Below are 72,089 nucleotides of genomic sequence, written 5' to 3' on the forward strand. Positions count from 1 at the left end.
TTACTTTCATAATCTATCTTCCCTTTCTTAATCAATCTTTTTGTTATTTTTTGCTGTCTTTTAAAGTTTTCCCAATCCTCTATCATCCCACTAGATTTGGCTACCTTATATGCCCTTGTTTTTAGTCGAATACTATCCTTAATTTCTTTACTTAGCCACGGATGGCTGTCTTTTCTTTTCCACCCTTTTCTTCTCAGTGGAATATATATTTTTTGGAAGTTGTAAAATAACCCCTTAAATGTACACCACTGATCATGTATCGTCTTACCCTTTAATCTATTTTCCCAATCCACTCTACTCAATTCCGCTCTCATACCTTCATATTCTCCTTTATTCAAGCTTAGCACACTTGTTTGAGAACCAACCTTCTCACCCTCTAATTGAATATGGAATTCAACCATGTTATGGTCACTCATTCCAAGGGGATCCTTTACTAGGACATTTTTAATTAATCCTGTCTCGTTACACAGGACCAGATCTAAGGTTGCTTGCCCCCTGGTCGGTTCAGTTACATACTGCTCAAGAAACCCATCCCTAATACACTCAATGAACTCATCCTCAAGGCAACCCTGCCCAATTTGATTTGTCCAATTAATATGATAGTTAAAATCCCCCATAATTATAGATGTTCCCTTATTACAAGCCTCAACTATTTCCTGATTGATACACCATCCAACAGAGTTGCAACTGTTCGGAGGCCTACAGACTACGCCCACTAGTGTTTTTTCCCCTTATTATTCCTTATCTCCACCCAAACTGTTTCATTATCCTGATCTTTTGACCCAATATCATTTCTCTGTATTACAGTGATTCCTTCCTTTACTAACATAGCCACCCCACCTCCCCTTCCTTCCTGCCTGTCCTTCCTGATCGTTAAATAACCTGGTATGTTTAATTCCCAGGCATTGTCACCCTGCAGCCATGTTTCTGTAATGGCCACAAGATCATACCCATATGTAGTTATTTGTGCCATTAACTCGTCTATTTTGTTACGAATGCTACGTGCATTCAGATAGAGAACTTTCAAATATGTTTTGTGACACTTAGTTCCTGCTTTTGCCCTTTTTATTACTTTACCTTTTACTCCATACCTTCTGCCCCTTCCTGACACACTCTGGTTTTTAATTTCCCCACTGCTACCTAAGTCTATGACCTTCTCTGTTGTCATTTTTATTATTTGCTCTCTAGGAACCCCCCCCCCCCCACTAGTTAGTTTAAAGTCCTCTCTACAGCCCTAGTTTTCTGATCCACCCGGACTCTAGTCCCAGCACTGGCCAAGTGAAGCCCGTCCCAACGGAACAGCTCCCTCCTGCCCCAGTACTGGTGCCAGTGTCCCAGGAAGCAAAACCCATTTCTCCCACACCAGTCTTTGAGCCATGCATTTAGCTCTCTAATTTTATTTGTCCTAGCCAAATTCGCTTGTGGCTCAGGTAATAATCCAGAGATTATTACCCTTGAGGTTCTGTTTTTTAATTTGACCCCTAGCTGCTCATACTCCTTTAACAGAAGCGGCTTCCTGGTCCTATCTACATCGTTTGTACCAACATGGACCACGACAACTGGATCCACCCCCTCCCACTGCAAGTTTCTTTCCAGCCCAGAGGAGATGTCCTTAACCCTGGCACCGGGTAGGCAACACAGCCTTCGGGACTCTCACTCTTGGCTGCAGAGAACTCTATCTATCCCCCTAATAATACTATCCCCTACCACTACAACATTTCTATTTACTCCCCCCTCTTGAATGGCCCCCCGTTCCACGGTGCTGTGGCCAGGTTGCTCATCCTCCCTGCAGTCCCTGCTCCTGTCTCCACAGGGAGTAAGAACCTCGAACCTGTTGGTCAAGAGCAAGGGCTGCGGCTCTGCCAGCTCTACCTCCTGGATCCCCGTACCTGCCTCACTCGTAGTCACACCATCCTGTCCCTGACCATGGGCTACATCTGAATTACTTAACTTCATAGGTGTGACCACCTCCTGATACACAGAGTCCAGGTACTTCTCCCCCTCCCTGATGTGTCGCAGTGTCTGAAGCTCAGACTCCAGCTCATCAACACGGAGCTGGAGTTCCTGTAGCAGCAGACACTTGTCACAGACGTAATCACCGTGAGCATCAATGGGGTTCATTGGCTCCCACATCTCGCAACAGTAGCACATCACCTGCTCCATTCTATGTAATTAATTACATTTTTTATTGTTAGTTATGGACACCCTCTGCCCGATTTTAGATGCTAGTATCCCCTTTAATTAATTGGATTTAAATTAAATCAATCCCTCTAGTTACACCAGTTAAATGGTTTACCAACAGTCACTCTGCACCAGAAAGGCCTTATTAACTACAACCCACAGAGTTAAAGTTTGAAAAGAGCACCTAACACCCCACTTACCCGAAATCACACTTACCCAAACTCACAGCACTCTTTGATGACTCACACTCAGGGCTTGTTCGCACTAGGACTGGTCTTTTTATACTGTTTGTTTACAGCCAAATGAGTCACCCCTGCTGACTGGTTAGCAAACTGGTTTCCACTGCCTGCTGTGCCAATTTACTCCTACTGCAGTGTAACCTTGTTTTACTCTTCTTAAACCAACAGAATCCCAAATACTTAACTTTTCCCCTTTACTTAAACTGCTTAAGTAATCTTATCAAGAATGATTTAAAGAGAAATAACAATTAAAGAACTCTCACACTTACCCAAACTCACAGCACTCTCTGCTGACCTCGCACTCAGTGCTTGCTCGCACTAGCAATGGTCTTTTTATACTGTTTGTTTGTTTACAGCTAAATGAGTCACCCCTGCTGATTGGTTAGAAAACTGGTTTTCACTGCCTGCTGTGCCAATTTACTCCTACTGCAGTGTAACCTTGTTTTACTCTTCTTAAACCAACTGAATCCCAAATACTTAACTTTTCCCCTTTACTTAAACTGCTTAAGTAATCTTATCAAGAATGATTTAAAGAGAAATAACAATTAAAGGACTCTCACACTTACCCAAACTCACAGCACTCTCTGCTGACCTCGCACTCAGTGCTTGCTCGCACTAGCAATAGGACATACCGACGGAGTCTGTCGTGCAAAGGTCCTAATTCCTCTCCTCCCGTAATTATTGCATGGGGGAGGTGCATTGCTCGCCCTGTCATTAATTCACAAGGCGACAAGCCTGTAGTTCGATTTGGTATAGCTCTTAGTTTCATTAATACAGCGGGCAGTACATCTACCCAAAATTGATGTTTTTCACTCAGTGCTTTTGTTGGTGCATTTTTTAAGGTCCGATTCATTCGTTCTACCATCCCTGAACTCTGGGGGTGATAGGGGATGTGGAACTTCTGTTTTATTCCCATCCATGCACAAATATTCTTTACTACTGCTCCTGTGAAGTGGGTTCCTTGATCGGAGTCAATTTGCATTGGGACCCCCCATCGTGGTATCACTTCTTCTGCCATTATCCGTGCCACAGTGGTGGCAGTGCAATTTCGTGTAGGAAAAGCTTCCACCCACCGGGTAAACTGATCTATTATTACTAGGCAGTATTTCTTTCCCCTGGAGCTTGGTAATGGCCCTGTGAAGTCTATTTGTATTTTCTCCCACAGTCCTCTAGGTCTTGGCTGGTGGGCCAGTCGTATTTTTACTGGTCTTCCTGGGTTATGCTGCGCACATGTTAGACATTTCTGACAGTACTTTGCTATGTCCCTCCCTACACCCGGCCACCACCATTCTTGTCCTAACAGATGGGTCATTGCCCCTCTGCCCACATGACCTATGCCATGGTGTAGTCCCAGGAGCGTTTGTCGAATACAACCGGGGGCTATTACCTTCCCATTCTTTCGCCAAACCCCTTTATCATCCACTCTCCCTCCTGCACGATACCATTCCTGCCTTTCTCCGGGCGAGGTGTCCTCATGTAATTTTCTAATGTCCACTTCCTCCACTTGCACACTAGCTACTCTTTCCTCAAGTTCCTTCTGTTCCAATGCCTGTTGTGCGGCTATATCCGTGGCCCGATTGCCCTCCTGTTGGCGGGTTTCTACCTTCTGATGGGCTTTAATTTTGACTACTGCCGCTTGGCTTGGGGCTTTGGCGGCGGCGAGAAGGGCTTCTATTCGTTGCTGATGTTTAATATAGTCTCCTCCTGCAGTGACAAATCCTCGTCTTCCCCAAGCTGTCATGTAATCGTGCACTACCCCGAATGCATATCTACTATCAGTATAGATGTTTACTGTTGTTCCTTCAGCTAATTTCAAGGCCTCTGTTAGTGCTACCAGTTCTGCCACCTGTGCTGATAGTGCCCCATCTAACCTGCCGGACAATACTGTTTCTAACTGGTCATTCACAACCGCCCACCCTGTCCGGGGTGACCCGTCAATATATTTCCGTGAGCCATCTACATAGAGGGTAAGTTGAGCCTCTTCTAATGGTTCATCCTCCAATGGGTCCCTATCAACTTCATCGTCTACTTCTGCACATTCGTGGGGCTCTCCCATCCCTAAAATACCTTCTGCGGGGTTCTCCCCGGTGTCTCTAATGATTTTTACCGATTCGTGTTTGGGTATTAAAACCGCCTCCCAGCACGCCCTCCGCATGTTAGATATGGACCGTAATTTGTTATTATTCAACATTTCTACCAACGTGTGTTTGGTATGTAGAATAATATCGCCTGCCATTACTGTTGGTTCACTTACTCTCACAGCCCACGCCGCGCAATCCAGTGCTGCCACACATCGTGACATCCCGGCAGCCACGGGTGACTGTTGAGTTGAGTAATATGCTACTGGTCGTTTCCTATCCCCGTGCTGTTGAGTCACTACTGCTGCATAAAAGCCTCCTTCATTCTCACAGTGGATGTGGAATGGCTTTTTCATATCCAGTAACCCGAGGCCGGGAGCTGATACTAAGGCTTGTTTGAGGTTCCCATATGCTTCCTCTTGTTCCGATCCCCATTCAATCGGGGTATTGCCTGGATTTCCCCCTTTTACTAGTCTCTGGATAGGTTCTGCTATTGCTGCAAAGTTTGGTATAAAGTTTCTACTGTAATGAAAGAGACCCAGTACTTTTCTGACCCCCCGGACCGAGACCGGGTGGGGCATCTCTTGGATTGCCTTCCGTCGGTCACTTGGCATAGTCCGGGTCCCCTGGGATATCTGTTGCCCCAAATAAGTAACTGTGCTCTGCCCCACTTGAGCCTTTTTAGGGTTTACTTTAATCCCCCTTTCTCTAAAGCTTGTAAGACTTCGGTTAAAGCAACGGCGTGTCCGCGCTCATCTTCCGAGGCAATTAATAGGTCATCCGCGTATTGCAGCACAGTGCTGCTGTACGGGCTGAGGTCCACTGTCTCCAATAATGAATTCATTACTCGGTGGAAGATTGCTGGACTGTTATGGAACCCCTGAGGTAACCTAGCCCATGTATATTGTTTTTCCCCAACTGTAAAGGCAAATTTATTCTGCGATTCCTGGTCTAAAGGCAAAGACCAGAATCCATTCGCTATGTCCAAAACTGTAAAAATCTTGTGCTCCGTGCTCAGGGCATTTAGGATTGTGGATGGGCTGGCTACTATGGGGTGTAATTTAGGCGTAGCCTTATTTAATTCAGTATAATCAATAGTCAACCGGAGTGAGTTATCCGGCTTTACGACTGGCCATACGGGCGAGTTGGTCGTACTTTCAGTAGTCCTAATTATGCCCTTTTCTTCTAAATCACGTACTATTTCTTGCACCGCTTCCCATGCTTCTGGCTTAATAGGGTATTGTTTATGGGACTTGTGTTCCGGGCCCAGGACTATGATCAGTTCTATTTTTACCAACCCGGTGTCTTGTTTCGTTTTGGCCCAGGCTCCTTTCATCAGCCCACATACGGTCCCATAGGGTTTTTGTTCCAAATCCCATTCCCTACTTAAGGATGTCGCGCTTCCCACTTTAGCCAAGTGAATACATGGTTTATCTATACTAGCCTTTGATCCGTCTCCTTTGGGCCAAACAATTTTATTTCGCGCGGAGTCTACCAATATATTAAATTCTTTTAACAAATCTATTCCTAACACAGTGCCTTCATTATTTGGACAGACATAGAACTGGGCGGGAAGGAGTTTCCCTGTTGTTTCTAAAACTTGTACCTCACTTTTATAAGCTTTAATCTTGGTGCCCCCTAACCCTACAATAAAAATCCATTCCTTGGTTATCGGAAGGGGCAAGTCAGTCAAGGATACTGATGCCCCTGTGTCAACTAACATCTCACATGGTTGGCTCCCTAATACTGCTGCTACATAGACCCCTTTACTGGGGCCGCCTCCCGTCAAGCTCCTGCCTGCTACTGTCTGTTTAGAGGTACCGTCCCCCTTGTGCCCACTGGTCAGGTTCGCCCTTAATTGTTGATTCGTTATCCATAAGGGTACTTCCCCTGCCTGTATCTGGGCCAGGTTTTCTCGGGTTTGTTCCACAATCCAGTTACCATATGTGCTACATATGTCATTAGCAGCCACCTGCTGAGATGCATTGTACTCTTTTATTAATTTATTAATGGTTTGGGCGTGTGTTTCTAGCACTGTAACTATCTTTTGTAGATGTATGGTCAGTGTTTGATCCTCAGATAATTCTTTACCTGTATTTTCATTTGTCTTTTGTAATACATCTTTAATGCGAGACCCCAGGTCTCTAACCTTTTGATCCAGTGTCGCCAAATCATAATTTTCCTTCTATCACTGTGGGGAAATATTAACTTAAAATTAAGAAACTTAAATTTAATAATGTCCCATATCTTTAAATTTCATACTAAAGTTGTTGCTTGGTGAACTTAAACAGCTGTCAGTGGAAAGGGTTAACTCCTTTGCAGGTTTTTAAGAAGGTGGAGCAAAACATTATCAGGCGTAATTGCGTCACTTAACGTAAATTAAAAAAAACTTTCCTGATCGGAAAAGACAGTTGTGTTTTCACACTTTAACTAAACACGAACAGAACAGATAAAACAAAACAAATAGCACATTCTTGCAGAAAACAGTAAATTACGTCATATTTCTTATTGTCCTGTAAGGGGTTTTAGATCGCAGAGGTTTCTCTCTCTAGAGGCCTCTCTCTCTTGCACAGCAAAACCGTGAGTGGTTCGACCCACTCGCCCCTTAGATTCTATACTCTGGACTTTGGGGCAAGAACTACAATGTAGAGAAAACTCTTGTAGACCAAGTTTGATGAAACAAAATGAAATTTTATTGCATAAGGAAAAATAAATCAAATGCAAGCAGATAAGAGAGTACATGGGAGGGAAAAACAGACAAATCATAACGACACAATACTAACTAAGGCAAATACAGGCATCTTATACTCTACAAAAAATCATCATGAAATAAGGAAACACATGGAATATCGAGGGACAACAACTCATGTTAATTGTACCCTTAAATCCACCCCCTTAAACCTATCTAGATCTGATTGTGAAGGGCCAGAAACATGCTCACCAATCCAACTAGGAAGTGCAAGGTTTTGAACCAGCCTGCGTTTGATCCTTTCAGGCGTTCCGTCTCCACATGGATCGTGCAGCCCCAGCGAGCTGCGCCACACGTCTCTCCTGAGGTGGGGGTCGGGGGCGGCTGGACACCGGCTGGTTCTGGCTGTCGGCGGGGTCGGGGATCATCGGCTCGACCCCGGTCAGAGGAGCCTTGGGCTGGCTCCCATCGTTTCTTCAGTTTGTTTTTTTTTTGTCTCTTCTCCCGAGTTGGGAGAAGGCCTCTCGTCTTCGTCAACGGCCCGGGGTTGGTCGATGATCTCCCGATGTGTGACCCCGGGGCGGGACGCTGGCTCGAGCGGTCTTCTTGATGGCGGCTTAGTCTTCTTCGTCTTCCTCCGATAGTGGAGAGGAGTTCGCTGATCTTCTCCCAAACCAGCTCCTCTTGACCCAGCTATTCTCCAGCGACTCACCTGTCCGACGACTGCAACTGTGACTCCACTCCAACTGTCTCCACAACTGCTCAACTCTTGTTCCACTGCAACTCGGTCAATTATACTTTTCCTTCCAGAGCCTCCACTTCCCGCCCAAAATCAGGTTAGTCTTTGTTTAACTTTTGGCGGGCTGGGAGCACAGCGGGGTAGTTATTATATTTTAAAATATTTTAGATGGCCGGTAAAGGCCCATCTCTGGTCTGGAATGACCTTCATTTTTTTTAATGTCCTGCTGATCTCGTTATCTAGTCTTGGTGCTGTTCTCATGAATATGAAATTGTCCCCTTTTGTCTGCGTCAATATTTAGATGGCCTCTGTCTCCAGGCCGATCTTGACTGGATCTGCATCTAATCCATATGTATATGTGGGGGTCTGGTTTCGTTCTCTCAGAAACGGCTTCCAGAACTTACTGTGGGTTGAATCCACAAAGCTGTCTGAGGATTCGAAGGAACCATTTTAAAATGTCCCAATAAGCTGGTTATGTGGTATGGCGGCCATTTCGTATGCCCCTTTTTCTGGGCTTCTTTTAAAACAGTCTTTAAAAATCATGGTCTCTTCTGCCATTTGACCCTTTATAATATAAAGTTCAATTTTGCAAATCCTACACTCCCCCTGATGATACTGTAACTTGCTTGAAGTATCATATTCTGGGTGAGCAAAATTTTCTGACTTTCCACAATCTAACCATCCCCAGTATTTACCTATCTATGACCCCATGACACATGCATTTCCCATTTCAGAAAAATCTAGTGTACATTAAGCATCTATAGATGGCAATACCTTGGAGTTAAAATCTGACAACTTACTTCCAGGCGTGGAGGGGGGCCTTATACCCCTACATCACCAAGTGCATACACATTACCTTCTAATAATAACATCACAGAATCACAGAAATCACAGAAACCCCACAGTGCAGATAGAGGCCATTTCGGCCCATCGAGCCTGCACCGACACATATCCCACCCGATCCCTGTAACCCCTACACCAACACATATCCCACCCTATCCCCGTAACCCCACGTATTTAATCCCCCTAACACTAAGGGTCAATTTATCATAGCCAATCAACCTAACTCGCACATCTTTGGACTGTGGGAGGAAACCGGAGCACCCGGAGGAAACCCACGCAAACACGGGGAGAATGTGCAAACTCCACACATCTAATAAGACTTCAATAATAAAATAAAATACACACGAAAATCACAATGCACATGAATACATATCAAAAATAATACAGAGGAGGGAGGGAAAACTTTAACTTTATACAAAGCAGCAAAATTTAAACGGGTGTCTCTTCTTCTACCCGCACATAATGCTCCCTCCATTCCCCTCTATTCTCATACTTTTGCGAATGTTTGACCTTTTTACAGTGTACAAACAGTAAATAAACTACAATGACAACCTGGCACACTACAAGAATGTGGGAGGTTATCCGAATCCAAGAAGGGACTTCTATATTTGTGAACAGGTCCCACCACGGTGGGGTCACTATGTCCAATATTTCTGCCCCTATCTCTAAAGTCTTCTGCTCCAGTGTGTAGAAGTGTTTCTGTGAAACAACAACGGCTTTTAATATCTTGGTGAGGTGTTCAGGGAGAGGGGTAATGATATACCCAAAATGTGCAACGAATCGATACAGATCGGTGAAATTCCCTTTAACAGTGATGTGAACAGTGGACGGTTCAGGGATGGGGACAATTCGCTCTTGGGCCACTTGAACTTCTGCCCTGGGCTTCAAACAGAAGCTGCTGTCACTGACCGGACACCAACCATGCTGTCCATGCTGGTAGTGGGGTGCTGCAGTGGTGACACAGTATGTCCCACCTCCTATATATGCCACCTGTGGGGGCACATGGCCTTGTGCCATTGCCTCCATGGTGCAATTTATAGGCTTCGCGCGAGCAGTTCTGAACCCGCACTGTGGTTTTAAATGGGCATTCAAGTGTTGGGGACACAGGATGATGTGTGCTCCCCGGCTCCAGCACCCCGAGAGGTCGGTACCCATCATTGCATGCTCCCATCGAATGATGTAAGGTGGGACCCCTGTGTAGCGAATGTGCGCACCCCACTGAATGACTCCAATGTTCTCCACCCTGTATACCGGGGTGGGTTTTGCTGTCTTTCCCATCACCGGCATTCTTACCACTATACCCATAATGGTGTGATTAGACTGTCCACAGTCCACTGGGACTGGGTAGGCCTCTGAAGCTAGTCTGAGCTGGCACGGACTCGATGTATTCTCAAAAGGGTGGAGGGCTGCGAGGTGCTTGTTGCTGATCCAGGAGGGGACTAAACCTTGCTTTAAATCCTCCAGATTACTGCGGCCCTCGCCCAGTAACCACGCCCCGTATAGCACACAAGCTTCGTTCTGCGCAGCCTGATCGGGCGCATTCCGATCCTCCCTGATGAGAGCATTTACCATTTTGGCGTGTTTCTCCAGCTCAGCTATTATCTCTTTTAAGTGTAGTGTCATGGCCTGGTCCTCATGTAACTCAGAACCCACTACCTTATTCTTGTCAGTCAGTATCTTTCTCAACTGTGTTTTCAAACCATTGATCTGGGTTTGCAGCTCCACATCATCCAGTGTGTTGATGACGGAAGTTCCTGTATTAAAAGCTGTGAAGATATCATTTACTGCACCCCTTCTTTGTCTTCCTACTCTGTCCAAGACCTCATGTGGTGTTGTGTACAATTCGGCTCTGTCGACATCGGCAAAGTCGAATTCGTAAAACTGTTTAAACATGTTTGTTAACAGGACCTGGTATAATTGCTCCGTTTCCTTGGGGCACCACTCTGGCAATCGTACCTCGGTGAGATTTAAAATCACCGGAGCCACCACGTAGTGGACCCCTTGGTACAGTACCTGACCTGTGGGTACCAATACCAATCCGTTCCCGGGTCCCTTTGTCATGCTGGGGCACCCTTCCTTGAGGGCTTTAGCTACTGGAATTGTGGGCAGGGGCTTGCGGGGTCGGGTGATGAGCTCAGTGGCGTTTACTGGGATCTGAGAGTATGGGACTCCGCACGCCCGTGTGCTGACGTCCCACCTCATTCCTTGTCCAGCATCCTGCCACTGCCTTTGGAAAAAGATGGAGACGCCTGTGGGGCAAGCGCGTTCTGAACCCCACATACAGATGTAGATCCCCTCATCTGGTTCCCACCATTTGTCCCAACAGACACTCAACCCCCCATGAGTTCCCACAATAGTCCGATGGGTGTTGTTACCCAGTCTCTCCCACTCCACAGTGGAGTTCTTCATGGTGCTGCTCAACTTGTGCAGCCACCACCAACGGTCCAAAGGTACATGTCCCAGACAGTTCAAACAAATCTTCTTTCCCACGGTGATGCTGATCCTGGGTGCAATGATCCGCACCCTGGGGCACATCAGAGACGTTTCTCTGTACGCAAACCCCGTCTGGCTGGAGCATTCAGTAGAGTTCGACCCCAGCCAGCCTGGCCATCTTCCTTCATGGAGGTATGTGGCAGTCTCTTCAGCGTCCTGTGGGCCGGTTCCATCAGTCGCGATGGGGCCTCTGTTGCCAGAGCACCCGTAAATGGTGGAGTCCTTAGTGCGGCCCCGATAGGCCCAGCTCCATCCGATCATCATGAACGCGATGAGGATCCCTCTCATCTTTTCTGGCTCCTGTAACAGATCACACAATATAGCCAGGCTCCCGAGAGATTCTGGCTTAGGTGACGGCATGATCGGGTCTTTTGACCTCGATCCAAAAATACACACATACTGGGCAGATTTAAAACTACTTAAACTCTAACCATTTTAATATTTACACACCTTAAGCTTAAACTTAAACTTATGTACAGCGCCGCCCGTCCCCGGGCGGCTTGCCTAATCCCTGATTGGACTGCAGCTCGCCACTCCCTGTGGCAGGGCTGCAGTGGCCTGTGGCTTGGGTTCCCCGCAGCCTTTTGCTGTTAATCGGGGACTGCGTTTTGTCAAGGATTTCTCAAGTCGGCGTTTACTGGGAGCGGGGGACTCGGGCCAAGGTTTTACTGGCTGAGGCGTTCGACTCGACCTGCGAAAAGGTACTTTGGGCGTGGCTCCCTTAGCGAGTGGACCTTCGGGTGGGACCTTGGCTCTCACAGTCCGTGGCTCTTCCACGACTGTGGGCTTCGGCTCCCTTCCCTCAGGCTCCACCCCTTTGGGATTCGGGCAGGCTCCCTTGGCGAGTGGACCTTCGGGTGGGACTTTAGCTCTCACAGTCCGTGGCTCTTCCACGACTGTGGGCTTCGGCTCCCTCCCCTCAGGCTCCGCCCCTTCGGGATTTGGGTCTGTGGCAGATGGCTCCTCCTCACCTGTCCCTACAGGTGGAGGATCTCTGCCCCCAATTTCTACCTCCCCCACGCTCGAGTCGAGGGCGGGACCTCCGTCCTCCGACTCCACCTCCTCCAGAATTGTGTCGCGGGCGGGACCTTGTTGTTCGGGCCCCTCCTCGTCCGAGTCCCAGGCCATCAGGGAAAGCTCCCCCCAGGTGGGTGGGACAGCTTCTCCTTCCAAGCAGGCTACAACGCCAGCTTGTGTGGTCTGTGGCTCATCGCACGCCTCAGGCTGAGGATCTTCACCTTCAGACCTGGCTTCGGTTGCTGATGCTCTTGCACCCGGTTTAAACAGTTTGCACTGATTGATGTGAAGCCATTTGGTGCGCCGGGGCAACTTCACTGCGTATACCATGGGGCTGGCCTTGTCTACAATGCTGTAGGGCCCCATGTACAGTGGTTCCAAACTCCCTACTCGGGCATAGTTTCTCACCATGACCTGATCTCCAACTTCCCACTCGATTGCCTTTCGGGGTTTAAGCAGCAATCGGTTGCCCTGATGCTGTCTTCCCATGTTCCCAGCCGCTTGCCCATAGATCTGTTTCAGGCGCGCAAAAAGGTTCCGGGCAAACTTGTCCCGATTCACCTCTCGGAGCTGCCCCTCAGTGAGCACCGGGGCGAGTACATGGGTGGGGGTTTGCATGACTCTTCCAGTCATTAATTCGTGCAGGGAGTACCCCGTACTTTTAGACTGGCTAGCCCGGATCCCCATGAGGACTAGAGGCAAGGCCTCCGCCCATTTCTGGGGCGAGTCCCTCGTCTCCTTCCTCAGCTTTTCCTTTAAGGTGCGGTTCATGCACTCCACAATCCCGGATGACTGCGGATTGTGGGCCATGTGCCACTTCCCTTCAATGCCTAAGACCATGAGGGTGTCCTGCATCACTTGGCCAGTGAAATGAGCCCCTCGGTCAGACTCCACAAATCATGGTAGTCCCCACCGCGAGAACACTTCCCGGACCAAGATCCTGGCAGTACTAAGTGCCGTGGCTGTTCGGCATGGGAAGGCTTCCACCCCCTTGGTGAAGACATCCACCAGGACAAGGCAGCACTTATAGCCTCCCTGGGCGGTGGGCAGGGGCCCAATGTAGTCGACCTGTATCGACTGCCATGGTCCCTCTACTCTCCTGATGTGCCCCATGGGCACCTTCCTTTTCTGGGGGTCTGGGTTGTTTGTAGCGCACACTAGGCAATTGGCGCAGAACTCGCGGACATCGTCCCGAAGCCCCGGCCACCACCCCGCCTGTTCCACCCGTTGCCAGGTGACCTCAGGCCCGGGGTGTCCTGCTCCTGGACCCTCGTGGGCCAGTTGAAAGAATTCCCTCCGATGCTGTTGCGGCACAACCCACTGTTCCTCTCGGAACAGCGTGCCTTCCTTGATGGAGAGGGCTGCTGTACCGTATGGACCCTCTACTTCCTTGCCCTCGGTGATGGCCTTGAGGACTGTTTTTAGGGTGGGATCTAGGGTTTGGACGGTCTTGAGGTCTGGGGGCAGTGTTACCCCTGTGGTTCCCTGAGTCCCATCCCTACCTTGGATCACTGCCACGGGTTTGGACCCATAGGGATCCCAAAAGGTACCGGTGTGGGCACCCTCCCTGGCTAGCGTATCCGCTTGCTGATTACCCTTGCCGCGGGGTTCCGTGGAGGAATGGGCCTTTACCTTGTGGATAAAGACTTCCCCTTTCTCTCCCACCGCAGCTAAGATCTTTTCTAACAGGGGCTTCACGGTAAAGGGTCGCCCGTCCGCAGAGGTATATCCGCAGCGGGACCAGATGGCTAGGTATTCCGTACACGAGTTGCATGTGAACATGCTGTCCGAGCAAATTGTGTATGGGGTGGGGAAGATCTCGGGGTGTGTAACGACGTACACTATCGCAGACAGGTCAGCCTGCTGGGCGCTCATAGTGCTGGGGAGCTTAATCGCCAGGGCAATGTTTGCCGCGGGGTCATAAACTCCACATCCTGTGAGTCGTTCGCCAGCGGATACCGTGCTGGAACCATCTACGTAGATCTCGCGGCCCGTGGGATGTATCGTGGCCCGTGGGATGTATCCCGGCCCGTAAACCTACGTCCACCTCCCATACCCCTTCTATGGAACACCGATGGGCTGTTCCGGGATATACCATGTTGGCCGCGAGCTTGGGCTCGCAGAGACCCTTCACCTTCAGCTCCATCTGGGAAAGGAGGAGGGTCCAGCGCGCAATGCGTGCACTGCTTACTGTCCCATCCTTAATCCTTCCATCTAGAAGCATTCGGGTAGGTGTGTGATGGGTGAGGAGAGTGATGGGAGAGGTGCCTGTGAAGATCAGAGATCTTTTCACAGCCCAATGCATGGCCAGGAGATGCCGCTCGCAATTGTAAAAGCTCCTTTCCACATCAGTGAGCACCCTGGAGGAATAGACCACTGGCCTCAGCTTGCCGTGTCGCTCTTGAAGCAGTACAGCGCTCAAGCTATCCCCGCTAGCCGCTACCTCCAGGAAAAACTCCTCTCCCCCATCTATGGCCCCCAGGGCTGGCGCGGTCTGCAAGTCTCTCTTGAGTTTCTCAAATGCTGCCTGGCAACCCTCATCCCAGGACCACTCCATTCCCTTGTGTAGGAGTCAGAGCAGCGGGGCTGCTGTGGCTGCATAGTCCTCAATAAAGTCTCTGCAGTACCCGGTCAGTCCCAGAAAGGACCTCACACCCGTTACGGTGGTGGGGATCGGTAGATCTTGCACCGATTCCCGCCTGCCCTTATCTATGGCCCTCTCACCGGCACGGATGGTCAGACCCAGGAATTTCACTTCCTGCTGGCCGATCCGTGCTTTCTTTGGGTTCACTTTGAAACCCTTTCTACCTAACAGCTCCAATAACTCGGCCAATAGTGGGCCATGCTCCTCCCTTGAGTCTGTGAACAGGAGCAGGTTGTCCACATACTGCACTAGTTGATTGGGCCGGCTGAACTCCTTTAAACTCCCTGCCATGCATTGATGGAAAATGCTGGGGCTGTTGTGGAAACCCTGTGGCAAACAGTTCCAGGTGTACTGTTGTCCTTTAAACGTAAAGGCAAACTTGTACTGATCCTCCCTCCTTAAAGGGATGGACCAAAACCCATTAGAAATATCCAGTACCGTGAACGTGGTCACGGAGGCTGGAATACTTCCTATCAGGTCGGCAACTGCTGCTACTGTCGGCGCGCAGGCTGGGATGTTGCTATTGAGGACTCTGTAGTCCACCGTGGCTCTCCAGGAATCGTCCGGCTTCCTCACCGGCCATAACGGAGAGTTCACATGGGTGGCTATCGGTCTCAACATGCCCTGCTGCAGCAGTGAAGATATTGCTGTCTCCATGTCGGGCTCCGCTTCCCGGGGGAAGTTGTATTGTTTTTGGGGTCGGGCCATGGGGTCTCCGTCTACTCTGACCTCAAACCTGGTGACCCTCCCGCAATCGTGCTTGTGAGTGGCAAACGTAGTCAGGTGGTCGGACACGAATGCCTGCAAATCTTGTGGGACGCCCGTGACCATGAGCTCGAGGTCGTAGCCCTCTTTTGGCTTCACGGTACACAGGGTCCCCCTTTCTCCTTCCCCTGGGATGATGACTACCTTGCCTGGCTCACCCTTACCCGCTCCCCAAAGACAATGGTTTCTTAGGTCCACGAGGATCCCGTGTTCGACCAAGAAATCGGACCCTATGATCCCTTTCCCATTCTCCACCTCCCACTTCATCAGTATACACCTCCACTTGGTGCGGAGTGGTCCTAAATGAATGGAGAGGGGAATGGAATGTGCGCCAGCCTGTTCCTTGCCTGTGAAGCCCGACAGAATATATGGAACCCCAGTGGACAGAGGCGAGGCGGTGGGGTTATCTGTGTGGATCACGGTGCACGATGCCCCCGTATCCAACAAATAGGTCCCTTTTACCTCCTGTACTTCCATCTCCACGAGGGGTCGCCTCCATATATCATATCACAGCGCACACAAGTAAACGGGCTGTGCCGGCTCTAGTCATTTGTGCACAACGGTCGGGGTTTCGGGCACGACAAGACCTGTGAAATCATCAGAGACCGCATTGTCTCTAAAATTGATTCAATCGCAGCGGGATCCATAACTGCACCAGCTCCTTGTGCTGGGGCAGGAGCTACGGCTTGGGTTTGGGCTGGTGCTGGGGCGGCGGTCTGGGCTTGGGCTTGGGCTGCAGGAAATTTCCCTTTATTATCCTTCCACGGATTTCTACAGTCCTTGCGCCAATGTCCATCCTTCCCACACCCGTAGCAATTGAGCTTGGCTTGGACAGGGCAATTCCCCTCCTGACGCCACTCCTTCTTGCTTGGGGCTGCGGGTGTTGCCTCATGCACCTTTCCCTTCTCGGGAGGTGTTTCCTGACCTCTACAATTCTTGTACGCAACATTGAGCTGACGGAGCACCGTCTCCTCCGTGACACCGGGACCTTGGGGACCAAACCAAGATCTGGCTAGGGCCCGTATCTCTGGCAAGCTGTTGGTGACCAAGCAACGGAGCCAATGAACCCGCTGTTCGTCGCTCATTGCAGCCCTTTCAGGCATACCCGGACAGCTGCGTCGATACACTGGCCACAGCCTTTCTGCGAAAACCCGTGGGGGTTCTCCAGATAGCTGCACGGTCCCTTCCACATGGTCGAATGGACTACTGTCGTCCACTCCCATTACTTCTAAAACTTCCTCCCCGAGATCCGTATACCCTTTCCATCCCCTCTTACCATCCTCTGAGAGGCACTGAAGGATCGTGCAATCCAGGGAGAAAAGCAACAGTTTCACCTGTTCCTGATCATCACAGTCATTAATGGCTGCTGTTTCCTCTATCTCCCTGAAATGAATCGAGGGATCTCCCTTTACGGTGAGTCATGTGAGGTGGCTCACCATGGGCCTTAATTGTGGGCCAGCGTAGGGCACCAAGAGCTGGTTCTGGTGGGGTCCGATACCGCCATCGGCAGCGTTGGGACCGAACCTCTGGTGCCGAGTGGGACACATTGGTGCCGGTCCCGGCTTTGCTACCAGTGGTTGTTCTTCCTCACATTCCACCTCGGCTACCTCCTCTTTTACCAACCCCTGTTTCTCCGGCCAAGTCTCACTATAGCTCGGCGGTGCTGAGGGCTCGGTGGCTGGCACCACAACTACCTCAGCTGGAATCGGCTGTTTTGATTCCTTTAAAAAGTCCATGTGACTAGTTTTCGGGCTGACGAGACACACCATGCCTTTTGCCTTAACCAGGGCCGTTCTTAGGTCCTCTATGGTCTTTTGGCAGGGGCCGTGGTCTGTGCTCTCAAACCCATGCTCGAGGGCTAGCTTGTAAGCTGCCTTAACCTCCACTACTCTCTCCTCCTGCGTTCTTAGCTGTTGTGCGAGGCGGGCGTTTCTCTCCACTGACTTCTTATTCTCTTTGCTCTCTGTCCACCTGATGGCTGCGTCCACCGGACGCCCATCCAGTAAGAGATCGGCAATCCACTGCTTAGTGAGATTTACCTTGCCAAAGACATAATCCGCTATCCTCTCATCCATTGCATTTCGACCATTCAAACTTGGATCTACTACATTGCAATCCTGCTGCCAGAGTCCTGCCGCGGTCGCCATTTTCTGTAAGGGGTTTTAGATAGCAGCGGTTTCTCTCGCTAGAGGCCTCTCTCTCTTGCACAGCAAAACCTTGAGTGGTTTGACCCACTCGCCCCTTAGATTCTATACTCTGGACTTTGGGGCAAGAACTACAATGTAGAGAAAAACTCTTGTAGACCAAGTTTGATGAAACAACATGAAATTTTATTGCATAAGGAAAAATAAATCAAATGCAAGCAGATAAGAGAGTACATGGGAGGGAAAAACACAGACAAATCATAACGACACAATACTAACTAAGGCAAATACAGGCATCTTATACTCTACAAAAAATTATCATGAAATAAGGAAACACACGGAATATCGAGGGACAACAACTCATGTTAATTGTACCCTTAAATCCACCCCCTTAAACCTATCTAGATCTGATTGTGAAGGGCCAGAAACATGCTCACCAATCCAACTAGGAAGTGCAAGGTTTTGAACCAGTCTGCGTTTGATCCTTTCAGGCGTTCCGTCTCCACGTGGATCGTGGAGCCCCAGCGAGCTGCGCCACACGTCTCTCCTGAGGTGGGGGTCGGGGGCGGCTGGACACCGGCTGGTTCTGGCTGTCGGCGGGGTCGGGGATCGTCGGCTCGACCCCGGTCAGAGGAGCCTTGGGCTGGCTCCCATCGTTTCTTCAGTTTGTTTTTGTCTCTTCTCCCGAGTTGGGAGAAGGCCTCTCGTCTTTGTCCGGCCCGGGGTTGGTCGATGATCTCCCGATGTGTGACCCCGGGGCGGGACGCCGGCTCGAGCGGTCTTCTTGATGGTGGCTTAGTCTTCTTTGTCTTACTCCGATAGTGGAGAGGAGTTCGCTGATCTTCTCCCAAACCAGCTCCTCTTTACCCAGCTATTCTCCAGCGACTCGCCTGTCCGACGACTGCAACTGTGACTCCACTCCAACTGTCTCCACAACTGCTCAACTCTTGTTCCACTGCAACTCGGTCAATTATACTTTTCCTTCAGGAGCCTCCACTTCCCGCCCAAAATCAGGTTAGTCTTTGTTTAACTTTTGGCGGGCTGGGAGCACAGCGGGGTAGTTATTATATTTTAAAATATTTTAGATGGCCGGTAAAGGCCCATCTCTGGTCTGGAATGACCTTCATTTTTTTAATGTCCTGCTGATCTCGTTATCTAGTCCTTGCTGCTGTTCTCATGAATATGAAATTGTCCCCTTTTGTCTGCGTCAATATTTAGATGGCCTCTGTCTCCAGGCCGATCTTGACTGGATCTGCATCTAATCCATATGTATATGTGGGGGTCTGGTTTCGTTCTCTCAGAAACGGCTTCCAGAACTTACTGTGGGTTGAATCCACAAAGCTGTCTGAGCATTCGCAGGAACCATTTAAAGAGTCCCTGTACTGGCCGCGCTAGACGTGCTCCTATCTAGCTATCCAGCAAGTTAAACACTCATTCAAAATAATTCTTCCTGAAGCGGTTGCTGTTTTGAAGCTTTTACTTGAACGAATTTGTGAAACTGTAAACAAAGACAAAGTATGTTTTGTACATAAACTGAGTACTATACATTCGATATTACACAAGATAACCTTTTATAAACATAGTATTATCAAAATATTACTCTGACAACGTTGCTATTATGCTAAGAACTAAAGATACTCACAGATATTGCGCTTGGCCTAACATATGAAGTCAGGTCACACTGGATTGTAATGGAACCTCTCATAGCAAATTCTCCATTACTCAAGTCAGGTTCTTCCTGGTTGAAATAAAGAATAGATTTGCCTTTCTAATCTAGGCTTTATTAACTTTAAAAACCCAGTAGCACATCTTTCAACAGCAGTCTCCAACAATGACTGGAGAGAACTGAATTTAAGATGGCCACCACAAATCACCTGACATCCACTACCAATGAGTTTACAACATATATCTCAAGGTAGAAACAAACAACCAATTACAATACTTCTTACTAATACAGAGAACAACCACCCCATTCACCAATCACAATACTTCTTATTAAACATAGGAAATAATCACCACATTCACCCCTCCTTTTAAAATATGCTCCAACCTAAATAACCTTTACAATTTATAATTAATTTATTTACAACTAAAATACAAATATAATATTTCAACAACTTTAAAACATTAAAAGTCCATTTTCAATCGGTCGACCGGATATCTTGTTCGTGTCGACCTTCTTAACCTTGGTGAAATTCCTTGCCCTCCCACACCCGGAGGCACCGAAGTATCTTCTGCAGACAGGCTATCCATATCCCGATTATCAACGGTTTCCGGATTGGAAATCCCATCAGGAAGTAAACTAGGACGGTCATGAACATCCATCAAAGGCTGACTAATAGAAGTATAATTATCTGCAATAGGATTGGAAACATTCGTAGTATCTATAACAACATCCACATTATCTGAATCATGACTATTATTAGTACCCTCGGAAGAGGGCTGGCCACCACAAGGAGCCAAGTCTTTAATTGAAACAGTACTTTCTTTCCCATCTTGGAATCGAATATGAGCATATTGGGAATTTGCCTCCAACAGCTCCACCTCCTCCACTAAAGGATCATATTTTGACAATCTAACATGGCGTCGAAGCAACACAGGTCCCTGCATAGTAAGCCATGAAGGTACCGAATATCCTGTAGTAGATCTCCGCGGGTAATTAAAGAGCCTTTCATGGGGGGTCACATTAGTAGCCGTTGAAAGCAATGATCTAATGGAATGCAGGGCATCAGGCAGTACCATTTCCCACTGTGTATTCTTAAGATTCCAGGATGTCAAAGCCAACATAACTGCCTTCCAGATCACCCCATTGTATTGTTCGCACTGTCCATTACCCTGGGGGTTATACGGGGTAGTTCTACTAGTAGAAATTCCCCGACTCTGAAGGTATTCCTTCAACTGGGAAGACATAAAAGAACTTCCTTGATCCGAATGGATATACGCCGGCATCCCAAAGATGACAAAAAGTTGAGTCAGGCATTTGATAACTGTAGCAGCTGATACATCTGCGCAAGGAAAAGCAAAAGGAAACCTTGAAAACTCATCCACAACAGTAAATATGTATCGATTTTGAGTCATTGAAGGAAGAGGCCCCTTAAAATCAACGCTCAAACGTTCAAAAGGAGAAGTAGCCTTTATAAGATGAGCTCGTTGAGGCTTAAAGAAATTCGGTTTACACCGAGCACAGATAGAACATGATGAAGTCATCCGCTTGACGTCTTCAACTGAAAAGGGCAAATTCTTACTGCGTACGAAGTGTATCATCCTCGTAACCCCAGGATGACATAAAGCATTGTGAAGATTAATAAGCGTATCTCCGTGAATCACAGAACAATAAGCCCTCGACAGTGCATCAGCAGCAACATTATCCTTCCCCGGACGATAAACTATATCAAAATGGTAACATGCCAACTCAATCCTCCACCTCATTATTTTATCATTTTTGATCTTTCCAAAATGTTTAACATCAAACATAAAGGACACAGATTTTTGATCGGTTACCAACGTGAAATGTCACCCCGATAAATAATGTCCCCATTTACGCAGTGCTTCTATTATTGCATATGCCTCTTTCTCTATTGAAGAATGCCTTTTTTCACTATTGTTCAAAGTACGTGAGAAAAAGGCCACAGGTCTTCCATTTTGGTTCAGAGTAGCCCCAATTGCAAAATCAGAAGCATCCGTCTCAATCACAAAGGGAACCTGCTCATCAATAGAATGCACAACTGCTCCTAGGACATCCTTTTTAAATTTATCAAAACATGTCCTGGCCTCCCATGATAGAAGATATGTCGTAACCCATATAAGGGGCCGGATCTTCTGCAAAAAGTTTGCAATCCAATTAGAATAGTAAGAAAACAGTCCAACAACTCGTTGCAAAGCCTTAGAATTAGTAGGATAAGGTAAATCGAACAATGGTCGCAGACGTTCTGGATCTGGTTTAATCTTATTTCCCGAGATAATATACCCCAGTAGATTTACCTCAGTAGTCGAAAAGATACACTTCTCTTTATTAAAAGTTAAACCAACTTTTTCCGCAGCTTGAAGGAATCTTTCTAAATTAGAATCATGCTCCACCCTTGATTTACCACACACCGTGATATCATCTAAATATGAAAAGGTGTCAGAGAGAGAGTTATCACTTATAAAAGCATCCATTGCCCGTTGAAAACAAGCAACACCATTAGTAACACCAAATGGTATTCGGCAAAACTGATACAGCTTTCCACCAGCCTCAAAGGCTGTATATGGTTGATCCCTCTTAACAATAGGAATCTGATGATAAGCACTCTTTAAATCAATAGTGCTAAAAAACTTATACTGAGATACTTTGTTGATAAGCTCATCAATCTTAGGCAAAGGGTATGCATCTAATTGAGTATACCTATTAATAGTTTGAGAGTAGTCTATCACCATTCGTTTCTTATGCCTCTCGTTAGTGGTGACAACTACCTGAGCCCGCCAAGGCGAATAACTAGGTTCAATGATTCCTTCCAATAAAAGACGTTGGACTTCAGAATTAATAAATTCTCTATCCTGACTGCTATACCTTCTTGACTTGGTAGCAATTGGCTTACATTCCGGCATCAAATTGGAAAAAAGTGATAATGGAGAAATGGATAAAGAAGTTAATCCACAAATGGATAAGGGTGGCTTAGTCCCTCCAAACGAAAGGCTAAGACTCTCATGTAATTTAAGCACATCATGACCAATCAAAATATCCACACAAAGATTAGGCAAAACAGATAGGCGTATATCAGTATACGTATTACCTAGAAGAATCAATTTCACAAGGCAACAACCAGCTACTTGTGAAGTAAGGGTCGTCTGAGCCATACACACCTGATAAGTAACAGGCAAGATTTTCAAACACTTTTCCTTCACAAACTGAAGACTTATAAAACTCTCGGTACTGCCCGTATCTATGAGAGCCTTCACTTCTAACCCATTAACTTGGGCCACAACTATAGCTTTGTTTAGGCCATGAGCAAATGCAGCAGAAATTGATGCAATAAACGCCCTCTCTACAGGTTGAATAGTCGCAGAAGAGGAGGTAATTGAACCTAATGATTTACAAACACATGCATAATGACCTCTCTTGCCGCATTTACTACATACAGCCTCCCGGGCAGGACACTTCAAACGAGGATGCCGGACGTTCCCACAAAAATAACACTTCTGAATCCTAGAGGCAACAGCCGCCGAAGTAAAAGGTGGAGCTGTTGGAGTAGAAACTATTTCAGAATCTAGTAAACCACTCCCATTAAGTCCACCTAATTCCTTTTCGTCCGGAACTGCCGAAACCACAGTCACAGGCCGATTAGAAAGAGCATAAGAATCCGAACTTCTCTGAGCCATATCCAATGTAGAAGCTTGCTCAAAAGCACTCTTGAGATCCAAAGTCTTATTTTCTAACAACCGCTGACGAATTGATCTAGACAGTAGTCCATTAATAAAAGCATCCCGTACCGATTCTTCCTTATATTCTTCGGCCGTCACGGCTTTATAATTACAGTTAGCACCAAGGTGCCGAAGTGCTTGTAAATAAGTATCCAAAGATTCTCCCACCTGCTGCCTACGGGCAGATAGAAGGTAATGTGCAAATACTTCATTCTTTGGTTTAACAAAAATCTTCTCCAATGTAGAAATAGCCAATTCATAAGTTTTACAGTCCAAAATATACTTATACACATCCGGAGCAATGTAGTTGATCAGCATATTCAGCTTATTCAGAGACTCTTGTTCCAACACACCCAAAAAGTTTGTAAATGTACAATACCAATGTTTCCATTTATCATCCACTCCTGCAGAATTAGGGTCAGCATTGAATCGTTCCGGTTGAAGATATCGCTCCATTCTGATAAAAAGTTAATAAATTGAGATAAAGAATAGATTTGCCTTTCTAATCTAGGCTTTATTAACTTTAAAAACCCAGTAGCACATCTTTCAACAGCAGTCTCCAACAATGACTAGAGAGAACTGAATTTAAGATGGCCACCACAAATCACCTGACATCCACTACCAATGAGTTTACAACATATATCTCAAGGTAGAAACAAACAACCAATTACAATACTTCTTACTAATACAGAGAACAACCACCCCATTCACCAATCACAATACTTCTTATTAAACATAGGAAATAATCACCACACTGGTAAAACTGTTTCCTGGGGTCAACAGGAAGAAAGGTAAGAAGGTCAAATGACCTCTCACAGGAAGAAAGGAACAAAGGTCAAATGACCTCACACAGGAAGAAAGGAACAGATGACCTTTCCAGCTTACAAACTGTTAACACAATAACCGCCACCAGAGGGTGCTATTGCATGTAAAAATGTCCAGAATGTCACATAATGTCCATTGGTCCAGAACACTCCCCGTCTGGGGTCATTAACGACTCCACATAGTCCAAACTCTACTTGTCACTGGAGTCCTCTGGCGACAAAAGAAGAACCACCTCGGAGACGGTCCGTCGGTGTCGATGATAGGATGCAGCTTCCGTAGACTGCTGTGAGGGGGTAGGTTGTGTTCTGCTAAGCACAGTTCCAACCTGGGTATGGTGAGGTCTGGCTGGGGCGCCAACTTGCCTCTATCAAAGACGAAGCCGATTTTGCTTTGTCCTTCTTGAGTGGTGACCTTCAGATAAGCCACACTTGCAATGGCCTAAGCGGATGCGTCTGCAAAGACACAAAGCTCTTTGAATTGGGCATTTAAGGGAGAGAAAGACGAATAGCAGCGAGGTATTCGGATCTCCTGTAAGTCTTGGAGTGAGTCTCTCCATCTGTCCCACTCTGCTTCCATCTCTTCAGGGAGAGGTGAATCCCACTCTTCAGCGCGTGTGGAGAGTTCCCTGAGAAGCAGCCTGCCTTGTATGGTGACAGGGGCTAAGAAGCCGAGAGGGTCGTATAGGCTGTTGACTGTAGAGAGCACTCCTCTACGTGTGAAGGGTTTCTTGGCGTCTAGGACTTGGAACGTGAATGTGTCTGTTGCTATGTTCCACGACACCCCTAGGCTATGCTGTAGGGGGAGGTCATCAGTGAAGAGGTCTAGGTCCTTGACGTCCTTAGCACAATCTTCCGGGGGGAATGCCTCCATCACTGCTGGTCTGTTAGAGGCTATCTTATGCAGCCTGAGGTTGGATAGTGCAAGTAGTTCCTGGGCTCGTCCGAGGGTACTGATGGCCTCTGCTCTGGTCGGGAATGACTTCAGTGCGTCGTCGACGTAGAACTCTCGTTCGATGAACCCTCTCACATCACTGCCAAAGTCATCGGGCTAGATTTTCAGTCGCTTGCGCCAGCAGTTAGCGCCTTAAGAGAAGTGATTTTCGGGCGCTATGCATGTAGCGCCCGGGCGCAGCGCAGTTTGTGCCCCGCCCCAAATTAAGTTGCCTGTTAGCGCCGGCGCAAAGTTTAGCGCCCGCCCGGATGCGCGCGCAGAAAATGACGTCACATCCTCATGCAACGCCCTTTGTGCGCCCCGATTCCAAACTTCAGTCGGACCGCCCCATTGTGCAGCTGGCGGCCGGAGCATTTGGAAAAAGGAACGCAACACAACCAGCGCGGGCCCCGGGGGGCGCAAATTAAAGGGGACGTACTCTCCAGTATAAAGGCCAGCCTTTTTTCAGAAAACACTCTTGTGCAACGCATTTCTGGAGACACAACAAGGAGGATAGCTAACTGGTTTCAAGCAGCAAGAGCCAGGTATTTTTGGACTCAGGCCAGAGCGCTGCAAGTGGCCTTTTGGAAATTAGAGTGTTTGCCAGGATTTGATGGGGGTTGCATGGGGTGCCAACGTGGAGCTGCAGCTCCATGTCCGTAGGGCTCGCAGACGCATTGTGAGAGGGGCAGCCCTGGCTAGAGGCAGAGGGGGCTACAGGCGTCGGCCACGTAGGCCTTACCCAGTCAGGCTATACCGCCAGCAGCACTCCTACCTAAACATGAGTGCCGCGCGATGTGTTAAAAGGCTCCGATTCCGAAAGGAGGTGATTGCAGAGATCTGCCACCTGCTTCGCCGAGATCTGCGGCCAAAGCTCAGGTGCAGGACGTCTCTGTCGGTGGAAGTGAAGGTGACGGTGGCATTGAACTTCTATGCCACCGGCTCCTTCCAATACGCTGCTGGGGACATAGCAAACATCTCCCAGTACGGCGCGCATCGCTGCATCCGCCAGGTGACCGAAGCACTGTTCAGAAGGAGAAGCCAATTCATCTCCTTCCCCATGGCCCTGGAGAGCCAGCATCAGTGCGCATTGGGATTTTCCAGACTCGGGGAATTCCCCTTGGTGCAGGGCGCCATTGACTGTACGCATGTGGCTTTGCGGGCCCCTCTGGAGCATGGCGAGCAGTATCGCAACAGGAAGGGCTACCATTCTCTGAATGTGCAGCTGGTCTGTGACCACAAGCAGAGCATCATGGCAGTCAATGCCAGCTTCCCAGGCAGCAGCCACGATGCCTTTATCCTGCGGCAGAGTACTGTGCATGACATGTTCCAGGCACAGCCTCCCCCAAGAGGATGGCTACTCGGGGACAAAGGCTATCCTTTGTGCACCTGGCTCATGACCCCGCTCCGCGCGCCCAGGACCGCTGTTGAAGAGGCCTACAACGAGAGCCATCAAACCACCCGCAACATCATCGAGCTAACTATTGGGGTCCTCAAGCAGCGGTTCCGCTGCCTTGATCGCTCCGGAGGAGCTCTCCAGTATTCGCCGGACCGGGTCTCCCAATTTGTGGTGGTTTGCTGCATGCTACACAACCTGGCTATCCGCAGGACTCAGGCACTGCCACCTGACGTTGGACCAGCACCTCAGGAGGAGGAGGAGGAGGAGGAGGAGCAGGAGTACGTTCCCAGGAGGGAGCGACCAGGGCCAAGGGCCGCACGACGCCACCTTATTACACGGTACTTCTAAGCCCCCTGTCAGGGAATGGCCAGGGGCCATGAGGGAAGATGAATGCAGCCGCTCCGCAAGCCCTCAGCCGGCGAAGCCAACAAACACTAAGAAGAACAACCATGGAGACTGCATGAATAAAGATAATTTTTTATTACACAAAAATGAAAAGCCCTTCCCACATGAATCCCCAAAAACAATAAACGGGCCCCACAAAAAGCCCAACAAACGACTCACTCCCACAAACTGGGGAGGAGTCACTCCACCTTTCTTCAAACCGGGCCTCAACGTCGGCCTAACGCAAAAAATAAGCCCTCCAACAACACAACCATGGGCAAAATAAAGATGGCCACCGCCATATAAAAGGAAAGCTGCCCACACCCTCTACTGAGTGGCCCGCGAGGGCGAGACCTTGCCCAGCCTTTTGCCTCCCCTGCCCGGCCTGCTGCTCCTTCGCAAGCTCTGCCCAGTGGCTGCTGCGAGGCTGGGGGAAGGCGCCTGAGGCTCAGATGCCCTTCCGCCAGATGCCGCTGGGGGGCGGCCTACACGGCGTTTGGGCCTCGAGGGGCCGTCTGCTGAGTGGCGCACCTGAGCCTGGCCACCATCAGCTGCAGCCGCTTGCCCTTGACGCCCCAGTGGGGGAATGGCAGCGACGGATGGCGCAATGTGGGCCAGCTGGCGTCTGGGATGCGCTGGCTGGTGCTGTGGCACGGTGGCACTCGGCCGGGCCCGCACTGCAGGATCCGCAACAATCAGCCGAGGGGCGGCTTGCTGGGATGGTCCAGCGCGGCGGCTGCCCTGGCGATGCCTGCCTGAGACAGCGCGTGTGGCAGCAGTGAGTGCCCCTGTGGTCCTGGTGTGCGCGCGCATCACAGCCGCCAGGGTCTTGATGGCATCAGTCAGCATGCGGCCACTCGCGGCAGTTGCTGCCCCGAACTCGCGCACACTGGTCGCCAGCGACTCGATGGCCTCAGGCATGCGCCCCACCACGCTCATGAGCTCCGTGTGGCACCGGTCCGAATCCTCGGCCATCTTATCCAGCTTCCGCACCTCCTCCGAGGTGAAGGTGTCCGGACTGGAGTTGCGACTCTCCCGCTGGGGAGGAGGGGGCCGAACTAGGGGACCCTTGCCGCGTTGGTGGCGGCGAGTGTGCCGATCAGCAGCACTCCCCTCTGATCCTTCCCCCCTTCGGGGGGAAGGCCGCGGGCCACGCGCACGGCTCCTGGGTGGCTGGACGCCACTGGTCCCAGAAGCTGCATTGCCCTGCGACAGTTCCTCCAGGCACTCGTCCAGTGAGGAGGTGTCAAGCATTTCCTCCTCTCCTGCGGGACGTGACTGTTCCCCTGAAGGTCCGGCTTGCTCCTCCTCCTCCTCCTGGTCAGAGGTGCTGTCACTGGCAGCTTCAGGGTCCTGGTCATCACCAGCTGAAAGCAGGAATGCACAAGAGTAGCCTCAGAGTGAAGAGACGGCGTCAGCGAGGGAGTTAGGACTGGTGGTATTCAGCGCATTGGTGGGACAGTGGCAAAGGAGGTAGCTCGGATGGGCCAGTGCGATGCGAGAGGGCCAAAAGGCGAGGTCCTTACCATTGCCGGGCAGTGGAGGGTCGGATACTCCGCACGCTGTGGGGACAATCACACGGGCTCCCATGAGCACACACATGCGCTCCTCCAGCCGAGTGAGCTTCTGCAGCTTGGCGCGGCCACCCCTGGCACACGCCTGGCAATTAAATGCTACTTTAGCCTGCAAGAGAAAGGACGGGCTGTAAGTGCGCAGTGAAGCCCTGATGTAGTGTGCACTGCCTCCCATGGTGGAATAGCTTGGACAGAGTGAAGCCCTGATGTAGTGTGCACTGCCTCCCATGGTGGAATAGCGTGGACAGAGTGAAGCCCTGATGTAGTGTGCACTGCCTCCCATGGTGGAATAGCTTGGACAAAGTGTAGAGTGCCGAATGGCCATGTGATGCTCATGACTGTCCCAATGCTGCTGGCTGAGGGCTGGCCAATAGGACTTTCAGCTCCCTTTGCCCATCATGTCAGGTGTACATGCAAGAATGAGGAGGAGACTGGAAAGGCTACTCACCTTCACAATCCTGGTCAGATCGTTGTATTTTTTACGACATTGTTTGTGGGTCCTGGGGGCATCGCCGGTGAACGTCACCCTCTGGGCGATCTGCTTCCAGGCTTTGGTGTAGTCGTGGTGGGTTGGATTCCTCCCACTCTCTGGGAACAAGATCTTGCGCCTCACCTCCAGAGCTGTGACCATTATGTCCAGATCACCCTCTGAGAAGCGCAGGGCACGCTGACGGGCCTTCTCTGGCGTTGCCATGACTCCCTGGGGCTGAGCAGCAGTGTTGAGGCCTCTTTGCAAGGCTGCAGTGTGCAGGGCGTGGCAGCAGACCAAATCGTCCCTTCCCCCTTTAAGAGCTGGTCGGCGCCACGGGGTCTGCTGTCAGTCCAAAAATGACCGCACCCGCGCTGCGCCCCGCCTGGGCGCTATCCCTCTGGACCGCCGGCTTAGCGCCTAAAGATAGGAGTGGAACGCCTCTTTTAGCGCTCCACCAATCTCTTAGGGCGAAGCCACTGAATTTCCGGCAATGGGGCGCTACTTTGGGGCGGGCGCTAACTTCGGGCGGGCGCTAAGGTTAGCGCCCCAAAACTGTCTATACTGAAAATCTAGCCCATCGTCTTCTTCCTTGGCAGCCCTCCTTAGTCCGTATATGGCGACAGCAGGGGATGGGCTATTCCCAAAGACATGGACACGCATTCTGTAGTCCACAATGTCTCTATTAGGGTCATTGTCCCGATACCACAGGAAGCGGAGGAAGTCTCTGTGGTCTTCTCTCACCACGAAGCAATGAAACATGTGCTGGATATCAGCAGTGATGGCGACGGGCTCTTTCTTGAATCTCATGAGCACTCCCAAGAGGCTGTTGTTAAGATCGGGCCCTGTGAGGAGTACGTCGTTGAGAGAGACGCCCTGATATGGTGCACTGGAGTCAAACACCACGCAGATCTGTCTACTGCATGGGGTAAGGTAGCTTGGACGACAATTCTCCAAGATGGAAGTCTTGAGTGTGCTCACCTGAGATGGCTTGTTCTCTAGTGTGCGACGTCCTACAGGGTACACATTAACGAGGCATATCTTGGAGCATGCTCTTGCGCTCACTCCTTCTCCACACACCTCGGTGCACCTGGATGTAATCTCCATACCAGCAGCTCCCTCTCTCTCCCCACTGTGCTCTGATGCGGGAGGAGGCGTCTCTGACTTCCAAGGAGCTGGGCCTGGGTGTAGTGCTGAAACGTGCCGATCACTTTCACCTTCTGTGCATTTTGCATATACCTTGCAGTTCTTGGCGAGATGGCTCGTGGACGAGCAGCACCTGAAACATATAGAGTTCTCTTTAAGATATTGTTTCTGATCTTCCAGGGACATCTCCCTGAAGCCTCTGCACTTCTTTAAAGGATGGGGCTTGTTGTGGATAGGGCATTGTTTGCTCATATCCTCAGGTTTCTTCTGAATCTTTGTGTGCTCAGTTGAGGACACTTGCATTTTGTGGACAGATATTGGTGTCTTCCCATGTCTGTCGAACTTGTCTCTTCTGGCAAGTGCTGGTTGGGAGGAGAAGAAGTTGAAGCTGGGGTCGTTCCTGGCTTTGGCTTCTTTACGGATGAATTTAACGAACGCAGAGAATGGTGGGAACGCCACATTGTGCTTTAGCTTGAACTTTGATCCAAACGTTATCCACTTCTCCTGCAGGTTAAATGGAAGCTTCTCAATGATGGGACTTACCCCACTGGAAGTGTCTAAGTACAATAGACCGGGTAGGTAGCCGCCCTGCTTTGCGGCTTCGAGTTCCGACAGCAGATCTCCAAGGTCGCGGAGCTTCTGGGGTTCCTTACTCGTCAACCTCGGAAAGTTCGCCAACCTGTCAAAGAGAGCCCTTTCAATGGCTTCGGGCGAGCCGTAGCTTTCTTCCAGCCTCACCCAAGCCTTCTTCAACCCCTCTGGCAGCTGCCCCACATTGGCCGCTTTTATCCTGCAGGCCTGTCCGGCGGACTCTGGGCCGAGCCATTTGATAAGGAGGCCGAGCTCTTCTCCTGCCGACAGGTCTAAGCCCGATATGGCATCGTGGAAGCAGGACTTCCAAGCCCGATAATTCTCCGGCCTGTCATCAAACTTGATTAACCCCGAAGTCACCAGCTGGGTGCGTGCAAGGTATTTGGCAAGGTCGTAGGTGCTGGGACCTGTGCCAGGGTTGCCTTGGCTGGGGGCTCTGTTGGGGGTCTCAAGGAACCGAGAGGGGCTTTGCCTCTGACTTTCTCTATTCGGCGTCCTATTCCTTTGCACCATGTCTTCCGTTCTGCTGGGGGAGACTCTGCAGCTTGAGGATTGCCGTCTGCTTTGACCTTGGTTGGCAACTTGTGGCATGTTATACGAAGTGTTTGCGTCTGTAGAGATGTGCGGGCCTCCATCCCTTTCTCCTGTAAACTGTATGTCGGCATGGTCGCTCACGTAATCTATGGTGCGCTGTCGTGGACTCTGCCACGGAACGGGAATTAAAGGTTTGTAAGCTGTCTCGGGATCAGCTCCCTCCAAAATTGCCTCGAATACTTGTGTCTCGGCTAATGCAGCATCTATCTCTTTTTGTTGCTGCAGAGCCTCTAATGTGGCTTGGAGACGGGCCTGTTCAGCCTGGCGTTCCACTTGGTGTCGGGCCTGTTCTGCTTGGGATTCAGCTTGGAGTCGGGCCTGTTCTGCTTGGAGCCGGGCCTGTTCTGCTTGGAGCCGGGCCTGTTCTGCTTGGGATTCAGCTTGGAGTCGGGCCTGTTCTGCTTGGAGTCGGGCCTGTTCTGCTTGGAGCCGGGCCTGTTCTGCTTGGGGTTCAGCTTGGAGATGGGCCTGACTTACTTTTATTTCTATTTCATTGTCCGTATGTGCAGCTCTGGCTTGAGCTGCTACTAGTTTAGCCCGTGCTTTGGCGATGGCTATGCTTACTCTAGAACCACCCGATGACCGTGAGCCAACTTGCGACCTGTAGTAACCAGTGCTTATAGGCCGATTGTCACGTTCTACAGTTTCGTCTGCCTGTTTAAGGTCTTCTACTTGCTGCAAAGCATTTTTGTTATTATCTTCTGACATGTTGATGTGAGGTAGATGTGCTCTACGAGGTTAAGGCTTACTCTGGGCTCCTCCTGCTCCGCTCTTCACAGCTAGCCGTATTACTATCTTTTCACTGATATCTTTTCACTGTACTGGCCGCGCTAGACGTGCTCCTATCTAGCTATCCAGCAAGTTAAACACTCATTCAAAATAATTCTTCCTGAAGCGGTTGCTGTTTTGAAGCTTTTACTTGAACGAATTTGTGAAACTGTAAACAAAGACAAAGTATGTTTTGTACATAAACTGAGTACTATACATTCGATATTACACAAGATATAAACATATTTACAACAGTAGAATGGACTAATTGTATAACTAACTAACATTTGAACTAACTTCTGTAACTATTAAATATTAACCTTTTATAAACATAGTATTATCAAAATATTACTCTGACAACGTTGCTATTATGCTAAGAACTAAAGATACTCACAGATATTGCACTTGGCCTAACATATGAAGTCAGATTACACTGGAATGTAATGGAACCTCTCATAGCAAATTCTCCATTACTCAAGTCAGGTTCTTCCTGGTAAAACTGCTTCCTGGGGTCAACAGGAAGAAAGGTAAGAAGGTCAAATGACCTCTCACAGGAAGAAAGGAACAAAGGTCAAATGACCTCACACAGGAAGAAAGGAACAGATGACCTTTCCAGCTTACAAACTGTTAACACAATAACCGCCACCAGAGGGTGCTATTGCATGTAAAAATGTCCAGAATGTCACATAATGTCCATCGGTCCAGAACAATCCCAATAAGCTGGTCACATGGCATGGCGGCCATTTCGTATGCCCCTTTTTCTGGGCTTCTTTTAAAACAGTCTTTAAAAATCATGGCCTCTTCTGCCATTTGGCCCTTTATAATATAAAGTTCAATTTTGCGAATCCTACAATCCTTTCTTCAGATGTCTTTCCAAAATACTGTAAAAACATAACTGGAGAAAAATTAGTTTTTCACATTTAAACAAATCAAATCAAACTGCTTTAGAAGATTTCACCATAGCAACCGGGACTCCAAGGTTAAATCTTAGTCTGAAACTTAATGTAACATTGTACAGTTTGCACTGCAAGTACAAAAATCTATTGCAATCCAAACTTTTTGTTGCTCTTCTCAGCTTTTACACACCAGCTTAACTTAAATTATTTCAAAAGGTTCTTTTTTCAATTCTTGGGGCACAATCTTATTTGCACATTCTTAAAACTTCGAAAATCCGAGACAAGACAAAAGATTTAAACGCTTTTAACACAGAGAAGTGGGTGGAGCTAAAACACACACAACAGAATCTTTCTTTTAAAGAACATCTAATCAGACAAAAGAAATAATGTAACTTCTTAAACATTCATAGTCAGGAACACTTTCACACTTTAACACGCACTTTCACACAAACTGAAATTCCAGCATTTTTTTAAGGTTCCTTTCACTCAGCAAATCTTGTGTTTTATTTGTTTCTGTTTCTCCCACCATTCTCGTTGTGTTATCGGTTTTCCTAATGGATCCCACCCATCTTTTGTCATTTTACCAACCAAACCCTTCTGATCGTCAGCATGGAGCCGATTCAATGATCCTGGCGGTCCCCAATCTGGGCCTCCGCCTTCTGCCATAATGTATTATTTTTTGGTACTAGTTTACCACGCTCCGGTCCTCCCTAGCAACTCATTCTCAGAGGTCTACCTATCATCCACCACTAGTGATGGTGGTCCTGACTTGTAACTATCTCGCTGTCAGAGGTGATTGTTTCACTTGCGGCCGTTAATACATTAATACAGTACGTCCCGCAACGCAACACAACAGAGAGACTTTTGTCTGTCTCGGATTCCCTATTAACTCTGGCCTTCACGTGGGGCCCAATCGCCCTCTTAATTCCGGCTCAGTATGGGTCCTCGAGACATTTACATTCTGAAATAACACATCAGGTTTCACTCAACTTAACCACTATTTAAACTTATCCACTATTTAAACTGCACCTCTCACCCGTCACGGATGCCAGATTCTTTTCGATTCTGCGTCGCTGTCACACCGCCCTCCCGAGTGATCCAATTTCTGGACGGTCAGAAGCCTGACTGCTCGCCCTGTTCACTGGTGCAGGCGGTCTTCCAGCTCCGAAGTACCCCGCTCGCAGCGCCAATTTGTTGGGGTGAAAATAAATTCACATCTAAACCGTGTAAAAGTAAAAAGATGCAGTTTATTACCTGAGCTCTGGGAGAAGCATCTCAGACCCCGCGGTCTGTGCGAGCACCTTCTCGTTCTCTCTTGGTTGGTACAGCTTTTTATTCTATTTTCATCCAATCACATTGTATTACAATAATCACCTGATCACATATGGCTTATTTATTCTTTTCAGTATTTGTAAAGGTTAGTTACATCTTACTATGCCTTTGGTCACAGGTCAAATTCCCATGACCCCTATTTTCTGCTGTGTCTACAATTTTTAGCTAAAGCAGCATCTTCCTTATCGCTTACGCAAAACACACATATTCTGTCTGGTCCCACCACTGCGTCTTATCTTGGTTTTGCGAAGCTTCTCACGCTGTTCTTTGTTTAGTTTTGCCTTTTTACGTAAGTCAATTTTTATTGTGATATTTCTTATCTCAACCTGGTTTCTTTTAGTTCTTATTCACTTTCACATGACCCCACTCCTTTGTTCTGATTTTAATTTTGCTGGCATCACTTAAGTAGTGGTCACCTCGGCTGTCTGAATTCTGAGAGGGTTCATTTTAACCCCTTCACTGTTCTGCTTCTTGTCTCTGTCACTTGGACCATGAGTTCGGTTCTACAAACTGCCAGACCATGTACTAGGCTGATGTTTCTCTTTCCTACCTTTCCGAAACTCAGAACAACTATTAATTAATATATATATGCAAGCCAACTGCCAATTCTGTGAAGCCATTTTATTTCTTTATGTTACTACTTCTAAGTCTAGCTGACATTTTATTAAATCTTTCTCACACTTCAGCATTAGCTGTGTGTAGCCTGGTGGCTATGCCTTATCTTATTCTTGTAAGGCTCTATTGTACAATGTCCTTGAGCTGGGCAGACTTTTTATCACCACCTGGCTTCTCCTCAGCTCTTAGTGATTTTGCACATGACCCCTCTCTCTTTCCTTTGTCTAAAGTAATTTGTTTGCCCTGCATTTTAAACACTGAGAGGATTTGCTTTTTAACCCTTTCACTGTCCAACAGTATTGCTACTGTTCGGGGGCCTGTAGACTATGCCCACCAGAGACTTTTTCCCCTTATTATTTTTTATCTCCACCCGAACTGATTCTACATCTTGAGCTTCTGAGCCAATATCACTTCTCACCACTGCACTGATCCCATCCTTTACCAACAAAGCCACCCCACCTCCCTTTCCTGGGATCCAGCAAGTGGGGGATGTCTCGGGTTGTTCTGGATGGATGGATTAAGATGGGCTGAATGGCCTTCCTCATCTTGTGGTCATCGTGGGTGGGTGAGAAGAAGGAGCCCTCTCCAGTCTTATTCTTTATTTACCTTAATGACTGTCTGCAAACAGAGTAAGACTGGGCCGTCAATCATTGTAGAGGGGTTGGGCTTATTAATGGAATCTGAAGGCTGAAACTTGGAGAAACTTCAAAGCTGGTAATGATGAATCGTTTCATCAGGTAAAAACCTTCAGGAGTCTGCATCAGTCCCTGAATTGCAGCAGCAGCAATTCCTTGGCTTGTGGAAACTGATTTTCAACAGGGTTCTTTCTACACTGAGCAGACCTGATATCTGTGATGGTTTTCTGGTGGTTAAATTTGTTTTATCCATCACTTTCTGGAGTGAGTCTTTGGCTTAGTGCCACCATTGCTGCCTCTGAGTCAGGAGGTGAAGAGTTTGAGCCCCACTCCAGACAGTCCAAGTAAGTGGAAACTAGAATATGGTCTCTTAATACTGGGCTGACATCCAGTGGGGTACTTACATCTGGACGGAGTGACTACTAGTTCTGTAGCAATATTCCCGCCTGGGTCAGAAGGGTGGGTTTGGGCACCACTCCAGACAGCCCCAGTGAGTGGAACAAGGCACTGGTTCTGAATGCTGGCTAAATGTCCAGTGGGGGTACTTGCGTCCGATGGGTGCCGATGACCCCCCATCATAATGGGTAGGATGACTTCTTTAGCCGTGGTTACAGCCTACCTCAGAAAAGATCGAAATCGTGAGGAAACCATCTCAGCTGCTCTTCCCTAGTAAGTGGTTCAAGAATCCCGTGTGTGATATTTGAGTTAGGAAATGCCCTGAGGCAGAACACAATGTCCAGATTGACCTGCCCTGAGGCAGAACACAATGTCCAGATTGACCTGCCCTGAGGCAGAACACAATGACCAAATGGACTTGCCCTGAGGCAGAACACAATGACCAAATGGACTTGCCCTGAGGCAGAACACAATGACCAAATGGACTTGACCTGAGGCAGAACATAATGTCCAAATGGACCTGCCCTGGGGCAGAACATAATGTACAAATGGACCAGCCCTGGGGGCAGAACACAATGTCCAAATGAACCCACGCAGTGGCAGAACACAATGTCCAGATGGATCTACCCTGGGGCAGAACACAATGTCCAGATGAACCCCCGCAATGGCTGAATATAATGTCCAAATGGACCTGCCCTGGGGCAGAATACAATGTCCAAATGGACCTGCCCTGGGGGCAGAACACAATCTCCAAATGGACCTGCCCTGGGGTAGAACACAATGTCCAAATGGACCTGCCCTGGAGCAGAACACAATGTCCAAATGGACCAGCCCTGGGGGCAGAACACAATGTCCAAATGGACCTGCCCTGGAGCAGAACACAATGTCCAAATGGACCAGCCCTGGGGGCAGAACACAATGTCCAAATGGACCTGCCCTGGAGCAGAACACAATGTCCAAATGGACCAGCCCTGGGGGCAGAACACAATGTCCAAATGGACCTGCTGTGGAGCAGAACACAATGTCCAAATGGACCGGCCCTGGGACAGAACATAATATCCAAATGGACCTGCCCTGGGGCAGAATACAATGTTCAGATGGATCTACCCTGGGGGCAGAACACAATGTCCAGATTGACCTGCCCTGGGGCAGAACACAATGTCCAAATGGACCTGCTCTGGGGCAGATTATAATGTTCAGATGGACCTACCCTGGGGGCAGAATACAATGACCAGATGGGCCTGCCCTGGGGCAGAACACAATGTCCAGATGAACCCACGCAGTGGCTGAAAATAATGTCCAAATGGGCCTGCCCTGGGGCAGAACACAATGTCCAGATGGACACCATTTTCCAAAGTGACACTGGTTGAAAACCTTCCTCAAGAAAATAGAGGAAAACAGGCCATAGACATCACTGTTGATCACATATTGTACAGACCAATAGATCACTCAGTCACACTCACTCAAGGTTCCTTGTTTACGAGTAGATGAGATGAAATTGTGAAATGAAAACATTGTACAACCATTAGGCAAATACAATGTTATAATTGGCACAAGAAACAGGTTTGTACAGGGAAATATTTCTCAAGTCTGCAATCTGTACATTAAGTATGAAATGTAACACCAAAAGATGTTTAAAATCCCACATTGTTGGGTTTGTTTATGGAGTGGGAAATATGGTGAATGTCCTCATGTTTTAACATCTGTAATAGGATGGCATCTAAAATAGGGAGAAGGCAGGGAAGGGGTGAACATGGGAGGAGGAAGAGACCTTGGGTTCAACGTCCTTTTGAATTCAGGGCCCTACAGGATCGGCCTGGGTCACATGGCCTCCGCTCCCCTTCCTCCCACACAGGCCTCATTGTGAAAGTGCCACCCAGATCTTGGCCTCCAATCAGCCACAGTCTGTTCCATTGACCTCAGGGAAGAATTAATCTGCAGCATTTTGTTTCTCCATTAACACTAATATGTAAAAAGATGGTGTTATATTTGGTATGTTTTTGTAAAAGATTAACACCAGCTCTAGCTTTTATATTTTATTTTTCCTCACTTTATCTCCCTCCTTTTCTAATTGTTTTTTCCCTCCTCTTCACCTTTCTCATTTTTGTATTTTCCTTTCTTTCTCATCTTATATTTTCTACTTCCTACTGGTCGAATCCACTCCTCATTGCTCTCTAACCCTGGCTGATGCTAATCCAACCATTAACCCTAACCCTAACCAAACCCTAAATCTAACCCTAACCCTAACCCCAGCTGACGTTAATCCAACCCCTAACCCTAACCCTAACCCTAACCCAACCCCTAACCCTAACCCTAAATCTAACCCAACCCCTAACCCTAACCCTAACCCTAACCCCGGCTGACGTTAATCCAACCCCTAACCCTAACCCTAACCCTAACCCCGGCTGACATTAATTCAACCTCTAACCTTAACCCTAACCCTAACCCTAACGCTAACCCTAAGCCGAACCTCTATCGCTAACCCTAACCCTAACCCTAACCCTAACCCTAACCACGGCTGATGCTAATCCAACCAACAGCCCTAACCCTAACCCTAACCACTATCCCTAATCTAACCCTAACCCAACCACTAACCCTAATCCTAACCCAAACTCTCTCCTCATTGCTCTCTAACACTGGCTGATACTAATCCAACCACTAACTCTAACCCTAACCCTAACCACTATCCCTAATCTAACCCGAGCATTAACAATAACCCGACTCTTAACCCTAAACCTAACACGACACCTAACCCTAACCTTGACTGCCGACTAACCCTACTCTTACCCCTAACCCTAACTCTTACCCCTAACCCTAACTCTTACCCCTAACCCTAACCCTAACTGCCCCAAACCCTACTCTTAACCCTAACCCTAACCCTTAGCCCTAACCCTAACCCTAACCCTAACCTTACTCTTACCCCAAATCTAACCCTAACAATAACCGCTAACCCTACCCCTAACCCTAACACTAAACCTAATCCTAACCCTAAAACTAACCCTAAACCTAATCCTAAAACTAAACCTAACGCTAATCTTAACCCTAACCCTAACCCTTAACCTAACACTGGTTAGGGACAAGCCATTGTCAGGAGCGGTGAGAGCTGAGGTTCAGTGAGTATTTAAACTCACTTTTGCGGGCTTTCTTTCATAGGCTGGTGTCTGGAGCAGTGAGAGCGGAGGTTCAGTGAGTATTTAAACTCACTTTCCCAGGCTTTCTTTCAGAGGCCAGTGTCGGGAGTGGAGAGAGCAGCGGTACAGTGAGTACTTAAACTCATTTTCGCCAGCTTTTTTACAGAGGCTTACCAATCTCCCAGACCAGCGGCAGCATTCCGGAGCCACGTCATGATTCAAAAAGTGACGCTGGCAAGAGGAAGCAGCTGATTGGGTGAGTATGGCCAAGTGAGTATTTATACTACTCTATAGTTTGACAGTTAAGATTATAAGTTTATAAAATTTAGAAGGTCTTAATTTTTGTGGTTATAGTTTCTAAGGTCTCTGATGTGTATCAGGGAGTGCTAGTAACCAAGGGCCCTTGAGTATATCATTTAATTGTAGTGTAATTAGTGGTATTGATTTGATTTAAATTAATTTAAATTAATTAAAGGTTAAGTCATGGCAGGACAGCTCGGCCCAGTGGCATGCTCCTCCTGCGCTATGTGGGAAATCAGGGACACTTCCTGTGTCCCTGACGACCATGTGTGCGGGAAGTGTATCCAGCTGCAGCTACTGACGGACCACATTGCGGCGCTGGAGCTGCGAATGGATACATTCGCGATGCTGAGGACATCGTGGATAGCATGTTTAGGGAGTTGGTCATACCGCAGGTAAAGGCTGCACAGGCAGGAAGGGAATGGGTGACCACCAGGCAGAGTAGTAGGCGCAGGCAGGTAGTGCAGGGGTCCCCTGTGGCCATCCCCCTTTCAAACAGATATACCACTTTTGATATTGTTGAGGGAGATTGCTTATCGGAGGAAGGCAGCAGCAGCCAACTCCCTGGCACCATGGGTGGCCCTGCTGCACAGGACAGGAGGAAAAAGAGTGGGAGAGCTACAGTGATAGGGGATTCTTTTGTAAGGGGAATAGATAGGCATTTCTGCGGCCGCAGTGCCACGTGCTAGTCAGAGTAGAAATAGAAGGATATTTCAGATGAATACGTGGCTAGAGGAATGGTGCAAGGGGGAGGGATTCAAATTCCTGGGACATTTGAACTGGTTCTGGGGGAGGTGGGACCAGTACAAACTGGACGGTTTGCACCTGGGCGGGACCAGAACCGATGTCCTAGGGGGAGTGTTTGCTAGTGCTGTTGGGGAGGGTTTAAACTAAAATGGCAGGGTGTTGGGAACCTGTGGAAGGAGACAGAGAAAAGGGAAGCAAGGATAGAAACAAAGGACAGGAAGGAGAAAAGCAAAAGTGGAAGGCAGAGAAATCAAGGGTTTAAATCAAACAGGGCCACAGTAAATAAGAATTCCAAAATGACTAAGATTGTTAAAAACTCAATCCTGAAGGCTTTGGCCTAGAAATTCAGTGGGCTGCGCCACCTGTTAGCGCCCAAAGAGGGCACATAGTGGGTTTTGCGCCACTGGCCACACCTCCCACTAAATTTAGCGGGACGCTAATGGCGGCGCTAGCTGTTAGCGCTGCACCGCCACCAATGACGTCATCGGTGTGCGCAGTGCCCCGCTACTGCCCCGATCGCGAAATTTGGTAGTGCCCCCTGCTTTAACGCCAGCCGCAATTTGCGACCGTTTCAGGGGACCTACCTGCGGCGGTAGAGGCGCGGAGGTGCGGGGCGGCCATTTTTTTTGCTGGCCTCCTGCCAGCACCTCTTCGCGCCACCATCCCCGGCCTCCTCAGCACCACCCCCCCCCCCGCCTGTGTTGTGCCGACTGTGTCCCAAGAGCCCGGCACTTCTCCTCGGTGCCGGGCTCTTTTGCCGGCACTCGCGATCGCTGATCGCGCTGCAGCAGGCCCTTCCCCTTTAAGAAGGGGAGGAAGGCCTGCAGTATCACAGCACGTCGTGCCACAGCGTGTGGCACAGTGGCACGTTGCACTGCGATTTTCAGTTGCAGCGCCCCAAGAGGGATGCGGGGTGCCTCAAGTAGCGCTGCACTTCCATCTGGGGCGATTAAACTGAATTTCCGGCCGGCGTTCGCGACTCCTTCCGGGGCAGTACTTCTGGTGCCCTGGCAAGACTGGCACCCCAAATGGGGCGCCAGTGAATTTCTAGGCCTTTGTGTCTTAATGCGAGGAGCATTCGTAATAAGGTGGATGAATTAGCTGTGCAAATAGATGTAAAAGGATATGATATAATTGGGATTACGGAGACATAGCTCCAGGGTGACCAAGACTGGGAATTCAACATCCAGGGGTATTCAATATTCAGGAAGGACAGGAAAAAGGGAAAAGAAGGTGGGGTAGCATTGCTGGTTAAAGAGGAGATTAACACAATAGTAAGGAAGGATATTAGCTCTGATGATGTGGAATCTGTATGGGCAGAGCTGAGAAATACCGAGGGGCTGAAAACGTTAGTGGGAGTTATATACAGACCCCCAAACAGTAATGCTGAGGTTGGGGATGGCATTAAACAGGAAATTAGAGACGCATGCAATAAGGGCACAGCAGTTATCATGGGTTGCAGGGAACATAAAAACTGACTGTAAAAGCTTATATATAGATATATGTGAAGAGAAAAAGATTGGTGAAGTCAAGCGTAGGTCCCTTGCAATCAGAATCAGGGGAATTTATAATGGGGAACAAAGAAAGGGCAAACCAATTAAATACATACTTTGGTTCTGTCTTCACAAAGGAGGACACAAATAACCACCCAGAGATGTCGGGGAACATAGGGTCTGATGAGAGGGAGGAATTCAATGAAATCAGTATTGTTAGGGAAATGGGCGGGATTGAAGGCCGATAAATCCCCAGTTCCTGATAATCTATGAAGTAAGATTCAAAAATGAGCGTAACAGGGCACGTTTAGTAGAACGCAATTGCGCAGCAAAATGTGTAAAGATGAAATGTACTAATTATCCTATGTTTAATTGCAGAAATGACCATACCCGTTTAGAGAGATGAAACTTAAATGAAACTTAGTAGTGGTCAAGAGAGAGAATGACTCGTTTCTCAGAAATCACATGACCTGATGACTCATTTCCAAGAAATCAGAGGGTCCACAGGCCCCTGCAGTGAAAAGTGAAACTTATGTTATAGGTTACCTTGTAGAAGTTAGACACACCTAGTTAGTGATTAATGTATAGACTTTTAAATCGATTGGACCTCTGGAGTAGGAGGTCTTGGAATATGTGTATAACTGTGTAAACCTCAAGAGGTTCGGTGGAGTCGGAGCCTTGTGTTGGGACGCAAGAGCCACAGCTCCCCAGGCCTGAATAAACCATTTTTACTTCAATTATTGGGTCTGTCTTTCTTACAACAAGCCAGTGTCGTCGACTTTGTATATCACTTAGTCCACACTTTGGGGGCTTACATCAATCTACATCCTAGGGTACTTAAGGAAGTGGCCCTAGAAATACTAGATGCATTGCTTGTCATCTTCCAAAATTCTATAGACTCTGGAGCAGTTCCCATGGATTGGAGGATAGCTAATGTAACCCCACTATTTAAGAAGGGTGGTAGAGAGAAAACGGGGAATTATAGACCGGTAAGCCTGACATCGGTAGTGGGGAAAATGCTAGAGTCCATTATAAAAGATGTAATAGCAGAGCACTTGGAAAACAGTGACAGGATCGGACAAAGTGAACCTGGATTTACAAAAGGTAAATCGTCCTTGACTAATTGACATGAATTTTTTGTGGATGTAACTGGTATAATAGATAAGGGAGAACCAATGGATGTGGTGTATTTGGACTTTCAGAAGGCTTTTGATAAGGTCCCGCATAAGAGATTAGCGTGTAAAGTTACGGCACATGGGATTGGGGGCAAGGTATTGACTTGGATAGAGAGCTGGTTGGTAGACAGGAAGCAAAGAGTTGGAATAAATGGGTCTTTTTCCGAGTGGCAGGCAGTGACTGGTGGGGTACCGCAGGGCTCGGTGCTACGACCCCAGCTATGAGGGAACTAGATGTAATATCTCCAAGTTTGCAGACGTCGCAAAGCTGGGTGGGCGTGTGTGCTGTGAGGAGGATGCAGAGACATTCCAGTATGATTTGGACAGGTTGGGTGATTGGGCAGATGCATGGCAGATGCAGTATAATGTGGATAAATGTGAGGTTATCCACTTCGGTGTCAAAAACAGGAAGGCAGATTATTATCTGAACGACAATAGATTGGGAAAAGGGGAAATGCAATGAGACCTGGGTGTCCTTGTGCACCAGTCACTGAGGGTAAGCATGCAGGTGCAGCAGGCGGTTAAGAACGCAAATGGTATGTTGGCCTTCATAGCGAGAGGATTTGAGTACAGGAGCAAGGAAGTCTTGCTGCAGTTGTACAGGGCCTTGGTGAGACCACACCTTGAGTATTGTGTGCATTTTTGGTCGTCTTATCTGAGGAAGGATGTCCTTGCCATGGAGAGAGTGCAGTGAAGATTCACCAGACTGATACCTGGGATGGTAGGAATGACGTATGAGGAGAGATTGTTGGGTCGATTGGGCTTATATTCGCTAGAGTTTAGAAGAGGGGGGATCTCATTGAAACGTATAAAATTCTAACAGGACTAGACAGACTAGATGCAGGAAGGATGTTCCCGATGGCGGAGGAGTCCAGAACCAGGGGTCACAGTCTAAGGATATGGGGTAAGCCATTTAGGACTGAGATGAGGAGGGATTTCTTCACCCAGAGAGTGGTGAACCTGTGGAATTTTCTGCCACACAGGGCAGTTGAGCCAATTCATTATATATATTCAAGAAGGAGTTGGATATATTTCTTGAGGCTAAAGGGATCAAGGGATATGGGGAGAAAGCAGGGACAGGGTACTGAATTTAGATGATCAGCCATGATCTCATTAAATGGCGGAGTGGGCTGGAGCTGCCGAATGGCCTACTCCTGCTCCTATCTTCTATGTTTCTATGTAAGCTTACTGCTAAACCTAACCCTAACCATGACCCTCACCCTACCCTAACCCTAACCCTAACCCCTAACCCTAACCCTAACCCTAACCCTAACCCTAACCCTAACCCTAACCCCTAAACCTAACCCTACCCTTATCCCTAACCCTAACCCTAACCTTAACCCCTGCACCTAATCCTAACACTACCCTTACCCTAACCAAACCCTAAACCTTACCATTAACACTAACCCTAACCCTAACCCTAACCCTCACCCTCACCCTCACCCTAACCCTAACCCTAACCCTAACCCTAACACTTAAACGAAACCTAACCCTAACCCTAACCCTAACCTTAACCTTAAACCTAATGTTACACTTACCCCTAAACCTAACCCTACCCTTATCCCTAATTCCAAACCCTAACCCTAGCCTTAACCCCTACACCTAACCCTACCCTTACCCCTAACACAAACCCTAACCATAACCCTTACCATTAACACTAAACCTAACCCTAACCCTAACCCTAACCCTAACATCAACCCCTAACCCTAACCCCTAACCTTAATCCTAACCCTAACCCTGACCCTAACCATACCCCTAACCCTAACCGTACCCCTAATCCTAACCTTAACCCTGACCCATAACCCTAACCCTATCGCTAATCCTAACCATACCCATATCCCTACGCCTAACCCTAACCCTAACCCTACCCCGAACCCTAACCCTAACCCTACCCCTAACCCTATGCTGAACCCTAACCCTAACCTTAACCCTAACCAAACCCTGAACCCTAACCCTATCCCTAACCCTACCCCGAACCCTGAACCCTAAACCTATCCCTGACCCTATGCTGAACCCTAACCCTACCCCTAACCCTATGCTGAACCCTAACGCTACCCCTAACCCTATCCCTAACCCTATCCCTAGCCCTATGCTGAACCCTAACTATACCCCTACCCCTAACCCTAACCCTATCCCTAACCCTAACCTTAACCCTAACCCTACCCTGAACCCTAACCCAAACCATACCCCTAACCCTACCCCGAACCCTGAACCCTGACCCTATTACTAACCCTAACCCTAACACTACCCCTAACTCTGTTGTGTATGTACCTTTAAGGGAATAACTGGTCTCAGACTGCAGTACTGGCAGTGACCACCCCTGTATAAAAGGCCCTAGCAGGCTTCTGTAGTTTCAGTTTCCAGGTTGTCTCCATTCAGTAAAGACTTGTTATAATCAACTCCTGCAGTCCGTGTCTCAATTATACACGGACATAATACTGGCAGCGAGTAAGAAACGAACTTAACTGCAACTCGGCAGCACCTCAGATGATGTTCTCGAAGGTCGGAGCCAGAAGAAAGAGAAAAAAAAAATAATCCAAAGAAACTCGAGAAACGGGCGTCGACCGTTGGCAACCGCCCTCCAAATCATCGAATTGAAAAGTTGCAGGAGAGACTGTCGAGAGCCAGGCTTTGTTCTCCAGTCTGTGGTTTCCCAGCTAATCGGGCTGGTGGCAGGTAGTGCACTGATCCTTCCTGGGCTGCGGCGGGCTAGAGCTCGATCAGGTGGCTCTGCAACGGGGCTGGGCAGTGAGTCGGGAAGCAAAGAGAGAGAGAGAGGGTGGAGCACACAGGGCGCGGCCGGTGCTTCGAAGCCGGGCAGCGTTCGGACCTAACAAGAGGGAGGGAAGTGTCCCAGAGGGTCCGCTCCACGACGGGAACGGTTCTTCAATTAACGGGGTAAATATTGAAGCATGATAGGAAGATAAAAATACCGCGGAGAGCGGCGTTGGCAGCAGCGATCGGGGAGGCGCGAAGACCATAGGGCGTCACCATTACAGGATAGTAAAATAAATATAATTGCCAGCAACAGCGTTGGCAGCAGCGGCAGCGGCGGAAAGCGCCATCTTAACTCGGCGGGGAAGAAGGAAAAGCGCGGGAGGCACCATCTTAGATTTTCAAGATGCCAAAGACTGGCGATATCACTGCCTTCGATAATGCAATAGAAGACTGGACCACGTATGTGGAAAGAGTCGAGGTATATTGCGAGGCAAACGAAATAGCCGATGAGAAAAAGGCATCGGTATTGCTAAATTTAATGGGCGCAAGAACGTACGGCCTATTGCGGGACCTGATTACTCCAGCCAAACCGAAGGCGAAGAGTTTTAACGAAATTGTTGCTATCCTACAGGAACACCTAAATCCTACACCGCTGCTGATAGCAGAAAGATTTAAATTCCACAGGAGAAATCAGCATAAAAATGAGAGCAATGCTGATTACCTTACGGAATTACGCAAGCTATCAAAGCACTGCCAGTTCGGAGCAGGATTGGCAGATACCTTACGGGACAAATGTGTCTGTGGACTCCTGAGTGAAGGAACCCAGAAGAGGTTACTCTCAGAGAAAGAGCTGACGCTAGATAAGGCTTTCAGCGTGGCAGTATCGTACGAAGCAGCAGCAAGGGGAGCTGCGGAAATACAACAAAAGCCACAGGAATGCGGCACCCACGAAATGACACGGGGATTTGCAAAATGTTATCGCTGCGGCAGAACAAACCATGACCAGAAGGATTGCTGGTCCAAGGACAAAATATGCAGGCAATGCGGAAAGATGGGACACATTGCACGAGTTTGTAGGTCTGGGAAGAAGACCAATGACAACAAAAAGGCTACTAAGGAACCGTACAGGAAAGTACAAAAGATGACGGACAGTAGTTCCGAAGACCAGATGAGCAATAGTGAATCCGGGAACAAGAGACTAAGCTGTCTCAAACTTCACAACATAATCGCAAAAGAGGATCACCGAACCATTTGGGTCACCCTCACGATAGCAGGGTCCCAAGTCAAAATGGAATTGGATACAGGATCAGCTCTAATCGTCATGAATCGATGAGACTACGAGCGGCTATTCTCACACATACCCTTGAGAGAGACATCCATTGTCTTGAGGACGTATACGGGGCAGAAAGTATACCCCAGAGGAAAAATAAGGGTGCCTGTCGAATACAACGGCAAGAAAATAGGAAATTGTATCTCTACATTCTGCAAGATGGTGGACCACCGTTATTGGGACGTGAATGGATCAGAAAGATAAGTTTAGACTGGCACTCCATCCAGGCACTGACGGTGGCTGGTAAAAAGGGTGACGACGTCACTCCTGGACGATTGTCAACAATCTTAGCTGACGCCAAAGAGGTATTTCAACAAGAACTGGGCACTCTTAAAGGCGTAACCACCTTGATAAAAATAGAGGAGAATGCAATTCCCAAGTTTTTCAAAGCAAGACCGGTACCATATGCAATTCGCCCAGCCGTCGAGGCAGAGCTGGAGAATCTGGAGAATGCAGGCGTGTTATCTAAGGTAGACTGGAGCGAGTGGGTGACACCCATCGTTCCTGTCATAAAAAAACGTTAAACAATAAGTCTGAGGAGCCAAGGAAGGTTCGCATCTGTGGGGACTTCAAGGTGACGGTGAACCCAGTCCTTCACACAGTACAATATCCTCTTCCAAGGATAGAAGATATCTTCACCTCACGATCTGGAGGGAAGCGTTTTACAAAAATTGACCTAGCACAAGCATATTTGCAGATGGAGGTTGAAGAATCCTCTAGGCAGTATCTCACGATAAACACTCACAAAGGTCTTTACCAGTATAATCGACTGGTATTCGGAGTAGCATCAGCTCTGGCGATATGGCAAAGAGCGATGGAACAAGTCCTGCAAGGGATTCCGGGGACTCAGTGTTACTTGGATGACATCCTAGTGACAGGTGAAGATGACAGTGAACACCTTGCCAACCTAGAGCAGGTGCTCACTAGACTACGTGAACATGGGCTATGAGCCAATCGCCCCAAGTGCGAGTTTTTTAAGAAACAGATATCGTATTGTGGCCACGTGATTGATGAAGAGGGGTTGCATAAGTCCCCTGACAAAATTGAAGCGGTAATTAAGGCTCCAGCGCCTTAAAATGTGTCACAACTGAGGTCATTCCTCGGATTGGTGAATTACTACCATAAGTTTTTGCCGAATTTGTCCACAATTCTGCATCCACTGAACGCCCTACTATGAACGGGAGTAGCATGGAAATGGAGCGATGAATGCAAGCGGGCCTTTCAGAAGAGTAAGGACCTAATCACTTCAAGAGAAGTATTGGCTCACTACAACCCATCACTACCGATAAGACTGGCGTGTGATGCGTCTCCCCACGGCATTGGGGTGGTACTGTCACATAAATTCCTTGATGGTTCAGAGAGGCCGATAGCTTTTGCGTCACGCTCGTTAACTTCAGCCGAGCGTAACTACACCCAGATTGACAGAGAGGCCCTCAGCCTGGTGTGGGGGGTGAAGAAGTTCAATCACTACCTGCACGGTCAGAAATTTACTCTACTGACTGATCATCAACCTCTCGTCTCCATTTTCAACCCTCAGAAGGGCGTACCGATAATGATGGCACAACGGCTACAGAGGTGGTCCCTTTTCCTAGGGGCACACCAATATGACATCGAGTACAAAGGAACTAAACAGCATGGGAATGCTGATGGATTGTCACGCCTACCGTTGCCGACGGTGGAAGAAGAACTGGCAGTGGATCCAGTGGAGTTATTCCACTCGACCATAGTCGAATGTCTCCCTGCGACGAATGCAAACATAGAAAAGGAAACACGAAATGACCCAACACTCTCCTGGGTCTATGATTTAATGGTGAAGGGATGGCCAGCACATGGCGAACCACTGCTGCCAGCATTCTCGCCGAGAAGAGAACAGCTGTCAGTGTGCAGAGGAACCTTGATGTGTGGATCCAGAGTAGTAATTCCACCCAAATTGAAGGATAGAGTGCTCAATGAGCTTCATGAGGGTCATCTGGGAGGGGTAAAAATGAAGAACTTAGCCAGAGCATTTGTGTGGTGGCCGGGAATCGATAGAGAAATCGAAGAGATGACCAAGAGCTGTGCAGGATGCCAGAAGGTCCAAAACGCCCCACCACAAGCTCCTCTACATCCATGGGAGTGGCCCTCATCTCCATGGCAAAGGGTGTGTAGTGATCAATAGCATGTCATTCTATAGTGGACACTAGGTGGAGCCGTAGAGCTGTATATAGCTGTATGTATAAGACTACACTACCCAGCTATATATTATATTAAGACTACATTACCCATGAGGCTAGGCTACCCACAAGGCAGCAGTCAAGATGGAAGCCTCTACAATATGCTGTACAAGTCCACATGTGCTCAATAAAGTAACTAGCAAAAGCTAGCTGTGTTCATAATAAGAATGTCTATTTATTAATGAACATAACTTGGTACCAGGGTGGTGAAGATCTGCTGAAAATTGTGAAAAGCGACATGGAGAATTTGAAGACACCAGAGCATTTGAAACTCACAGGAAAAAATCGACTACAATTGGCAGACTTTTAAACAGCAATTCGAACTCTACATTGCAGCCATCGGATTCGGTACGAAGCCAGACGCAAGGAAGATAGCGTTGCTGCTTACGGTTGCAGGCCCACAGGCGGTAGAGGTATTTAATACATTTGTATTTAATCCAGCGGTGAACAGAGACAAATTAGAAGATGTGCTACAGAAATTTGATGCACATTGTTCTCCCAAAAAGAATGAGACGTATGAAAGATACATCTTCCGTTCTCGGACACAGCAACAAAATGAGACTTTTGATAGCTTTATAACTGATCTGAAACTGAAAGCACAGACATGTAATTTCTCTGAGCTGAAAGCATCCATGATTCGTGACCAGATTGTGTTTGGTATTCATGATAAAAAAGTCAGGGAACGTCTGTTGAGAGAAACCGAACTAAATTTGGAAAATGCGGTGAAAATATGCCAAGCCAGCGAGCTAGCTCGAAGGCACGCGCAGACTTTCAGTGAAATCAATAATGATGCGATTGTAATGAGTGATAATGCTGCTGTCGGTGCTGTGTCCTATAAGGGGAAGAAACATGGGCAGAACAGAAATGAAAAGCAATCGGAGGATGAAATTTTTAATTGTAAACGCTGTGGTTACAAACACCAGTTAAGACAATGCCCAGCGTTTGGAAAAATGTGCACAAAGTGTAATGGAAAGAATCACTTTGCCAAACAATGCTTTTCAAAAGTACAAACTAAGAAAGGGCAACGAGTTAATGTAATTGAGGACACTGATTTAAGTGAGACATTTTTTGTAGGAATGGTGTCATGTGACAATATCAAAAAGGATACAGAAAATGTGCAGCCCTCAGAAATGGACAATGCTGAACATAAAGTTAATGCAGTAAAAGAGGACAAATGGATGATCCCACTGCAGGTAAATGGAGCATTAGTTACCTTGAAACTAGACACTGGGGCAAAAACAAACTTAATCAGTATGAGTGACATTAACAATATGAAAGAAAAGCCCAAAATACAGAAAAAGTCAGTACTACTGAAGGACTATAATGGACAGAAAATAGATAGCTTAGGTGTATGCAGACTTAAAGTGACAGTCAAAGACAAAGTGCATCATCTCATGTTTTCTGTTGTGGCTGAAAGGCTTGATTCACTACTGGGTGACAAAGCTTGTGAGGACTTAGAACTGGTCAAAAGAGTCTACCGTATAAACTGTGCCATAAGCAGACCAGATGACTCAGTGGATTCTGTAGTGAATAATTTCCAGGATGTGTTCAAAGGATTTGGAGTTCTACCATTCACTTACAAGATCCAGCTAAAGCAGGATGCTCAGCCAGTGGTACATGCACCACGAAGAGTTCCAGTACCCCTGCGTGACTGGCTCAAGAATGAACTGGACAGAATGACCACACTAGGAGTCATCAGGAAAGTCGAAGAGCCAACTGACTGGGTTAACTCCATGGTATGTGTAAAGAAAAAGAACAATGATCTAAGAATATGCATGGATCCAAAGGACTTAAATGCAAACATAAAACGTGAACACTACCAGATTCCCAAGCGAGAAGAAATCACCAGTGAAATGTCAGGTGCCAGATACTTTACAAAGCTCGATGCCTCACAAGGATTTTGGCAACTAAAACTGGATGAAGAGAGCACCAAATACTGTACCTTCAACACACCATTTGGCAGGTATTGTTTCCTCAGAATGCCTTTCGGGATAATATCTGCATCTGAAATCTTTCATAGAGCGATGGAACACATAATTGAAGGTCTGGAAGGAGTTCGGGTCTATGTTGATGACATCATCATCTGGGGCTCCACACTGAAAGAACACAATGAGAGACTGACTAAAGTGCTACAGAGCATACGCCGGAATGGACTGAAGCTCAACAAAGCCAAGTGTCAGTTTGGCATCCAGGAAGTCACTTTCCTAGGAGATAATCTATCTGGTAAAGGAATAGAGCCAGATATGGAAAAAGTAAACGCCATACTTAAAATGCCCCAACCCACTGACAAAAAAGGAGTGCTACGCATCATGGGGATGATAAACTTCATTGGAAAGTTCATTCCTAACTTGTCAGCCAAGACAGCCTGTCTGCGAGACCTGCTACATAAAACAAATGAGTTCGCATGGACAGAAAGACATGAACAAGAGTGGATAAACATCAAAACAGTGCTGACAACCACACCTGTACTCACCTTCTTTGACCCAACCAAAAGAATCAAAGTGTCAACGGATGCATCAAAAGATGGCCTAGGTGCGGTCTTGCTACAAGCAGAGGGTGAAGATTGGAAGCCTGTTGCCTATGCCTCCAGGTCTATGACTGATACTGAGTGTCGGTACGCCCAGATTGAAAAGGAATGTCTAGGCTTGGTAGTTGGACTAGAGAAGTTTCATGGCTACATATATGGACTTCCCACCTTCACAGTTGAGACAGACCACAGCCCTCTGGTTGCCATCATAAAAAAATCCTGAATGAGATGTCTCCAAGGATTCAATGACTCATGATGAAGCTGCAAAGATATGACTTTGAACTGATCTACACACCAGGCAAATACATAGTGTTAGCAGATGCACTATCCCGAGCACCCACAATGAGTCATGTGAGCTCTACTGAAGAAGACGTGGATGTTCATGTGAGTATGGTCACTGCTGCGCTGCCCATGTCAGACACAAAATCAAAGCAAATAGCAGAAGAAACAGTAAATGATACAGTATTACAAACAGTAATAGAGAACATTCATCATGGTTGGCCAAAAGGTTCCTGTCCAAAATATTTTCACATAAGGTCAGAATTGAGTGTCGCAAGTGGACTATTACTAAAACAGAACAGAATAGTCATTCCACAGGCTCTACGTCAAGACATGCTCAAAAGGATTCATGAGGGACACCTCGGAATTGAAAAATGCAAAAGGAGAGCAAGAGACACTGTTTATTGGCCTGGCATAAATAAGGACATTGAGAACATGATAGGCAAATGTGAGACATGTCAGAGACACCAAAACAAACAAGCAAAGGAACCAATGATAGTAGCTGACATACCAACAGCAGCATGGCAAAAGGTTGGTATGGACCTTTTTCATTTAAATGGTAAAGACTATCTAATAGTGATTGTGTAGGAACGGAAGTTCCTATCTGAATAACGAAGTCCAACGCAGTGAAACGAAATAATCAAGCTTTAATAAACAAATTACTTTAACTAATAAACTACAAGAGCAGATGTCAGCAGGTCTGTGCAGGTCTACAGCCTCTCCAAGACTGCCACTAAATACTGGAAACCGACGTCATGACGTCATCACGCTTTCCGCGCCAACTGGGGGTCACGTGATCGGCGTCATGACGTCATCACGCAGAAATACAAGAAACTACATACAGCTTAAAGGTGCAGTCCACAACTGCACTACAGAGTGGTTAAAGGAATGATTACTGATTGTTCAGTGTCTCTTGGTGGCTCCGCCACAGGCGCCCCCCCAGAATTCTCTTTAACAGACAGCGTCAAACATGCAGGAGGTTTAATGATTCTGCCCGAACGACTACGAACTTCAGACAATGGACCGTTGGAAGATGAGCCAATACTTGGCTGTGTCTGAAGCGGTACATCTGGGGTGGAGGAAACAGTAGCAGAAGGTGTAGACGAGGATGAAGCTGAAGCAGGCAATTTAATAGTAGACTGCTGCTTAATTGGTCTAGTAGCCAACGGTGGTCGTCCACAGCGAGGTGGCTGAGCAACAACCACTGGTTCACTCCGATCCAGATGGGCTGGTTTAAGTCGGTCGATGGAGATGGTATCAGACTTACCTCCCACTTCGACCGTAAAATATTTCTCTCCCGCTGCAATGACACGAAACGGCCCAGCATAAGGTGGTCTGAGTGTATCTCTATGAGCATCCTGCCGAATAAAAACATAATCGGAACTCATAAGTTCTGCCGGAACATGAGGCCTCTGTAGGTTGTGATGCGAGGTTGGAATAGGCAGGAAATTCTTTGCCACCTCTTGATGCTGAAGGAGCTGCTGAGCAGGCGACCATGATTCTGTATGTGGAGGGAGGAAATCCCCTGGTACTCGAATTGCTTGACTGTAGACTAACTCAGCCGATGAAGCCTGGAGGTCATCTTTGGGGGCTGTACGGAGGCCTAGCATCACCCAAGGGAGTCTATCCACCCAGTTGGAACCACGCAAGCTGGCGCGGAGGGACGCCTTTAGAGACCGATGAAACCTTTCACATAAGCCATTCGCCTGCGGATGGTAAGCGGTGGTATGATGCAGCTTGGTACCCAAGCCCTGTGCAACTGCATTCCACAACTCTGACGTAAATTGTGGACCTCGGTCAGAGGAGATATCAGATGGTACTCCAAACCGGGCCACCCACGATGAAATGAACGCCCTGGATACGTCCGCTGTGGTAGTAGCAACCAAGGGAATCGCCTCTGGCCACCTGGTAGTACGGTCCACTATTGTCAGGAGATGCATAAAACCCCGCGAAATGGGGAGGGGGCCCACTAAGTCCACATGTACATGGTCGAACCGGCGTTCAGGCACTGGAAAGATGGCCATTGGAGCCTTCACGTGACGGTGGACCTTTGATTTTTGACAGTCCATGCAATTGTTTGTCCAGTCCTTAACGTCTAAATGCATTCCCTTCCAAACAAATTTACGGGACATAAGTCGTTGTGAAGCTCACATCCCCGGGTGTGATAAGCCATGTATAACCTGAAAAATCTTCTTACGCCATTCGACTGGCACAATGGGCCGGGGCACGCCCATGGATGTGTCACACAACAGCGTGGTTCCTGCTGATTGGAACATAACATCGGCTACCTGCAAGCTAGAAGGCATAGTCCGATACGCCTGAACTTCAGGATCCACCAGCTGTTCTTTCGCCAACCCGACGAAATCGATTCCCAGGTGAATCGTCTGGACTGGGGCACGCGACAGGCAATCAGCCACAAGATTATCTTTGCCAGACACATGTCGTAAATCCGTCGTAAATTCAGATATAAATGTAAGGTGGCGCTGTTGCCGGGCTGACCACGGCTCCGTCGTTTTGGCCATTGCAAAAGTGAGTGGTTTATGGTCCACAAATATAGTAAACGGACGCCCTTCTAGGAGAAAACGAAAATGCCGGATGGCCAAAAACAAGGCCAGCAACTCCCTATCAAAAGTGCTATATTTTCGCTCATTTTTACGCAGTTGGCGGCTAAAAAAGGCCAATGGTTGCCAAGTCCCGTCAACCCATTGTTCCTGCACTGCCCCGATGGCGTAATCGGAGGCGTCGGTAGTAAGGGCGATGGTTGCGCCCGGGAGTGGGTGTGCAAGCATAGTTGCATCTGCCAATGCCGCCTTGGTGTCCAGGAATGCCTGGTCCATCTGTGGTGTCCAAATGATAACATCTTTACCCGACTTCCCTTTAAGTGCTTCGTACAGCGGCTGCATTAATTGGGCTGCCTTGGGGACAAAACGATGATAAAAATTTACCATCCCCAGGAACTCCTGAAGAGATTTAAGTATATGAGGCCGCGGGAATGCCTTAACTGCCTCTACCTTAGTGGCCAGTGGGACGGCGCCTTCTGAGGTGATCCTATGCCCCAGAAAGTCAATGCTGGTTAACCCAAACTGGCATTTGGCTAGATTTATAATGAGGCCATGTTGGCTGAGACGGGCAAAGAGTGTACGTAAATGAGCCATGTGCTCTTCCTTATCTTTACTAGCAATGAGAATATCATCCAAGTAAATGAAAATGAAAGGAAGGTCCCATAACACAGAGTCCATAAGTCGCTGAAAAGCCTGAGCTGCATTTTTTAATCCAAACGGCATGCGAAGGAACTCAAAAAGGCCAAACGGTGTGATGACCGCTGTTTTGGGGACATCTTGAGGGTGCACAGGAACTTGGTGATATCCACGAACGAGATCTACTTTGGAAAATATTGAGTTGCCAGCCAAATGAGCCGAAAAATCCTGTATATGCGGTATTGGATACCTATCCGGCCTAGTGGCTTCGTTAAGGCGTCTGTAATCCCCACAAGGCCTCCATCCGCCACCTGGTTTAGGTACAATGTGTAGTGGGGAAGATCAAGGACTGTCGGAGCGTCGGACAATCCCAAGGCGCTCCATAATCTGAAATTCTGCCTTTGCGGCTATAAGCTTTCCGGGTTCCAATCTTCGTGCCCGAGCGTAAACAGGCGATCCCGTTGTGGTAATATAATGCACCACACCGTGCTTCGCGACTGCTGCCGAGAATGTAGGCCTGGTGAGCCCCGGGAACTCGCCAAGTAGGCGCCTAAACCCTTCCTGCGATGGAACCGCACAGGCAACCGACCAGGAGACAGCAGTACTGCGGTGACAAGGCACCGCATGGAAAGTAGATGCATTAATGAGTCGACAATGTTGGACGTCGACCAGAAAACCATAGGCACAAAAAAAATCAGCCCCCAGGATGGCCTGTGATACTTTAGCCGTTATGAATTCCCATACAAAACGTTGACCTCCAAGAGTTAAATTAACTGTCCGTTTACCGAACGTGCGAATGGCCGCACCATTGGCTGCCTCGAGGGAAGGGCCGTGACCGCCGGATTGTAGATCTAGCTTTGAAACTGGCAAAATACTGCACTGAGAACCAGTATCACACAAGAATCGTCGCCCTGTTCTGGAATCAGTAATATAGAGGAGGTTTCCTGCTGAACCGACTGCCATGGTGAACTGGGTGTGTTTGTCAGCCCCTGCCTTCTTCATCGAAGTTTGTGAGTCTGCTGGAGACTTTTTTTCAACCCAACTGCAGGGTGGACGGCAGCGTCGAGCTTTGGCGCCAAAACGGGCGTGGTACATACACCAGCCTGCTGGAGGAGGGCTGGACTTTGCTCGCGTAGGGGAAAGATGCCTGGTAGCTGCGCAACTCTGCTGTATGACCATAAAAGTCTTATCTGCCTCTGCAGCCAGCTCGGCACAGTCCGTAATCGTAGAACTGGCCAAGACTGCCTGAACCGGCTCGGGTAGCTGGCAGAGGAAGAGCTCTCGAAATAAAAAACATTGGGGCTCCGAACCCAAAAGCGTGAGCATTTGGCTCATCAATTCTGATGGTTTTGAGTCCCCAAGACCGGGCATTGCGATAAGCTTGCGTGCACGCTCCGACTTAGTTAAACCAAACACCTGTAGCAAACGATCTTTTAAAGCTTCATACTTGCCCTCTGCTGGTGGATTCCCCAGGATGCTGATGACCCGCGGTTGAATCCGCTGTAATGTCCCGGATAGCAAACTGGGCATCTGCTTGGAAAAACCATGCTTCTGGTTGCTGTTCCCAGAACTGCGGCAATTTAAGGGCAACGGCGTTCGTGTTCATTATGAGTATCTCGAAGAAAGTTGTCCAACGAGCTCGGGGTCACCAATGTAGGAACGGAAGTTCCTATCTGAATAACGAAGTCCAACGCAGTGAAACGAAATAATCAAGCTTTAATAAACAAATTACTTTAACTAATAAACTACAAGAGCAGATGTCAGCAGGTCTGTGCAGGTCTACAGCCTCTCCAAGCCTGCCACTAAATACTGGAAACCGACGTCATGACATCATCACGCTTTCCGCGCCAACTGGGGGTCACGTGATCGGCGTCATGACGTCATCACGCAGAAATACAAGAAACTACATACAGCTTAAAGGTGCAGTCCACAACTGCACTACAGAGTGGTTAAAGGAATGATTACTGATTGTTCAGTGTCTCTTGGTGGCTCCGCCACAATTGACTACTATTCTAACTATCCTGAGATGGCGCTGCTCTCAAGCACCACAGCAAGCAGTGTCATAATGCATGTGAAATCCATCTTCGCCAGACATGGAATTCCCAGGATTGCCGTTAGCGACAATGGTCCGTGCTTCAACTGCAAGGAGTGGCAACAGTTTGCAGCACATTATGACTTTCAGCACATCACATCCAGTCCTTTGTATGCTCAGTCAAATGGTAAGGCAGAGAAAGGTGTTCAAGTTCTCAAGCAGCTACTGAAGAAAGCGACATAAAGCAAGTCTGATCCTTATCTCACCCTGCTGAGCTACCGAGCCTCACCTTTAGACTGTGGTTCTTCACCTGCTGAACTACTAATGGGTCGCAAGTTGTGCACCACGCTACCCTGCTGTGCAAAAGAACAGCAAAGTGAGGAACTGAGACAGAGACTTCAACTGTTAAAGCTGAAACAGAAATCATACTATGACAAGTCATCCAAAACTCTAAAACCATTGACAAAGGATGATGTTGTCAGGATTGAGGATCCAGATGCATGGAACAGGAAAGCTACAGTTCTTGAGGAAGTAGGACCAAGGTCATACACTGTTAGAACTGAGGAAGGACAGATTCTCAGGAGGAACCGCCGTTCCCTCCTAAAAACACAAGAGACTATTCAAGACCAGATTGATGACAATGCCGCAACTGCATCTTGTCATTCACCGCCAGAACAATCTCATGAAGACACATCAGACTTACCCGTGTTGAGAAGATCCACACGTGAAGTAAAAGAGCCTGATAGACTTAATCTTTGAGTACAATGTAAAGCTTTGAAAATGTGTTGACTGTTTTGAAAACGTTTATGTTTATAGAGCACTAACAAAAGTGTTACTGATATTATCTTTATTGTTTTCTTGAAAGTTGATTGATATTGATTTTGTTAAACCTCAAAGAAAGGGGGATGTAGTGATCAATAGCATGTCATTCTATAGTGGACACTAGCTGGAGCCGTAGAGCTGTATATAGCTGTATGTATAAGACTACATTACCCAGCTATATATTATATTAAGACTACATTACCCATGAGGCTAGGCTACCCTCAAGGCAGCAGTCAAGATGGAAGCCTCTACAAGATGCTGTACAAGTCCACATGTGCTCAATAAAGTAACTAGCAAAAGCTAGCTGTGTTCATAATAAGAATGTCTATTTATTAATGAAAATAACAGGGTGCACATTGATTTTGCTGGTCCATTTATGGACTCGATGTTTTTAATTGCGGTGGATGCACATTCAAAGTGGCCAGAGGTAATAAAAATGTCCTCAACCACCATAGAAAAAACTATCACAGTCTTATGAACCATATTCACCAGGAATGGGCTGCCTGAACAGATTTGCTCTGACAATGGACCACAGTTTGTGTCTGAAGAGTTCCGGAGGTTCTTAAAGAACAATGGTGTTAAGCATTACTCATCCGCCCCATATCATCCAGCCACTAATGGATTGGCCGAGAGGTTTGTTCAAACATTCAAGAAGGCTATCAAGGCAATGTGTAATGAAGATATACCCCTACAACACAAGGTGGATAACTTCTTGTTTGCCTACCGGAATGCGACACATGCGGTTACCAACCAAACTCCAGCCATGATGTTCTTCAATCGAAGACTACGATGCCACTTGGATTTGGTTAAGCCAAACATCAGAAGAGATGTGGAGAACAGGCAGTTTCAGAATATGAATGAAAGGCCGACCAGGAGTTTTAAGATAGGTCAACCAGTTTTGGCCCGGGACTACCGCACAGAGAAATGGCAGCCAGGAACGATCTGTACACGGCAAGGACCTCTAATGTATACCGTGGACATTGGGGAGAGCATTGTAAGACGCCTTGCTGACCAGATTCTAGAGTCACTGGAAAACGTCAACTCCACACCACGATCTGATACACCTGACGAGGAAACCGAAGTACCAATTGCATCTACCGCAGAATCGGTGATATTGGAAGCAGACGAACCAAACAACGACATTGATCCCGACTCAACCTTGCCAGGAGAACCTGATATCCCAAAGAGGCATTATCCAGACAGAATCAGGAAGCCTCCTCAAAGACTGAACTTATAATTGCTTAACTTCAACCAATGTATCTAGCAACCGTAATTGTAATTGTAATTAGTTATTATTTAGTTGTTAAATGAATGTTATGTACTGTTTATCTAAAAGGGGAGGAATTGTTGTGTATGTACGTTTAAGGGAATAACTGGTCTCAGACTGCAGTACCGGCAGTGACCACCCCTGTATAAAAAGCCCTAGCAGGCTTCTGTAGTTTCAGTTTCCAGGTTGTCTCCATTCAATAAAGACTTGTTATAATCAACTCCTGCAGTCCGTGTCTCAATTATACACAGACATAATAGAAACCACCATGAGCAACAAGAGCCTCGCCTTGTTCTTTGACTGTAGGAATGAACCTCAAAACTGGGACTTGGATACTGCATCGGCGATACGGAACCAAGAGACACATTCTACACGGGAGCAGCGAGCAAGAAAACGGACAATCGGTGTAGTGTATGTACTTTGCAGAAGGAACTATATTCTGCAGCCCCTGTATGCTGCAGTACCAGTAGTGACCACCCCTGTATATAAGCCTGTGAAGTAACTTTTGCATAGTAGTTCCAGTTTGTCTCCACTCAGTAAAGACCTGTTATAACCAACACCTGCAGTCCGTGTCTCAATTACACACGGACATAATACTGGCGATGAGCAGATCCGAACTTACCTACAGTCTACACCACCTCATGGGGATCCATCCCTGAAGCGAAGTTGTCAGAGGTCGAGGCCAGAAGGAAGAAAGAAAATAAATAAATAAATAAATAAATAAAACGAACAGAAGAAACGGGCGTCGACCGTGGCCAACTGCCTCTGATTCATCGGAGTTGAAGATTTGCAGGAGAGGCTGTCGAGAGCAGGGCTTGGTTATCCTGTCGATGGTGTTCCAGCTAATCGGGCTGGTGGCAGGTAGTACACTGATCCTTCCTGGGTTGCGGCGGGCTAGAGCTCGATCGGGTGGCTTTTCAACGGGGCCGAGCAGCGTTGTCGGGAAGAGGAGAGAGAGAGAGAGGGTGGAGTACACAGGGCGCGGCCGGTGCTATGAAGCCGGGCAGCGTACAGACCCGAGAAGTGGGAGGAAAGTGTCCCGCAGGGTTGCTCCGACGACGGGGAAATAAAAGAAATTAGAAGCGCAGAAAGCCGCGAGGAGCTGCAGTTTGCCACGGGAACCGCGGAGAGCGGCGTTAGCAGCAGCGCAGGGGGAAGTGCGCGAAGACCATAGGGCATCGCCATCAAGGCATAAAACGCCAGCAACAGTGCTAGCAGCAGCGGGGAAGACGGAAAGTGCGGGAGGCGCCATTTTGTTAAATCGGGGAAGAAGGCAAAGTGCGGGAGCCACCATCTTAGATTTCCAAGATGCCGAAGACTGGCAATATCACTGCCTTCGATAATGCAATAGAAGACTGGACCATGTATGTGGAAAGAGTCGAAGTATATTGCGAGGCAAATGAAGTAGCCGATGAGAAAAAGGCATCGGTACTACTAAACTTAATGGGCGCAAGAACGTACAGCCTATTGCGGAACCTGATTACTCCAGCCAAACCGATGGCGAAGAGTTTTAACGAAATTGTTGATATCCTACAGGAACACCTAAATCCTACACCGCTGCTGATAGCAGAAAGATTTAAATTCCACAGGAGAAATCAGCATAAAGATGAGAGCAATGCTGATTACCTTACAGAACTACGCAAGCTATCAAAGCACTGCCAGTTCGGAGCAGGACTGGCAGATACCCTACGGGACAAATTTGTCTGTGGACTCCTGAGTGAAGGAACCCAGAAGAGGTTACTCTCAGAGAAAGAACTGACGCGAGATAAGGCTTTCAGCGTGGCAGTATTGTACGAAGCAGCAGCAAGGGGAGCTGCGGAAATACAGCAAAAGCCACAGGAATACGGCACCCAAGAAATGACACGGGGATTTGAAAAATGTTATCGCTGCGGCAGGACAACCCATGACCAGAAGGACTGCTGGTCCAAGGACAAAATATGCAGGCAATGCGGAAAGATGGGACACATTGCATGAGTTTGCAGGTCTGGGAAGAAGACTAACGACAACAAAAAGGCTACTAAGGAACAGTACAGGAAAGTACAAAAGATGACGGACAGTAGTTCTGAAGACCAGATGAGCGATAGTGAAACCGGGAACAAGAGACTAAGCTGTCTCAAACTTCACAACATAATCACAAAAGAGGATCACCGAACCATTTGGGTCACCCTCACGATAGCAGGGTCTCAAGTCAAAATGGAATTGGATACAGGATCAGCCCTGACCGTCATGAATCGACGAGACTACGAGCGGCTATTCTCACACATACCCTTGAAAGAGACATCCATTGTCTTGAAGATGTATACGGGGCAAAAAGTATACCCCAGAGGGAAAATAAGGGTGCCTGTCGAATACAACGGCAAGGAAATACAGAAATTGTATCTGTACATACTGCAAGATGGCGGACCACCGTTATTGGGATGTGAACGGATGAGAAAGATAAGTTTAGACTGGCACTCCATTCAGGCACTGACGGTGGCTGGTAAAAAGGATGACGACGTCACACCTGGACGATTGTCAAAAATCTTAGCTAACGCCAAAGAGGTATTTCAACAAGCACTGGGAACTCTTAAAGGCGTAACTGCCTCGATAAAAATAGAAGAGAATGCAATTCCCAAGTTTTTCAAAGCAAGACCGGTACCATATGCAATTCGCCCAGCCGTCGAGGCAGAGCTGGAGAATCTGGAGAATGCAGGCGTGTTATCTAAGGTAGACTGGAGCGAGTGGGCGACACCCATCGTTCCTGTCATGAAGAAAACGTTAAACAATAAGTCTGAGGAGCCAAGGAAGGTTCACATCTGTGGGGACTTCAAGGTGACGGTGAACCCAATCCTTCACACAGTACAATATCCTCTGCCGAGGATAGAAGATATTTTCGCCTCACTATCTGGAGGGAAGCGTTTTACAAAAATTGACCTAGCACAAGCATATTTGCAGATGGAGGTTGAAGAATCCGCTAGGCAGTATCTCACGATAAACACTCACAAAGGTCTTTATCAGTATAATCGACTGGTATTCGGAGTAGCATCAGCTCCGGCGATATGGCAAAGAGCGATGGAACAAGTCCTGCAAGGGATTCCGGGGACTCAGTGTTACTTGGACGACATCCTAGTGACAGGTGAAGATGACAGTGAACACCTTGCCAACCTGGAGCAGGTGCTCACTAGACTAAGAGAACATGGGCTACGAGCCAATCGCCCCAAGTGCGAGTTTTTTAAGAAACAGATATCGTATTGTGGCCACGTGATTGATGAAGAGGGGTTACATAAGTCCCCTGACAAAATTGAAGCAGTAGTTAAGGCTCCAGCGCCTGAAAATATGTCACAACTGAGGTCATTCCTGGAATTGGTGAATTACTACCATAAGTTTTTGCCGAATTTGTCCACAATTCTGCACCCACTGAACGCCCTACTACAAACTGGAGTAGCATGGAAATGGAGTGATGAATGTAAGCGGGCCTTTCAGAAGAGTAAAGACCTAATCACTTCAAGAGAAGTATTGGCTCACTACAACCCATCACTACCGATAAGACTGGCGTGTGATGCGTCTCCCTACGGCATTGGAGCGGTACTGTCACATAAATTCCTTGATGGTTCAGAGAGGCCGATAGCTTTTGTGTCACGCTCGTTAACTTCAGCCGAGCGTAACTACACCCAGATTGACAGAGAGGCCCTCAGCCTGGTGTGGGGGGTGAAGAAGTTCAATCACTACCTGCACGGTCAGAAATTTACTCTACTAACTGATCATCAACCTCTTGTCTCCATTTTCAACCCTCAGAAGGGCGTCCCGATAATGACAGCACAATGGTTACAGAGGTGGTCCCTTTTCCTAGGGGCGCACCAATATGACATCGAGTACAAAGGAACTAAACAGCATGGGAATGCTGATGGATTGTCGCGCCTACCGTTGCCGACGGTGGAAGAAGCACCTGCAGTGGATCCAGTGGAGATATTCCACTCAACCATAGTCGAATGTCTCCCTGTGACGAATGCAAACATAGAAAAGGAAACACGAAATGACCCGACACTCTCCTGGGTCTATGATTTAACGGTGAAGGGATGGCCAGCACATGGCGAACCACTGTTGCCAGCAGTCTCGCCGAGAAGAGAACAGCTGTCAGTGTGCAGAGGAACCTTGATGTGTGGATCCAGAGTAGTAATTCCACCCAAATTGAAGGATAGAGTGCTCAATGAGCTTCATGAGGGTCATCTGGGAGGGGTAAAAATGAAGAACTTAGCCAGAGCGTTTGTGTGGTGTCAGGGAATCGATAGAGAAATCGAAGAGATGACCAAGAGCTGTGCAGAATGCCAGAAGGTCCAAAACGCCCCACCACAAGCCCTTCTACATCCATGGGAGTGGCCCTCATCTCCATGGCAAAGGGTGCACATTGATTTTGCTGGTCCATTTATGGACTCGATGTTTTTATTTGCGGTGGATGCACATTCAAGTGGCCAGAGGTAATAAAAATGTCCTCAACCACCACAGAAAAAACTATCACAGTCTTATGAACCATATTCGCCAGAAATGGGCTGCCTGAACAGATTTGCTCTGACAATGGACCACAGTTTGTGTCTGAAGAGTTCCGGAGGTTCTTAAAGAACAATGGTGTTAAGCATTACACATCCGCCCCATATCATCCAGCCACCAATGGATTGGCTGAGAGGTTCGCTCAAACATTCAAGAAGGCTATCAAGGCAATGTGTAATGAAGACATACCCCTACAACACAAGGTGGATAACTTCTTGTTTGCCTACCGGAATGCGACACATGCGGTTACCAACCAAACTCCAGCCATGATGTTCTTCAATCGAAGACTACGATGCCGCTTGGATTTGGTTAAGCCAAACATCAGAAGAGATGTGGAGAACAGGCAGTTTCAGAATATGAATGAAAGGCCGACCAGGAGCTTTAAGATAGGTCAACCAGTTTTGGCCCGGGACTACCGCACAGAGAAATGGCAGCCAGGAACGATCTGTACACGGCAAGGACCTCTAATGTATACCGTGGACGTTGGAGAGAGCATTGTAAGACACCATGCTGACCAGATTCTAGAGTCACTGGAAAACGTCAATTCCACACCACGATCCGATACACCTGGTGATGAAACCGAAGTACCAATTGCATCTACCTCAGAATCGGTGATATTGGAAGCAGACGAACCCAACAACGACGTTGGTCCCGAATCTGCTTTGCCAGAAGAACCTGATACCCCAAAGAGGCATTATCCAGACAGAATCAGGAAGCCTCCTCAAAGACTGAACTTATAATTGCTTAACTTCAGCTAATGTATCTAGCAACTGTAATTGTAAATATGTTATTTAATTATTAATCGAATGTTATGTACTGTTTAGCTAAAAGGGGAGGAATTGTAGTGTATGTACTTTGCAGAAGGAACTATATTCTGCAGCCCCTGTATACTGCAGTACCAGTAGTGACCACCCCTGTATATAAGCCTGTGTAGTAACTTTTGCATAGTAGTTACAGTTTGTCTCCACTCAGTAAAGACCTGTTATAACCAACTCCTGCAGTCCGTGTCTCAATTACACACAAACATAATAATCGGGGTGAGCATTGTCCAAGCCCACGTATCCTTAAGACCACCGGTACTGTGTGAGGGGGTGTTGTGTGTCCCAACCAATCCAGAGGGGTTTAGTGGGGAGGTTCTGTGTGTATTTTATAGTGTATGTTCCGGGGTTTGTGGTCCAAGTCCATGTTATACTCTGTATGCAAAACAGTGTGATTTTAGGCGTCTTAATATGAGACAGGGGCCTGTTCGACGGGCCAAGTTGTATTGTTGTACTGTTTGTTTTACGCCACCAGGCATTTTACTGTAACCTCCTCTAGCCCTACAAGCCTTCAAGATCTCTGAGCTCCTCAAATTCTGGCCTCTTGCGCATCACCTATTTTAATCGCTCCACCATTGGCGACCGTGCCTTCAGCTGCCTAGTCCTTAAGCTCTGGAAAACCCTCTCTAAACCTCTCTGCCTACCTCTCCTCCTTTAAGACGGTCCTTAAAAACTGCCTCCTTAACCAAGATTAAGTGTTGGCTCCACCGTACGTCAATACCCGGTCGACTATTCGCTGTATCCTAATCAGCAAATCCAAGTCTCAGGGAAAACTCACAGCATTCACCACCCCAGCAATCATCTCATCTTAATTCCACTCATCATTTCTTGATTTTCCCTTCTCTCTCCTTCTCCTATTATCTATTGACCGAATCCTCTCTTAACGACCTCATTTCCTTTTAACACTTTCCGGTCCTGCGCTTCTCTTTTTTGACTTGCCTTTCCTCTCCTGCTCTCTCTGTTTTCCATTTCATTTACTATCACTCCTCATCTCCATTTTCTCTTCAGTATTTGCTCCCCTCGAATCCTGTAATTCTTAACTCTTTCATTATTCTATTTTTCTGCTTCTCTTTGTCAATTGTTCTTACCTTTTATTTTCCTCTATCTTCCATTTTCAATTTCTCTATTTCTCTCCTTTCCAACCCTTCATTTCCTACTTAAGAACATAAGATATAGGAGCAGGAGTAGGCCATTCGGCCCCTCGAGCCTGTTCCGCCATGGCTGATATGATCTTGGCCTCAACTGCACTTTCCCGCCCGCTCCCCATAACCCTTAACTCCACTGTAGAAAAAAAATAGGAGCAGGAGTCGGCCATTCAGCCCTTCGAGCCTGCTCCACCATTTAATATGATCAAGGCTGATCCTCTATCTCAATACCATTGAGATTTGGCAGATGCAATATAATGTTGGAAAGTGTGAGGTTATGCATTTTGGCAGAAAAAATCAAAGAGCCAGTTATTATCTAAATGGAGAGAAACTGCAAAGTGCTACAGTACAAAGGGATCTGGGGGTCCTGGTGCATGAAACACAAAAAGTTAGTATGCAGGTGCAGCAGGTGATCAGGAAGGCCAATAGAATCTTGGCTTTTATTGCAAGGGAGATGGAGTATAAAAACAGGGAAGTCTTGCTGCAGTTATACAAGGTATTGGTGAGGCCACACCTGGAATACTGCGTGCAGTTTTGGTTTCCATATTTAAGAAAAGGTATACTTGCTCTCGAGGCGGTTCAGAGAAGGTTCACTCAGTTGATTCCGGAGATGAGGGGGTTGACGTATGAGGAAAGGTTGAGTAGGTTGGGCCTCTACTCATTGGAGTTCAGAAGAATGAGAGGTGATCTTATCGAAACATATAAGATTGTGAGGGGGCTTGATCGGGTGGATGCGGTGAGGATGTTTCCACTGATGGGTGAGACTAGAACTAGGGGGCATAATCTTAGAATAAGGGGCTGCCCATTCAAAACTGAGATGAGGAGACACTTCTTCACTCAGAGGGTAGTAAATCTATGGAATTTGCTACCCCAGAGAGCTGTGGAAGCTGCAACATTAAATAAATTTAAATCGGAGATAGACAGTTTCCTAGCAGATAAGGGAATTAGGGGTTACGGGGAGAGGGCAGGGAAGTGGACGTGAGTCTAGATTCGGATCAGCCATGATCCTATTGAATGGCGGAGCAGGCCCAAGGGGCCGTATGGCCTACTCCTGCTCCTACTTCTTATGTTCTTATGTTCCTGCTCTCTCTCCATACCCCTTGATGCCTTTTGAGTCTAAAAATCTATCTATCTCCTTCTTAACTATATTCAGTGACTTGGCCTCCACAGCCTTCTGTAGTAGAGAATTCCACAGGTTCACCACCCTCTGAGTGAAGAAATTTCTCCTCATCACAGTCCTAAATGTCCTACCCGTATCCTAAGACTGTGACGCTTGGTTCTAGATCCCCCAGCCAGGGGAAACATCCTCCCTGCATCCAGTCTGTCTAGCCCTGTCAGAATTTTATACATTTCAATGAGATCCCTTCTCATTCTTCTAAACTCAAGGGAATACAGGCCTAGTCTGTAGTGTCCGCGTATCAATAACACACGGACTGCAGGAGAACGGTAATAACAGGTGTTTACTGAACAGAGGGTATGCTGGAACTGAGTGTACAAATTACTACACGGTGTTATATACAGGTGTGGTCACTACTGGTACTGCAGTATACAGGGGCTGTAAAAGATAGTTCCTCTCTTAAAGGTACATACATTACAATTCCTCCCCTTTTAGATAAACAGTACATAACAATCATTTAACAATTAAATAATAACTAATTACAATTACAATTTTCTTTGTACTATATACATCAGCTGAAAGTAATCATTTATAAATTCATTCTTTGAGGAGGCTTCCTGATCCTGTCTGGATAGCGCCTTTCTCGAGTATCCTGTTCTTGCGGCGGAGTCGATTCTGGCTCATTGTCATTGGTTGGTTCATCAGCTTCCAATACCACTGATTCTGAGGTAGACGCAATCTGTACTTCGGGTTCATCACCAGGTGCGTATGATCGTGGCATGGGTTTGACTTGTTCCTGTGACTCTAGAATCTGGTCAGCATGGCGTCTCACGATGCTCTCTCCAGTGCCCACTGTGTACATTAGTGGTCCCTGCCGTGTGCATATCGTTCTTGGCTGCCATTTTTCTGTTCGGTAGTCGCGGCCAAGACTGGTTGCCCTATCTTGAAGCTCCTGGTTGGCTTCTCATTGATGTGCTGGAATTGCTTATTCTCAACATCTTGTCTTATGTTTGGTTTGAGCAAATCCAGGCGACATCTTAACCTTTGGTTAAAGAACATCATGGCTGGAGCTTGGTTGGTGACTGCATGTGCCGCATTCCGGTAAGCAAACAAGAAATTATCCACCTTGTGTTGCAGTGGTATGTTGTCATTATACATCGCCTTTATTGCTTTTTTAAAGGTATGAACAAACCTCTCAGCCAATCCATTTGTGGCTGGATGATATGGGGCGGATGTGTAATGCTTTACCCCATTATTCCTCAAAAACCTCCGGAAGTCCTCGGCCACAAACTGTGGTCCATTGTCGGAGCAAATCTGTTCTGGCAAGCCATTCCTGGCGAAGATGGTCCATAGGACTGCAATAGTTTTCTCCGTGGTGGTGGAGGACATTTTGATGACCTCTGGCCATTTCGAATGTGCATCCACGGCGATTAAAAACATTGAGTCCATAAATGGACCAGCAAAATCAATGTGTACCCGTTGCCATGGAGATGAGGGCCACTCCCATGGGTGTAGCGGGGCCTGTGGTGGAGCGTTTTGGACTTTCTGGCATCCTGTGCAGCACTTGGTCATTTCCTCGATTTCTTTATCAATTCCCGGCCACCACACCAATGCCCTGGCTAGGCTCTTCATTTTTACCCCTCCCAGATGACCCTCATGAAGCTCATTGAGCACTCTATTTCTCAACTTGGGTGGAATTACCACTCGGGATCCACACATCAAGGTCCCCCGGCACACTGACAGCTGTTCTCTCCTTGGCGAGAATGCTGGCAACAGTGAGTCGCCATGTGCTGGCCATCCCTTCACCGTCAAATCATAGACCCGAGAGAGTGTCGGGTCATTTCGGGTTTCCTTCTCTATACTTGAGTTTGTAACAGGTAGACATTCGACTATGGTCAAATGGAATATCTCAACAGGGTCCACTGCAGGTGCTTCCTCCACCGTAGGCAGCGGCAGGCGCAACAGCCCATCAGCATTTCCATGCTGTTTCGTGCCCTTATAATCTATTTCGTATTGATGTGCCCCTAGAAAAAGGGACCATCTTTGCAGCCGTTGCGCCGTCATCACCGGAACGCCCTTCTTTGGGTTAAAAATGGAGACAAGAGGCTGGTGATTAGTCAGTAAGGTGAATTTCTGCCCGTGCAGATAGTGATTGAACTTCTTCACCCCCCACACCAGGCTGAGGGCCTCCCTGTCAATCAGGGCGTAGCTACGCTCGGCTGAGGTTAACGAGCATGACACAAAGGCTATTGGCCTCTCTGAACCGTCAAGGAATTTGTGCGACAGCACCGCTCCAATGCTGTAGGGAGATGCATCACATGCCAACCGAATCGGTAGTGTTGGATTGTAGTGGGCCAATACTTCTTTTGAAGTGATTAGGCATTTACTTTTCTGAAAAGCACGCTTACACTCATCACTCCATTTCCATGCTACTCCAGTTTGCAGCACGGCGTTCAGTGGGTGCAGAATTGTAGATAAATTTGGCAAGAACTTATGGAAGTAGTTCACCAACCCGAGGAACGACCTCAGTTGCGACACATTTTCCGGTGCTGGAGCCTTGACTACTGCCTCAATCTTGTCTGGGGACTTATGTAACCCCTCTTCATCAATCACGTGGTCACAATACGAGATTTGTTTCCTGAAAAACTCGCATTTGGGGCGGTTGGCTCGTAACCCATATTCATGTAATCTAGTGAGCACCTGCTCCAGGTTGACAAGCTGTTCACTGTCATTTTTGCCCGTAACCAGGATGTCGTCCAAATAACACTGGGTCCCCGGGATCCCTTGCAGGACTTGTTCCATCACCCTCTGCCAAATAGCCGGAGCTGATGCTACCCCGAATACCAGTCGGTTTTACTGGTAAAGACCTTTGTGAGTGTTTATCGTGAGGTATTTTCTAGATGCTTTTTCGACCTCCATTTGTAGATACGCTTGGGCCAGATCAATCTTCGTAAAGCGTTTCCCTCCAGATAGTGAGGCGAAAATATCTTCTATCCGCGGAAGTGGATATTGTACTGTGTGAAGGACTAGGTTCACAGTTACCTTAAAGTCCCCACAGATGCGAACTTTCTTTGGCTCCCCAGGCGTGCTGCTCAATGATTTCTTCATTACAGGAACGATGGGTGTGGCCCACTCGCTCCAGTCCACCTTGGACAGCACACCCGAATGCTCCAGACTCTCCAGCTCTGCTTCGATGGCTGGGCGGATCGCATATGGTATCGGTCTGGCCTTAAAAAATTTTGGGTTTGCGTTATCTTCAATTTTTATCATTGCCGTTACGCCTTTTAGAGTCCCAAGTCCTTGCTGGAACACCTCATTTGCATCAGTTAGAATTTTTGACAGTCGTCCAGGTGTGACGTTGTCATCCTTTTCGTCAGCCAAAGTTAGTGCCTGAATGGAATGCCAATCCAATTGTATTTTTCGGATCCATTCACGTCCCAATAATGGTGGTCCTCCATCTTGTAGTATATATAGATACAGTTTCTGTGCTTCCTTGCCGTTGTATTTAACGGGCACCCTTATTTTTCCTCTGGGGTAGACTTTTTGCCCCGTATATGTCTTCAAGACAATGGACGTGTCCTTCAAGGGTATGTGTGAGAATAGCCGCTCGTAGTCTCGTCGATTCATGACTGTTAGGGCTGATCCTGTGTCCAATTCCATCTTTACTTGGGGCCCTGCTATCATGAGGGTGACCCAAATGGTTCGGTGATCCTCCTTTGCGATCACATTGTGTAACTTTAGACAACTTAGTCTCCTGCTCCTGGAGTCATTATCACTCTTCTGATCTTCTGAACTACTGTCCGTCATCTTTTGTACTTTCTTGTACTTTTCCTTAATAGTTCTTGTAGTGTTGGTTTTCTTTCCCGACCTGCAGACTCGTGCTATGTGTCCCACTTTTCCACATTGCCTGCATACTTTGTCCTTAAATCAGCAATCCTTCTGGTCATGGGTTATTCTGCCGCAGCGATAGCACTTTTCTGCTCCATATGCCATTTCATTGGTGCTATATTCTTGCGGTTTCTGTTGTATTTCTGCAGCTCCCCGTGCTGCTGCTTCGTAGGATACTGCAACGCTGAAAGCCTTTTCTAGCGTAAGGTCCTTTTCCGAAAGTAGTCGTTTCTGGGTTCCTTCACTCTGGAGCCCGCAGACAAACTTATCCCTTAAGGTATCTGCCAGTCCTGCTCCGAACTGGCAGTGTTTCGATAATAAACTCTACCCCGAACCCTGAACCCTAACCCTACCCCTAACCCTAACCATAACCCTACCCCTAACCCTACCCCGAGCACTATCCCTAACCTTTACCCTAACTCGAACATTAACACATTTTTAAAAATTTCATTCATTGGATGTGTGCGTCACTGGCAAGGCCAGTATTTATTACCTATCCCTAGCAACTGTGTGGCCTACGAAGGCAGTTACTAGTGAATCATGTTGGTGAGGGACTGAAGTTGCATATGGGCCAGATCAGATCAAACACTTCCTGCTATCAAGACATCAGTGTTCTCCAGACCTGAGCCAACAACCAGGAAGTGTTAGTGACCTGAGCGGGAGCTGCGGCAGCGAAATAAAGAGTGGGAGAGGAGCAGGCCCGGGCCACAGCGGACCTGAGCGAGAGAGGAGAAAGCCCAGGACACAGCGGACCTGAGCGAGAGAGGAGAAGGCCCGGGATTCAGCGGACCTGAGCGACAGAGGAGAAGGCCCGGGACACAGCGGACCTGAGCGAGGGAGGAGAAGGCCCGGGATACAGCGGACTTGAGCGGAGGTGGAGAAGGCCCAGGACACAGCGGACCTGAGCGAGAGAGGAGAAGGCCCAGGACACAGCGGACCTGAGCGAGAGAGGAGAAGGCCCAGGACACAGCGGACGTGAGAGGGGGAGAAGAAGGCGCAGGACACAGTGGACCTGAGCGAGAGAGGAGAAGGCCCAGGACACCACAGATCTGAGCAGGAGAGGAGAAGGCCCAGGACACAGTGGATCTGAGCGGGGGAGGAGAAGGCCCAGGACACAGCGGACCTGAGCGAGAGAGAAGGCCCAGGACACAGCGGACCTGAGCGAGAGAGGAGAAGGTCCAGGACACAGCAGACCTGAGCGGGGGAGGAGAAGGCCCACGACACAGCGGACTTGAGAGGGGGAGAAGAAGGCGCAGAACACAGCAGACCTGAGCGAGAGAGGAGAAGGCCCAGGACACCACAGATCTGAGCAGGAGAGGAGAAGGCCGAGGACACAGCGGATCTGAGCGGGAGAGGAGAAGGCCCAGGACACAGCGGACCTGAGCGAGAGAGGAGAAGGCCCAGGACACAGCGGACCTGAGCGAGAGAGGAGAAGGCCCAGGACACAGCGGACCTGAGCGATAGAGGAGAAGGCCCAGGACATTGCGGACCTGAGCGAGAGAGGAGAAGGCACAGGACACAGCGGACCTGACTGGGAGAGGAGAAGGCCTGGGACACAGCGGGCCTGAGCGGGAGAGGAG

The 72,089-nt window shown here is 47.9% G+C and overlaps 1 long non-coding RNA gene across 1 annotated transcript; it reads left to right on the forward strand.

Moving 5' to 3' along the window:
* Nucleotides 1-18,325: 18,325 nt before the first annotated feature.
* Nucleotides 18,326-42,194, forward strand: LOC147103052 (uncharacterized). Its single transcript, XR_015072889.1, has 2 exons — nt 18,326-18,846; nt 41,836-42,194. It is a non-coding gene; the product is annotated as an uncharacterized LOC147103052 (long non-coding RNA).
* Nucleotides 42,195-72,089: the final 29,895 nt, after the last annotated feature.

The sequence above is a fragment of the Somniosus microcephalus genome, chromosome 20, assembly GCF_052327205.1.
Source record: "Somniosus microcephalus isolate GS21.2 chromosome 20, FLI_Smic_1.0, whole genome shotgun sequence".
Taxonomy (NCBI): Eukaryota; Metazoa; Chordata; class Chondrichthyes; order Squaliformes; family Somniosidae; genus Somniosus; species Somniosus microcephalus.